At 44.7% G+C, this 71,900-nt stretch overlaps 2 protein-coding genes and 1 long non-coding RNA gene across 3 annotated transcripts in view; 2 read left to right on the top strand and 1 right to left on the bottom strand.

Moving 5' to 3' along the window:
• Nucleotides 1-22,036: 22,036 nt before the first annotated feature.
• On the bottom strand, nucleotides 22,037-39,049 carry LOC115481454. The gene is made up of 3 exons (XR_003943966.1): nucleotides 39,039-39,049; nucleotides 32,976-32,981; nucleotides 22,037-22,116 (listed from the first exon to the last, which is right to left on the bottom strand). It is a non-coding gene; the product is annotated as an uncharacterized LOC115481454 (long non-coding RNA).
• Nucleotides 29,637-42,791, top strand: LOC115481453 (keratin, type I cytoskeletal 19-like). Its single transcript, XM_030220585.1, has 8 exons — nucleotides 29,637-30,163; nucleotides 35,662-35,744; nucleotides 37,177-37,333; nucleotides 37,881-38,042; nucleotides 38,139-38,264; nucleotides 38,501-38,721; nucleotides 41,807-41,832; nucleotides 42,330-42,791. The coding sequence occupies exons 1-8, from the start codon at nucleotides 29,720-29,722 to the stop codon at nucleotides 42,338-42,340; spliced, it is 1,230 nt and encodes a 409-aa protein (XP_030076445.1). The 5' UTR covers nucleotides 29,637-29,719; the 3' UTR covers nucleotides 42,341-42,791.
• A 22,249-nt stretch (nucleotides 42,792-65,040) lies between these two features.
• Nucleotides 65,041-71,900, top strand: part of LOC115481450 (keratin, type I cytoskeletal 19-like) — a 12,633-nt gene continuing 5,773 nt past the window's right edge. Inside the window, exons 1-3 of the mRNA XM_030220584.1 lie at nucleotides 65,041-65,620; nucleotides 69,672-69,754; nucleotides 70,152-70,308. Coding sequence (XP_030076444.1) covers nucleotides 65,120-65,620; nucleotides 69,672-69,754; nucleotides 70,152-70,308 — 741 coding nt within the window. The 5' untranslated portion in view covers nucleotides 65,041-65,119. The remainder of the gene's footprint in view (nucleotides 65,621-69,671; nucleotides 69,755-70,151; nucleotides 70,309-71,900) is intronic.

The raw sequence follows: 71,900 nt of genomic DNA, 5'->3' as shown, positions 1-71,900 counted from the left end.
CTAAATCCAGCCATGTAGATAATTTTATAAGTTATGTTTCTGCAATTGGGTAGGTGGAGAAGTAGGTAGCAGGGCTTCTGTGCACAATTTTGTGTGCAACAGTGGATGCCCTAAGCTAAAATGAGTTTTGTGTATGAATTTTGCACACAGACTCATGTTGACGTAAGCGTCCAGCTCATTTAGGGGCCCTTTTACAAATCGGATACCGCACACTAATCTGGAGCTATCGTCGGCCCAACGTGGGTGCCGGAGGTAGTTCCAGCCCCTGCAAACGCCATTTCCACCGCTAGGGAAAATTGGTCGTAATCGGCCAGTGCTGCACGCTATCTGGTTACTGCCGGGTTAGCGCAGGAGCCATTACTGCCACCTCAATGGGTGGCGGTAAGAGCAATCTTACTGCATGGCCATGGCTATCTTCAGCCTTTTTTAACCGCTGCGGTAAAAAGGACCGCAGTGTGTGGCAAGAACGGCCCCTGCCGCTAACGCAGGGCCCTTTCTACCATAGCTTGGTAAAAGGACCCCTCAATTCTCAGCAGTAGCAATTAAGGGGAGGCGGGGATAGTGCTGGGCAGACTTACACGGTCTGTGCCCTGAAAAGGACAGGTACAAATCAAGGTAAGGTATACACAAAAAGTAGCACATATGAGTTTATCTTGTTGGGCAGACTGGATGGACTGTGCAGGTCTTTTTCTCCTGTCATCTACTATGTTACTATGTTACGCCTAGATGCAAAGAAATGCGCAAAAGGCCCAAAGCCTGAATTTAGCACCAGGAGTGAGGAAGAGAAAAGGTTAGCTTGTTTTTCTGTGAGGATTTCATGCCTATTCCTTCTCTTTTCTGTGACTTTGAAGGACCCCCAACTATTTTCTGGCTTTATTGAAGGGGATGAGTCAAAAAAGGGCAGGAGATGAAGAAATGAGGGGGAGGTGTGCTGGAAGAAACAATAAAATGTTGGACTGCTGACATCTATGTCCTATTATTACTCCCTTCCCTGCATTCTGGCATCTCTCTCCCTTCTTCTTTGTCCCATGGTCTGGAAATGCATCTCTTACCCTTCCTTCCCAGTTCTTTTACTTCTATTGCTTTCAATGGAAGTAAAACCCGGCTGGCTCAATCCATCCTCCTTTTTCTGGAGCCATATGGTAACCCTACACCCACCTCCCATGTTTCTCTCTTCCTCCTGCCTATCCTCCGCGACTGGTATCTCTCTCTCTTGCCCTTCTCCCCCCTCCTGGCAATCTTCCAACGTTCCCATGGTCCACCGGCAGCGCCAACAATCTGCTTCAGCTGGCCCCGGAAGTATTCTCTTTGTTGTGTCCTGCCTATGTGGACATAGGAAGACACATAGTTGTAGCAGCAGGAGTGGGAGCAGAACAGGTAAAACACTCGGGGTTGGGCCCTTTTGTCAGGGGCTTATTTGCCGGGGGTTGTTTTGTCTGGTTTTTTTTTTTTCTGTCTGGGCTATTTTGTGTTTGGACCTTTTTGTCAGGACTATTTTGACCAGTTACTAGAGAATGAAATGGGGACAGGGACCTGTGGTAACGGGGACAGGGACAGATCCCGTGGGAACGGGGCGGGGATGGGGACAGAGAACGTGGGGACAGGGACAAATTTTCTACTTTGAAGCCTGTTAATGAACTGGATTGTTGTTTATGTTTGAGTGATGTAGATGATGCTATTTTGATTTTTGTTTTTTTTTTAAACAAGCAAACATGCTGGCCACAGCTGGCAAAATTTGCATGGGGGATTCTGTACATCCTGCTACCAGCACATCTTCTAAGAAGACATCTTCTATTGCAGGAGGGACTGTGGAAGACAGGAGAGCTAGACTCAATCCTGAGATTGTTGACGACTTCTTATTCGTCCACAGATTAAAAAATCATAACAGTGCTTCGTAGAGCATACAGAACAAGTTGTATTTTGAACCCCTGGACATTTTAACAGGGTGAATTAGGATTCCTTGGGGTAGTAGAAGTTAGCTAGTGTTGGGATTGGAAGGGTAGAAGGTGGTGGTGGTGGTGAGGGGGTTATTATAGTTGCTTGTTGTTATTGTTTTCTGTTTGTGATTTATAAGCAACAATTGCACAGCATGTTGTTCCTTTTTATACTTTAATAAAAAGATTTATATATAAAATCATAAGTGTTCGACGCTTTTGCAGATGAGGGTAGAGGCCACGGGGATGGGGCGGACATGGGGACAGGACGGGGATGGAGACAGGGCCCGTGGGGATTGGATGGGGACTGAGAGAGAACCTGTGGGGATGGGGTGGGGACAGAGATAGAACCCACAGGACAAACTTTGACTCAATGTCATTTTCTACTTTGAAGCCTGTTAATGAACTGGACTGTTATTTATGTTTGAGTGATACAGACGATATTTTGATTTTTTGGAAAAACAAGCAAACATGATGGCCCCAGCTGGCAAAATTTGCATGGGGGGATCCTGTACATCCTGTTACCAGCACATCTTCTAAGAAGACATCTTCTATTGCAGGAGGGACTGTGGAAGACAGGAGAGCTAGACTCAATCCTCAGATTGTTGATGACTTCTTATTCATCCACAGATTAAAAAATCATAACAGTGCTTTATAGAGCATATTTATCCCCCACTGGGGCATACAGAACGGGTTGTATTTTGTACCCCTGGACAGTTTAACAGGGTGGATTAGGATTCCTTGGGGTAGTAGAAGTCAGCTATTTTGGGGGTTGGAAGGGTAGAGGGTGGTGGTGGTGGTGGTGGTGGAGGGTTATTATAGTTGCTCATTGTTATTATTGTTCTCTATTTGTGATTTATAAACAACAGTTGCAGAACATATAGTTCCTTTTGATACTTTTTAATAAAAAGATTTATATATAAAATCATAAGTGTTCGACGCTTTTGCAGATGAGGGTAGAGGCCACGGGGATGGGGCGGGGACAGGGTCAGAACCTGTGGGGATGGGGTGCAGAAGGAGACAGGGCCTGTGGGGATAGGACGGGGATGGGGTGGGGACAGAGACAGAACCCACGGGGATGGGGCAGGGACGGGGGACAAACTTTGTTCCCATGTCATTCTCTACCAGGTACCAGCAAGTACCTACTACTACTACTACTACTACTACTTATCATTTCTATAGCGCTACTAGACATACGCAGCGCTGTACACCCAAACATGAAGAGACAGTCCCTGCTCAACAGAGCTTACAATCTAATTAGGACAAACAAACAGGACAAACAAGAGATAAGGGAATATTAAAGTGAGGATGATAAAATAAGGGTTCTGAACAAGTGAATAAGGGTTAGGAGTTAAAAGCAGCATCAAAAAGGTGGGCTTTTAGCTTAGATTTGAAGACGGCCAGATATGGAGCTTGATGTACCGGCTCAGGAAGTCTATTCCAGGCATATGGTGCAGCAAGATAAAAGGAACGGAGTCTGGAGTTAGCAGTGGAGGAGAAGGTTGCAGATAAGAGAGATTTACCCAGTGAACTGAGTTCCCGGGGAGGAATGTAGGGAGAGATGAGAGTGGAGAGGTACTGAAGAGCTGCAGAGTGAATGCATTTATAGGTCAATAAGAGGAGTTTGAACTGTATGCAGAAACGGATAGGAAGCCAGTGAAGTGACTTGAGGAGAGGGCTAATATGAGCATAACGACCCTGGCGGAATATTAGTCGTGCAGCAGAATTTTGAACAGAATGAAGAGGAGAGAGATGGCTAAGTGGGAGACCTGTGAGAAGCAATTTGCAATAGTCTAAGCAAGAGGTGATAAGAGTGTGGATGAGGGTTCTGGTAGTGTCCTCAGAAAGGAAAGAGCGAATTTTGCTGATATTATAGAGAAAGAAATGACAGGTTTTAGCAGTCTGCTGAATATGTGCAGAGTAGGAGAGGGAGGAGTTAAAGATGACCCCAAGATTACTGAGCTGATGTAACAGGAAGGATGAGAGTGTTATCCACAGAAATAGAGAATGGGGGAGGAGGAGAGGTTGGTTTAGGGGGAAAGATGAGAAGCTCAGTCTTGGTCATGTTTAGTTTCAGATGGTGCTGAGACATCCAGGCAGCAAGGTCAGACAGGCAGGCTGATACTTGTACCTCCACCTGCTCTGCATCTACTTTGAATTTTTTGCTCTCCAGGTTTTCATGGCTCTGCCTTCCAACTCAACAGGTACAATCCTGTGCACATGTAGAGCTTTCTATAACAATGAATCAAACAGAAGACTTAGCCGAAAGACAATTGTAAGCAACACCTAATACCTCCTGTGGGGAGGTGGGGGTGGATGAAGGGGCATATTAACATTACCTACTGCGGCTCTGTTGTACATTTTTGTAATAGAAATACTGGGCCCCCATCCATTTTTGTCCTGTGCTCATATCATGCAAGTTCCATTGATAGGAGTGGATGTAGAAGGGGTGATATTCATTTGAGAGTCTTAGTTTTAGCTTAATGACGCTGACTTTCCACTTTTTTTTTTTTTTCAGATACACCTCATTTGTCCAGGGATCTTTTTCCCTTACATGGGAAGGTATTAGCCAGCTTTTGACAGCTTGTTTGTCAGTACATATTGTGGAACTAACTTGGCCCACAATAGATTACCATAGCATGATCAGATCGTAGGAAAAAGGCAACCTTCTCCTCACTGGTCTCCCGCTTAGCCACCTATCCCCCCTTCAATCTATCCAAAATTCCGCCGCACATCTTATCTACCGTGTGAACCGATACTCTCATATCACCCCTCTCCTCAAGTCGCTTCACTGGCTCCCGATCCGCTACCGTATACAATTCAAGCGTCTCCTATTGACCTTCAAGTGCACTCAATCTGCAGCCCCCCATTACCTCTCTACCCTCCTCTCCCCGTATGTTCCCACCCGTAACCTCCGCTCTCAGGACAAATCACTCCTATCTGTACCCTTCTCCACCACCGCTAACTCCAGACTCCGCCCCATCTGCCTCGCATCACCTTATGCCTGGAACAGACTTCCCGAGCCTATACGCCATGCGCCCTCCCTGCCCATTTTCAAGTCCTTACTCAAAGCCCATCTCTTCTCCCTTGCTTTTGGCGCATAACCACCTTCCCCATTCATGATACCTACACTGACTACTTAGTTTGTTACCTTTAGATTGTAAGCTCTCGTGAGCAGGGACTGTCCTCCCCATGTTTAAACTTGTACAGCGCTGTGTAACCCTGGCAGCGCTATAGAAATGCTAAGTAGTAGTAGTAGTAGTAGAATTGATCACATGTATTGATTGTAAAAGTAAATGCCATTAAGAAAAATAAATCCCACCAGTGACACAGGCACCATTTGGATCCATTGCCCCTCTGCTTCCATTCTTAGGCTGCAGAGAGAAATTGTGGATTCAGTAATCTCCAGCACTAGGTTGATATTGGAAATGGACTCTGGCATGGCTGTATCCACTGTTATCGGAAGAAGTGAAGTGACACTTGCCAGCAATGTTTCTAACTCCTTTATGACTTCATTCTTGCACACCATCTTCATAATGAACATTTGTTTGTGGAGTTGAATGGGTAGACGTGAAGCGTCTGTTTACGCTTTCCAAAAATACTAGGACTAGGGGGCATGCGATGAAGCTACAAAGTAGTAAATTTAAAACGAATTGGAGAAACTTTTTCTTCACTCAACGTGTAATTAAACTCTGGAATTTGTTGCCAGAGAATGTGGTAAAGGTGGTTAGCTTAGCAAAATTTAAAAAAGGTTTGGACAGCTTCCTAAAGGAAAAGTCCATAGACCATTATTACATTGGACTTGGGGAAAATCCACTGTTTCTGGGATACGCAGTATAAAATGTTTTGTACTGTTTGGGGATCTTGCCAGGTATTTGTGACCTGGATTGGCCACTGTTGGAGACAGGATGCAGGGCTTGATGAACATTTGGTCTGTACCAGTATGGCAATACTTATGTACTTATGTACTTATAAGCTCCTAGGAAAAAGCAAAAGTTTTAAATCGGGTATATCAAACTCATGACTAATGATGGGGGCCACTACGGCATTCATCCATTCATTGATGGGCTGCATTAAAATATTTCTCCTCCCTATTCTCCCCATTACAATTACTTAAGAAGCAAATTTACATGATGTAATTAACGAGATGCTAAATTTAGGATATGCATTAGATACTATGATGCAGGTTGCACAGAACTTCTCTATAGCCCACATGTTTGACACCCCTGGTTTAAATGCAGCTTCCAGGGGCAGCATGAGCGTTGATTTTGTCCTTTAGATTGTAAGCTCTTTTGAGCAGGGACTGTCCTTCTTTGTTAATTGTACAGCGCTGCGCAACCCTGGTAGCGCTTTAGAAATGTTAAATAGTAGTAGTAGTAGTAGTAGTGATTCAAATACAATTCCCTGAATCCTTTTCCCCAGGGGTGTTTCTGCCTGTGATTGACCCTGTAGCAGTAGAGACCAATCAGTCCCAGCTAGTGCTTTTTTTTTTAGCAAAAAAGGTGCAGGTACTCAAATGCCAGGCAACCCTTCAGGGGTGGGGTGATCACTGATGCACCCACCCCACAATAGCCAGGCCCCCTGCAACTAGTCACATAGTAGATGACGGCAGAAAACGACCTGCATGGTCCATCCAGTCTGCCCAACAAGATAAACTCACATGTGCTACTTTTTGTGTATACCTTACCTTGATTTGTACCTGTCCTTTTCAGGGCACAGACCGTATAAGTCTGCCCAGCACTATCCCCGCCTCCCAACCACCAGCCCCGCCTCCCACTACCGGTTCTGGCACAGACCGTATAAGTCTGCCCAGCACTATCCCCGCCTCCCAACCACCAGTCCCGGCACAGACCGTCGATGTTTTGTTTTGGGGGAGTTTTTAAAAACATTTTGAAGTCATCTTTCAACTAGCTAAAAAAAATAAACTTTTATGACAAGGCAGACTTGTTGTGTAGAGTCTGAGCTCTTTCATTAAAACTTGGGGATCATGGGTTAATTTTAGCAGATAATAGAAAAGGTGCCGGTACTCAGTATCCCTAAGTAACCCCTCAAAAAAAGCCCTTGTCCCAGCAGTGTTAATAGGCAGCACTGCTTGTTTTAGATTGCCTTGAGGTAGTGTGGTTTTCTGACTGTAGATTATTCCTACTGGCAGAAATGGTATTGCTGTAGACATCAGTATGGTAATAGCTATTTTGCATTGCTTTGGGAATGTATGACATTCCTCTTTAGAGTCTGGGGTTAACTGCCTGAGGAATGTGAGAGGCCCTCTGGTAATGTGTCAGTTTGGTTACCTGAGAAATGAGCCAGACTCCACTGCCTTGTAGAAAATCAGTAATGGGTTGAGAGGGAGACAGAAGAGAAAGTTGCCTAAGGCTAGAGATTGTTTATACAGGGTCAGATTAAGGGTAAGGTTGTGAATGGGAGTAGGGAGACCCCATAACTAGGATACTGCCCAGGGCTTGAGGCACTTTTAATCCTTCCCAACATGGGGCCCACTACAAGAGAAATGAGAGGGGGTCCACTGATATCTGGGGTCAGTAACCTGAGGAGTGAGTGGGGCTCAAGTTCCAGCAGGTCCTACAAGTTTGTAACTTAGTAACATAGAAGATGACGGCAGATATAGACCTGTATGGCCCATCCAGTCTGCCCAACAAGATAAACTTATAGTATAAGGTATAATGTGATTCCGCATATGTATACATGGATCTTGATTTGTCCTTGCCATTTTCAGGGCACATACCGTAGAAGTCTGCCCAGCACTGATCTTGTTCTCTAGCTACTGAAGCTGAATCTGTCCAGCCAAGATCAGGCACAGACTATAGAAGTCTGCCCAGCACTGGCTTTGCTTCCCAGTTACTAGTGTTGCCGCCTGATGACCGCTAGGCTTGTTTGGTTCAATGCCTTCCATACAGAATTCCTTTGTGTTTATCCCGCACATTTTTGAATTCTGTTACCATTTTCATTTCCACCACCTCCCGCGGGAGGGCATTCCAGATATCTACCACCCTCTCTGTGAAAAAGTACTTCCTGTCATTAGTCTTGAGGCAGCCCCCTGCAACCTCAATTCATATCCTGTAGTTCTACCACCTTCCCATCTTTGTTTGTAGATTAGTACCAATTGGGTATGAGCACTGACCTGGAAGTTAACTGTGCACCGGTCAATATTCAGACCGGTGCCTGGTTAACTCGGCAAATAAAGTTAGGACAGCCTTTTTGCTATTCTAAATTTATGCATTTACTTAGCAGCCCAAACACTGCTAAGGGAAAGTGGACTTGATATACTGCCTTTCTGTGGTATTTTGCAACTACATTCAAAGCGGTTTACATATATACAGGTACTTATTTTGTACCTGGGGCAATGAAGGGTTGAGTGACTTGCCCACAGTCACAAGGAGCTGCAGTGGGAATTGAACCCAGTTACCCCAGGATCAAAGTCTGCTGTACTAACCACTAGGCTACTCCTCCACTCCAAATTGTGGCTCTGCCCAAACTCCTCCCATGCTTGGACCACCCCTAACCTAGCCAGTTAGGAAATAACCGGTTAGCAGGGATATTAAGTGGCACTAACCAGTTAAGTGTTGCTGAATATCGGTGGCCAACCAGCTCGGCAGGGTTTAACTGGGCAGGAGCCTCTCCTGCTAGATTAAACTCCATTGAATTCTGGACCCTTTGTTTTTAAGTCATCATATATGGACTTGGCTAAAATTCCAGCAAATAATTTGAATCTGGCTGATGAGCACATTATGCCCCGGATTCTATACAACATGACTTAAGTTGCACGTGCAAATCCAGTCGTATTCTGGATTTGCGTGTGCAACTTAATTAGTTAACGAGCCAATCAACACCAATACTTGCCGCTTAACAAGCAATTATTGACACTAATTGGCATTAATTAGAATTTACATGCAGAACGTGATGTGCGTAATTCGCAGAGTTGAAAGGGGGGGGGGTGGAATGGGCAGGTCATGGATGTTTCTATCAGTCTGCACCTAATTTAAGCGTCAGCATTTACACCAAGTTTTACTTGGCATAACTACCCGTGACTAAATTTAGTCACATGGGCTGGTGCTTGGAGTATTCTATACACTGCACAGAAAGTTAGGTTTATTCTATAGCCATGCTTTATAGAATACAGCTAGGAGTATTTCATTTGGGTGAAGATTTTGTAGGCGTGATATATAGAATCTAGTCCTATAGGCAGGGCTTTTTTTGAGGGGTACTTGGGGGTACTGAGTACCGGCACCTTTTCCATTGTCTGCTAAGATTGACCTATTGGACCCCAAGTTTTAATGAAAGAGCTCAGGCTCTACACGCCAATTCTGCCTTGTCATAGATTCTTTGACTGGTTGAAGAGGACCTGGCTATTGTGGTGTGGGTCCCTCAGTGATCACCCCACCCCTGAAGGGTAGCCTAGCATTTGAGTACCGGCACCTTTTTCGCAAGAAAAAATGCACTGCCTATAGGTCAGTAATTTTCTGGAGTGGCTCATTTTCCCTTATTTTTAAGGATTATGCAAGTCCTTCCTATTGCTATCCATTCCTCCATAGAGGCTCCATTCAATTGTTTAATTGTTAGAATATTCTATTGCGTAGCCTAAAGCATTTGAGCCAGTAGCCATGTAATTCATCCTTTCCAAGTGTAGACCAATTTTTCATTCATTTCACATGATTTAACCATTTCAGTTATTATGGTTATTTCTCCATCTTCAGTTCATTCAGGGGCCTTTTTAATAAGCCGCGGAGAAAAGTGGCCTGCAGCAGTGAGAGCACATTTTTTGGGTGCGTGCCGGGCCATTGGGGGCGGAAAATGAACGTGCAGCAAAATAAAAACCAGCACGCATCTGTTTTCGGCCTGAGACCTTACCGCCACCCATAGACTTAGCGGTAAGGTCTTACACACTACCCGGGCAGTAGGCATGCAGCATGTGCTCGCTGCTGTTTACCACCTGGTAAGTGCCACATAGTAGAAAATAGAAAATATTTTCTACTCCGTGCTTTTGGCGCACGCCAAATTCAGAATTACTGCCCGGGGCATGTGGTAGCCAGGCGGTAATGCCGATTTGGCACTCGCTGGACACTCATAGGCTGTTACGTGCCTTTGTAAAAGGGCCCCTCAGTTCTTTGACAAAGTTTTATCCAGGTTGCATTTGTATTATACTTTACAGGGTTATCCATAAGTTTGTTTTCCAGAACTCTAGCGTTTTGTCTTTGCCAGGACTCAAATCAGTTTGAGTATCCTCGTAATTTAGATCAATGTTCCTGTAGAATTTATGCTGATTTATTAGAAGTTGATGAGTTTGCCTATAATGTTTAATTTGGACATTGTATCTTTTACATTTTTTTTTTCTGGTATTGCAACCACTCTTTGCTTTAGTTCCTCAGAGACGTCAGAAATAGTTTGGAGATCAATTATATATTCCATGAGATAATTTATGTTCTTTTTATTGCATGCCTGTCACCTCCATTATAAGCAAATCTCTCTCGTGCATATTCATTAAGGATATCCTGAAAACTCAACTGGCCTGTGGACCCCCCAGGACAGATTTGAGAACCAGTACGCTAGAGAACTCAGGCACAAAGTTATTTATTTATTTATTTTGTCACATTTATATCCCACATTTTCCCACATGTTTGCAGGCTCAATATGGCTCACATTAAACCTAAAAGGCAATCGCCAACCTGGTTATTAATCAATTATAATATTTTGTGGTAAACAAAGAGTTTAGAAGAACAAGTGGAAAGGAGGGAAAAGGGAAAGAAAAAAAGAGTCCAAAATAGTCCATTAATGTGTTGCTTTGGAGGACTTTAGGATTTATGTTGCTTTCTTGAATAAGCTGGTCTTGAGTAATTTCCTAAAGTTAAGATGATCTTTGGTAGTTTTGACAGCTTTTGGTAAAGCATTCCATAATCGGGTGCTGACAAAGGAAAAGGAGTTAGCGTAAGTAGATTTATACTTGAGGCTGTTGCGGGTAGGATAATGGAGGTTTAGGAATGAACGGGATGTTCTTGATGTATTCCTTGAAGGAAGGTTGATTAGGTTATTCATGCATCCTGGGACTTCTCCATAAAGAATTTTATGGAGTAGGGTACAAATTTTGAAGTTAATTCTTTTCTTTATTGGGAGCCAGTGTAATTTTTCTCGAAGGGGCTTAGAACTATCAAATTTGGATTTACCAAAAATTAATCTGGCTGCTGTATTTTGGGCTGTCTGAAGTCTCTTAACAAGTTGTTCTTTGCATCCAGCATATATTCCATTACAGTAGTCTAGGTGACTTAATACCATTGATTGAACTAGGTGTCGAAAAACTTCTCTAGGAAAGAAAGGTTTTATCTGCTTGAGTTTCCACAATGAGAAAAACATTTTCTTTGTTAGGGAATTAGTTTGGCTTACAAGTGTTAGGTTGCGATCGATGATAACTCCAAGTATTTTTAGGCTCTCAGAGATAGGAAGGGTAAGGTCTGGAGTGATTAGAGATGAAGGTTTGAACCTATTATGAAAAGATGAAAGAATAAGGAAGTGTGTTTTCTCAGTATTCAGCTTGAACTGAAAGGTATTAGCCCATTTGTTCATAGTGTGCAAGCCAAGATTGATTTCTTTGGAGATTTCAGCCAGATTCTTTCTAAAGGGAATGCAGATTGTGATGTCATCGGCATAGATGAATAGGTAGAGGCCAAGCTTGGATAAGGATTTGGCCAAGGGAATCAACATTATATTGAAGAGTGTAGGGGATAGAGGGGAGCCTTGAGAAACTCCACAATCAGCTTTCCATGGCGGTGATAGGATTGAATTAGATTTTGCTTGGTAGATTTGTAGGTAAGGAAACCCTTTATCCAACTAAGTACACTTACTCCGATCCCGAAGTAATCAAGAAGATTTAATAGAATGTCATGATTAACCATGTCGAAAGCGCTAGACATGTCAAATTGGAGTAGAAGAATGCTATTACCTATAGCTATTTCCTTTTGAAATTGGCTAGGAGAATAATGAGTTATAGGATAGTCCATAAGTTTAGTCGTATAGCTGCCATTTTAGCGCAAAAGTTACGTGACTAATTGGCACCTAACTATATAGAATGAGGGTGGTGTTTTTTTTTCACCAGTAGTCACTGTAGGAATTGTCTTAGGACTGCATATCAAGTGTGGAATAAACAGAATCATATTTATATTAAAAAGTACTTCCTTTAATCTTTTTTGTTCAGTCTGCTTTAATGGTGGTAATTTTATTCATTCAATAGCTTTCATTTGGTTTCACATTTTATGTGTCAGTTTTTCTTGTATGGGTGTTAATTCTTGCATTTGTCTTCCTCTTCATTCAGGGCTGGATTCTTATAGGTCGCCAAACTAGATCTGCTCACGAGTTAATGAGCTGTTAACAATTAATAATTGGTGTTAATCGCCACCTCTAGCATACCAAGGGTGGGGCGGTGGAGATGGCCCATTCCGGGTGCAGGCATCAAGGGGGTGCACTGGGCAGGCGTGCTACTGGTGGCGCTGCTGGTCCCCTGCCCCAGAACAGGAAGCTGACATCCAAAGGGGCAGGGGACCAGCAGCCAACAACCATGCGCCTGCTCAGTGAACTCCCTTGCTCAGAGGAGGGGTGCTCTACCCTGGGTGGCAACTAAGATAGGTATGCCACGGGTTTATGTGCAGATTTGCCCTGCACCCTATTGTATAAAACACGCACCTAAACTTTATAGTGCGCCATTCAAAGGGGATTTGGCCATGGGCAGGTCAGGGCCATTCCAAGAAATTAGTCACGATGTTATAAAATAGGGTCATTTATGGGCCCAGCTACCATTAGTTGCATGCCAGCATTTACACCAGGTTTCAGCAGGCATAAGTGTAACTCCCAAAGTTAGACATGAGATCCGCGTTCAACTAATAGTCTATGAAGGGCAGTGGCATAGCCAGACAGCCAGTTTTGGATGGGCCTGAGCCCAAAGTGGGTGGGCACAAAATTTTATGTGCCCCACCCTACTCCCACCTCAAAATATATATACTTTAGCTAATAAGGATCCCCAAGCTCTGTCAACTCAAGACATCCTCTGAAGGTGGCCAGAGTTCTCTTTCACCAAGCGTGGCAGGCAGCAGCAATGATCCTGAGCCACTGATGCCTGTACCCCACACATGCTTAGTTGTCGATGGTTCAAGGATGCTGTTGCCAACTGCAGAGCTTGGTAGAAGAGAGTTCTGGCTGTCTTTGGAGGAGGTCCTTAGCTGGGGATGCTTGGGGATCCTCACCAGCTATACAGCAAGGGTCAGGACTGGTGTTAGACCTGCTTGAGCCCAGATCAGAAAATAAAGGAGGGCCCCCCCCTCCTCGATTCCCTCTCCTCTCTGCCTCTGCTCCGATTTCCTACCTGCCATTACTATCACACCAACAGACCCTCACCAAATACAGAACATGGGATCTCAAATTAGAAATAAAAAGTTTTAGACAAGATTTGAATGGGAACCCCAAGAAGTTAAACTTGGCATTAATGCAACACTGGAGACATAAAACAGAAATGCATTTCCTTTTCTACTGAACACAATACAAAGACATTTGCTAGGCACATTTCTAAAAGCTAACACATTCCATTTAAAACATTCAAAATAAAATGCTTTGTTTCTACCTTTGTTGTCTGGACATTTTATTTTTCCATCTTGCTGGTTCTAATTTCTCTTCTCTGCTTTCCTGTCTGTCTGCTAATTCTCCTTCAAGCGGCTGCAGTCCATGTTTTTTCTTCTCTTTTCCCTCACTACACCTGTCTCTGACATATTGATCATTCCTTTTTAGCTATTTTCTGCCTCTCTTTCACTCTTCTTCTCCTCCTTTTTCTTTTCAACTACCTATCAAATTTCCATCTTCTTCTTTTACCCACTAGCTCTTCCATTCCCCATCTCACTCCTTCCCCTGCCCTACATTCCCTTTCATCTTTAATCTACTACCCATTACCATATTTCTACCCTCTGTAATCACTATCCTCTCATCATTTCCTTGCCACCCGCTCCTGGCCTCTTCTACAGGGTTCTACCATTCCCATCATCTTCCTCAATCTGACCTTCTAGCCCAGCATCTGATCCCTCTTCCTCCCCTCCCAACCCTCATAGCCTGACATTTCTCTGTCCCTTCTATCTTCCCTCCTGCCCTCTCCCCCATAGTTTAGCATTTTTCTCTTTTTCTCCCCTCTCCACCTCTTATGTACCTCTGCCTCCCTCTCATCCAACCCCGTGTCCAACATCTCCCCCTCTCATTCCCACTGTCCACCATCTCTCTCTCCCCCTCCCTTGTGTTCTGGGTCCACCATCTCTCTCCCCCTCCCATGCAGCATCTCTTTTCTCCCCTCTACCATCATATCCAACATGTCTCCCTCCCCGCCACCCTTTGTCTAACATTTGTCCCTTTCCTCCACCCCTATGTCCAACATTTCTCCCTCCCTCCTCATGTACCATTTCTCCCTCCTCTCCTCCCCTATATTCAACATTTCTCCCTTTCTCACCACCTATCTCCTCTCCATGCAGCATGTCTCCCTCCCTGAAGAACTTTTGCTTCAGCGTCTTCCACTGCTCGGTCCCTGCAGCATTCTTTTTTTCACCCATCGCCGGCAGCGCTGCGATTCACACAGGCTGTTCCGCTCCCCCTTGCCGCGTCCATCTGGCCCTCTCTGATGCACTTCCTGTTTACGTAGGGCCAGGTTGATGCGGCAGGGGGGAGCGGAGCTGCCTGTGTGAATCGCAGCGCTGCAGGCGACAGGTGAAAAAAAGAATGCTGCAGGGACCGAGGCAGCGGCGGGGAGGAGAAGAATTTCAGGCAGGCAACGCTCCCGGACGGCCGGACCCGCAGGAGAAAAGGCAGCGAAGGATGTTATTGGGTTGCAGCTAGTTAGGGTGGGCGGGCCTGGAGCAAAAGTGGCTGGGCCTGGGCCCGTCCAGGCCCGCCTGTGGCTACGCCCCTGATTGGGTATTCCATGCAGAGCGTCCTTTACAGAATGCTACTTTAGCATGGATCGTCCCAGCACCTAACTATGGGCGTCATTTATAGACTTCCCACAAGGTCTGATGTTCTTGGTTATGCTTCTGGTTCTGTTCGTTTCCATCAGGTATGTTGTCAACGGTTTTTCCATCCGTGGTCCCTTTAGTTTGCATCTGCAAAACTCCTAATTCCATATCAGTAAATCATTTCTGTAAATAATCTATCTCACGCACATTCATTGTGTAATCCTGAAATCCCAACTGACTACCTGTGCCTCCTGGGGAGAACTGAATAGCACTGGTCTAATTCCTGCAGTCTAGGATGAAAGGTTTTGTCCGTCAAGGTCACAGCACATATTAGGAGAGCAGAGAAAAAGGTGTTCATTCTAATCTTCAGTTCCAGCTGTTGATTATTACCTGTGACTGGTTTTATCAGGTAACTCAGCAGAGGATATAGAGTGTTGTGTACCGTGTAAACATATAACCTGGCAGAAAATAAAGATGAGGGTGTGGTCTATAGGAATCAACTTTTCAACGTGATTTAGGGTGCTAAACTCAACTCAAATAACCCCTCCCTAGACACATGAGGGAGACGTGCAAAGTGATGCATGTGGGAAAAAGGAACCTGAACTATAGCTACGTGATGCAAGGTTCCACGTTAGGAGTCACTGACCAGGAAAAGGGTCTATGAGTCATCGTTGACGATACTTTGAAACCCTCTGCTCAGTGTGCTGCAGCGGCAAAGAAAGCAAATAGAATGTTAGGTATTATTAGGAAAGGAATGGAAAATAAAAACGAGGATGTTATAATGCCTTTGTATCGCTCCATGGTACGACTGCACCTTGAATACCGTGTGCAATTCTGGTCACCGCATTTCAAAGAAGATATAGTGGAATTAGAAAAGGTACAGAGACGGGTGATGAAAATGATAAAGGGGGTGGGACGACTTCCCTATGAGGAAAGGCTGAAACAACTTGGGCTCTTCAGGTTGGAGAAAAGACGGCTGAGGGGAGATATGATAGAGGTATATAAAATACTGAGTGGAGTGGAATGGGTAGACATGAATCGCTTGTTTACTCTTTCCAAAAATACCAACACTAGGGGGCACGCAATGAAGCTACAAAGTAGTAAATATAAAATGAATCAGAGAAAATATTTCTTCACTCAACAAGTAATTAAACTTTGGAATTCGTTGCTAGAGAATGTGGTAAAAACGGTTAGCTTGGCGGGTTTGGATATCTTCCTAAAAGTCCATATACCATTATAAAAATGGACTTGGGAAAATCCATTGCTTATTTCTCGGATAAGAAGCATAAAATGTATTTGTGGCCTGGATTGGCAACTGTTGGAAACAGGATACTGGGCTTGATGGACCTTCGGTCTGTCCCAGTATGGCAGTACTTATGTACATATGGAACATCAATGCTCAGTGTAGTAATTCCTACACTGTGGAATGCCCTCTCCTTATTCTTATGCACAGAAGTTACTCTACCAAGGTAAAGCTATGTTGAAGACACATTTATTTCATCTAGCTTTTCAAACATGATTTAGGCCCCCAGAGGAAGCAGGTTGCTTTGAAACCGGGGTCTATTGGAACACACAACAGGCTAGTGAGACTTATGATGTTCTACTATGGTGGTTTTTTTTTCTTGCTATCTCTTTTACAATGAAATTTCCTACTTTTTTGCTGTATATTATATGCTTGTATGGTCTGACCCTAAGTGGCCAATCAAATAAATGAAACCTTGAGCTTGCACAACAGTGGGTGTGCTCAAGCAACCACTGCATCCACGGAGAAAGCACCTATATTTGAAACAGGTAACAGCCAGAAGACTACAGTTCAAATTCGACCTCTCCTGCAGGTATTTCTTGAAATTTTAAATCCATTTCTTCTCTTCATATGTCTTTGATACATGATGACATGTATCATGAAATGACAATGCTATTAAAACTATGTAAGCCACATTGAGCCTGCAAATAGGTGGGAAAATGTGGGATACAAATGCAATAAAATAAATAAATGATGGTAAACTCTTTGAAACGGAGATTTGTCTTGTCTTTAGGTTTATATACTGTATTGTACAGCATCAAATACACCCTCAGTTCTGTGTTCAAATGAACTGTAAAGCGGTTTTCCACTATGCACCATGTCTTGCCAATGGAAGCACTCCTCCACCCGTGAGCACCGCTGTCACCCATACACAGTTTTCGCAAAACTGAGCATGCACAGGGGGTGGGGGTCTCTAGCGCATGCATGATTTCGTGGAAACCAAGCATGTACTGGGGGGGGGGGGGGATGCTGCTGGTGGGGTTGGGGATCCTCGCCAGCTCAAGCATGTGGGAGTCACAGGGGGATAAAGAGCAGCGACAGGGCAAAGCAAAATTTAGTGCCCCCCAGCACCCCTGAAATTCAAAGTCTGGCTACTTGCCAGCTATAACTCGGAGATAGAACATCTCCAGAAAAAAGTGTCTCGCATACCAGACTGGATCTCTGGGGAGGGCCACTGGGTGGGAGTTGTATGCTCATTCCTTGATGGGACGTGTTCAGGTCAGGCAGGCACTGATGGACCAGTGCAGGCTTGGAGAGATGACCATCACCTCTGCTTTCTGAGCACCGTGTAATTCTCTGATGTCTCCCTTCTAGGAATGCAGGCTGTGATGCTGAAAATACCCTAGTACCACAGTAAGTGATGGCAGATAAAGGCCAAATGCCCCATCTAGTCTGCCCAATAAGGTGCTTAGGGTTGAAACTGCCACTCCATGCAGATTACTCCCCAGTCCCAATGCCTTTATTTAGGGTTGTAATTGCTGCTTTGTGCAGGTTACTTCCATGCCTTCATTTAGAGTTGTACCACCTACTGTAAGCATGGATATCCCACCTCCCCATAGCTTCATTTGGGGTTATAATCAGAGCCCATTGGGTGGGAGCAGTGGGGCCATATCATGGCCTGGGCGTCACACAGAAAAAGGGTCTTTGTTTGAAAAAATAAATGTTTAGTTGTTTAATATTTTTTCAACTGAACACAAAATTAATTTGGCTATTGGATTTTTCCTTAATGATAAACAAGTTTGGACACTTCTAATTGCTTAGCTGCTTCTATGTCTGTCTTTTAAATTAAATTATGAGTTTCTGGACTATGGGGCCTCCTAATTTATACTGGTCTGGCTGGGTGTCTGTAGTTCTCTGAAAGGCCCTGGTTTTAAATGCTGCTCTGTGCAGGTTGCCACCTCCTATGCCTTTGTTTAGGGTTATAATTTATTTATTAGGATTTATTAATCACCTTTATTGAAGAGATTCGCCCAAGGTGAGGCTTGATATAAACAACTTGCATTGTGTTAACAGCATAACAACAGTAAAATTATTATTATTATTATTAGCATGGCCAAATGTCAGCAAAATTCACAGTATGAACAGTGAGGTGTACTTAGAGATATACAAATATTAACAATAGTAATGATATGCTCATATTTCATGCAGGTTACCCTCCCCTGTGCCTTTATTTAGAGCTGTATCTGCCTCTCCATGCACAGAACTTCCAGGATACAGCATCTCAGCATCTTGATGTCTGTGGAAAAGGCGTCAAGTAGCTTTCTTATGTTCTTTTCATAACTCGTTTCTTTTTTTGCTCAATATGAAGTATGAAGCTCACAGATGAAATAGATCAGAACTAGGGGTGGATGAGAGGGGCATCCACCCGGGATGCGGGGGAAAACTGACTGAAATGCAAGTATGGGCAGCAGGGGCGTAGCTAGGTGGGGCCACGGGGGCATGGGCCCCCACAGATTTAGCCCTGGCCCCCTCTACTTTTGACCCCTCCGCCGCCGCTGCCTCCCCTCCCCACCACTTACAATCCCCCTCCGCTGCCACCCCTCCCCCTCCACCGATGCCCCTCCCTCACCGCCTCCGCTGCTGCCAGGTACCTTTGCTGGCGGGGGACCCCAACTCCCACCAGCAAAGGTACCTGGTGGCAGTGGCGGTCGAAAGTGGTGGGGGAGGGTCGGCGTCGGGAGGGGGTCAAAGGTGACAGGGGAGGGTTGGTGTCGGGAGGGGGGGTCGAAAGTGGTGGGGGAGGGTCATCAGCAGCGGTGGGGTCGAAAGTGGTGGAGGGGTCGTCAGCGGGCTAAACTGTGCCCCTCCCCCACCTCGGGCTCTGGACCCTCCTCCTGCCGAGGTCTGGCTACACCCCTGGTGGGCAGGCCTTGGATGAACAACCAGAAAGAGTGCCCTGCTACTCTTACTATTCAGGCTGAGAGGGCAGAGGGGAGAGAGAAAGAGGATCACAGATCAGTGAGAAGCAGGTGTCAGAGTGGGGGCAAGTAGGGAAGGGACAAAAATTTGTTTGCCTGCCCTGGGCACTTAAATACATAGCTGCAGCTCTGCACAAGAAGTGCTTTCAAGAATCCAAAAAAAAAAGTTTGATTGAAATTACAGCACTCAAAATCTGCTGCCTTTGCACAAATATTTATTCATGAAACCACAAGAGCTAGAAAACAGTGACCCTGCTTGGATCACAGCAGTTCCCAGGCCTTTCATCTTCAGGACCCACCACAGTATCAAAGCCTTTCCAATCCAAATATTTCAGAGCTTTCTGGCCAGTTTTATAACGCTGATAAGGCTTCAACATTGTCTCTTGTGTAAATTGAATAGCTAGAAAACTATTCAATGACATCAGCTATCAGGTGCCAACCTATCCGGCATCCAAGGTTTGTTTTTGCAAATGAAAGTTCTTTTCACTGGCACATTACCAAGTTCCTTCAGTTCATCCTATTTCCAGAATCAGAGAAAGTTCTTGATACATCAATGTGAGGAAAATATGTAAGAGCTCTCCTAGCAGGGAGTCAGAGTATTTAGAGAAGGGGAAATATATAAGACCTAATCAATCCATCATCTGGTTTAAAGAGAGTCTCCCTTCAAAAGTTAGGCGTTTGCCATGTCACTCCACTTGAATGCATATAAATTAGTCAATATAAAATATACGATCTCTTTTTATTGGCTAATGGAATCCATTTCTTGACTAGGTTTTGTGTGTGTGTTCCTCTTTTTGTGATCTTCTCTATTTTGTGAATAAAAACGTTTACCTTTTCTGGGTTTTTTTGCAGCCACTTCTTTGGAGAACTGTATCGGTTTCCTTTTCCTCCTGCATCAAACTTTTTATCATTTTGTACTGGAATATCCGAGGTGATCCAAACTACAAAATCCTGAGTGGTGTAGAATGAGTAGAAGTAAATCGTTTTTTTACTCATTCCAAAAGTACAAAGACTAGGGGATTAAACTAACTTCACTTTTTATTGAACATTCTTTGCGTCTTCAAGATCAACTGATCTTATCCCCGCCTTTTTATAAAAATGGCAGGTTTTTGAATATAGTAAACATTATATTCTCAGTTCCCAAGAAATCTGTGTGGATTTCTCTGTAAATCATTAACTAAATGTGATTCCTTTTGAGATACTTCTTAAGAACAGTAAATTGGGCAGGAACTCATGAATGGCCTGCTTTTATTACCCAGCACTTTCTGACCTCCAAGTGGCATCCTCATCAGTTGTCATGGAGAATATGAGCTGTTTGGTAAATACCAGATTTTTTTGCATTCCTAAGATGCCACCTTGCTACTTGGGCTGTGGGATATGATTGAGGTCTACAAAATCCTGAGTGGTGTAGAACGAGTAGAAGTAAATCAATTTTTTACTCATTCCAAAAGTACAAAGACTAGGGGACACTTGAGGAAGTTACATGGAAATACTTTTCAAACAGATAGGAGGAAATATTTTTTCACTCAATGAATAGTTAAGCTCTGGAACTCTTTGCCGGAGGCTGTGATAACAGCAGTTAGTGTATCTGGGTTTAAGAAAAAGTCCATAGTCTGCTATTGAGACAGACATGGGAAGCAACTGTTTGCCCTGGGATTTGTAGCATGGAGTGTTGCCACCATTTGGATTTCTGCCAGGTTCTTGTGACCTGGCTTGGCCACTGTGTTGAAAACAGGATACTGGGCTAGATGGACCATTGGTCTGACCCAGTATGGCTAATCTTATGTTCTTATGACCCGTGGTAATCTGTGGTAAACTGAGGTAAATCCGCAGTAATGGTCATTTTAACAATTTGCGGGGATGAGGTCAAAGCTTGCGGATAGGGATGGAGTTTGGTTGCAGGAGTGGGTTGGAGACAGGGACAAGCTTTGTCCTTGTGTCATTCTCTAATGAGAAGTTTCTGGATAAGTGATAGTCCATAAGTATGTACCTAGAATAGGCTTCAAATAGGGGGCTTTCTTACACCTAACTCAGTGATTCCCAAACCTGTCCTGAGGGAACCCGAGCCAGTCAAATGCAATTTCTACTAAAAAAACAGTCACAGGACCTTATTCATAAGGGCTTTTCTTCCTAATTTGGTGCCTATGGTTCTGCCGATGCAGAAAGCTACTATGGGCAGCAGCGTGTGGTAAATGAGAGCTCAACGAACACATTAGCAGGTGAACAATGCAGAAAGGGGTTCAGCGCCTGAAATAACTTGTACGGTAGACAGCACACAGTATGGAAACAAGCCTAGCAAGGCAGAAAAGTCCACAGGACATTCTAATGTGAGCGCAATGTGAGAAATTTACTACCAGGTCTAAGGCAGCATAGAAGGGTTGGTTGTTCTGGTAGTCTAGCGACCCACCTCCAAAAGAATGAAAATGGATGTTAGCAGTTTTCTGAGCAACTTTTATGGAACAATGTCGCCTCTGAAGGCTGTTGTTAATGAATTGCAGAGACACCAATGGTGGCCCATCTCAAATCTGGAGATTTACCACCATTTTCTCTCTTCCCTTACCTAATCTTTGCACATTACTAATTGTATCTGATATCCTGGTATGACTATGTCATAACAAAACTCTGTAAGCCACATTGAGCCTGCAAATAGGTGGGAAAATGTGGGATACATATGCAATAAATAATAAATAATTATACTGGAGATTGAAGGCCAATGAGTGAGGTTTTTCTCGCGGGTTCCAGGCAGATCTAACACCAGTTATGGCATATATACATTACAAAAACTAATTAATACATATAAAATAAAATTCATGTTTCTACCTTGTTGTCTGGTAATTTCATTTTTCTAATGGTGTTGGTCCCAGTCTCTGGTTTCCGCCTTTCTCTATCTTCTCTTAACTCTTTTGTCTGGGTCTCCTGGTCCATCTGGCATTTCTTCTCTGTCCATGTCCATCATTCAACTCCCTTCTATGTCCCTACCCCTATCTGCATCTCCCCTCTCTATATCTTTATTCTTGCTCTGTCCACCAGCAATTCTCTGTGTCACTATCCCCCTCCCCATGTTCAGCATTACATCTCTATGTCTATATCCCTCCTCATGTTCAGCTTCTTCCCTTATTCTTCCATCCCTCATGTCCTTCCTTCTCCAGGACCAGCATCTTCTTTCCTTCTCTCTTGTCCTCCCCTCCCTTTTTCATCCAGTATCTGCCCTCTTCCCCCCTTCCATCCAGCGTCTGTCCCCTTATATATATATATATATATATTTTTTATTTGTTACATTTGTATCCCACATTTTCCCACCTATTTGTAGGCTCAATGTGGCTTACATAGTACTGGAGAGGCGTTTGCAGACTCCGGTGAGAACAAATACAAAGTGATGTTATGGTAAGATAAAGTTCATGTGGCATGGCCACATTGGGGAAACGTACATCGGAAGAGTTGTGTTTGTCCAGGGTGTGTCCTCTTTCTCTCTCCCCCTTCTACCCAATGTCTGCCCTCCTTCTCCATCTCCATCCATCTAGTTTCTACCCTCTTTCTCTCCGCCTTTCACCAAGTGTGTCCTCTTTCTCTTCCTCTTTCCATCCAGCATCTGCCACCCTCTCCCTCCTTCCATCCAGCATCTGCCCTTCTTCTGTCCACCTTCAATCTAGCATCTGACCCCTCTCTCTTCTCATTTCCATCCAATGTCTGCCCTCCTTCTCTCCCTTCCATCTAGCCTTTGTTCTCCTTATTCCCCTTCCATCCAGCCTCTGTCCCCTCTGTGCCCCCCCAATCTAGTGTCTGCCTCTCTCTGTTCCTCCCTTCCTCCTTGACACCCCTGCTGCTGCTGCTGCTGCTCTTGCTTGTCTAAATGAGCAGCAGTGGCAGCAAAAGAAGCTACACTCATTGCAGGGCCGAATTCACCATTGGTGCAGCTGCTGTCTCTGCCCCGGAACAGGAAGTGACATATAAGGGGAAGGGACCAGCAGCTGCGCCTATGAAGAGTCCTGCCCCACGGTGTGTTGCTTTTTTGCTGCCACTGCAGATCATCTAGAGAAGCAACAGCAGCAGTGGCAGGAGTAGTGATGGGAGGGAGGAGGGGAAGTCCCGGTGCCCATGCTGCACAGCAGTGGAGAACTGCTGCGTGACAACTTAAAAAATAGTATGCGGCTGCGCAGCCTAGACGGGACTTTGGCCAGGAGTCAGAATGCATGTGAGTGTGAAAAGAAGCACAAATGCGTGTGTCACACGCCAAATGCATGTGACTTGGTATGTCTGGAATTGGACAGTTATTTATATTTAATGATGCTGTTTTGTTATTTTGGAAAAATAAGCAAAAGTGCTGGCCAAAACTAGCAAAACTTGCATGGGGGATCGTGTCCATTCCTGCCACCAGCACGTCTTCAGAGAGTCTATTGTGGAAAGGACTATGGAGGAAAGGAGAAGTAGACTGAATCCTTTTTATTTATTTATTTGCTGCATTTGTATCCCACATTTTCCCACCCATTTTCAGGCTCAATGTGGCTTACAATATGTTACAACAACATTCACATTAATGGAATAAGAATTTCAGAATACAGATTCAGATAAGGTGCATAAGAATAACATGGCAATCATATTGACGGAATAAGAAATTCAGAACTATAACAAAGAGATACATAAGAATATCATGTAGAATTAGGAGTGTATAAATAGATAAACATAACTTAATGATATCAGAACAAAATATAATATACAATGATGAGGATGTGATTAAAATAAAACAAGTTAGAAGAGTTCCAAAATAGTTGTATCTGATGTAATTTAGGAGTCAGATCGTTTTGGGGGATCATTTTTTTACGCCTTTTTGAACAAGTAAGTCTTCAGTAACTGTCGGAAGGTTGTCAAATCGTGTGTTGTTTTTATGGTGGTCGGTAATTCATTCCATAGTTGTATGCAGATGTATGAGAAGCTAGGTGTATGTATAGATTTGTACTTAAGTCCTCTGAAGCTGGGGTAATGGAGGTTTAAGAAGGTACGTGATGAACTTTTGTTGTTTCTCTCAGGTAGGTCTATTAGGTGACAGTCTAACATGTATGATGGGGCTTCTCCATAAATAATTTTATGAACCAAGGTGCAAATTTTGAATGCAATTCTGTCCTTCTGTGGGAGCCAATGCAACTTCTCTCTAAGGGGTCTGGCGCTTTCATATTTCGTTTTTCCGAATATCAATCTGGCTGCGGTGTTCTGGGCAGTCTGGAGCTTCTTAATGGTTAGTGCTTTGCATCCCGCATATAAGGAATTGCAATAGTCCAAGTGGCTCAATACCAATGACTACACTAGTTTGCGGAATGTCTCCCTTGGGAAGAAAGGTTTTATTCCTCTAAGCCTCCACATTGCATAGAATCCTGAAATCGTTGATGACTTATTATTCGTCCACGGATTAAAATCGTAACAGTATTTTGATTAACATTTAAAAATATACATCTTTAATGTTTTTCTTTGGTTATATTACTTATAGGCCTTCAAAAAGGCCTTACTTAAAATATATAAAACTGCAAAACATGCAGGGGCAGGGTCACAACTTGCAGGGATAGGTGGGGAAGGAATTTGAGTTTGCAGGGATGGGGACAAACTTTATCCCTGTGTCATTCTCTAGCACCAACATTTTAAAATAATTGATGGCATCAGACACAATACAAATGACCTCTCCCTGGACACAGTGAAGGAGCCTTTTACTGAGTTTGATTCCCACTTCAGGCACAGGCAGCTCCTTGTGACTCTGGGCAAGTCACTTAACCCTCCATTGTCCCCATGTAAGCCGCATTGAGCCTGCCATGAGTGGGAAAGCGCGGGGTACAAATGTAACAAAAATAAAATAGATACTATTGGAAATTCTACATGGAATGTTGCTACTATTGGAGATTCTACCTGGAATGTTGCTACTACTGGAGATTCTACATGGAATGTTGCTACTATTGGAGATTCTACATGGAATGTTGCTATTCCACTAGCAACATTCCATGTAGAAGGCTGCGCAGGCTTCTGTTTCTGTGAGTCTGACGTCCTGCACGTACGTGCAGGACGTCAGACTCACAGAAGCAGAAGCCTGCGCGGCCACATTGGTGATCTGCAAGGGCCGATGTTGCTAGTGGAATAGCAACATTCCATGTAGAATCTCAAATAGTAACAACAGTGGAGGAGTGGCCTAGTGGTTAGGGTGGTGGACTTTGGTCCTGGGGAACTGAGGAACTGAGTTCAATTCCCACTTCAGGCACAGGCAGCTCCTTGTGACTCTGGGCAAGTCACTTAACCCTCCAAAGCCGCATTGAGCCTGCCATGAGTGGGAAAGCGCGGGGTACAAATGTAACGAAAAAAAAAATCTTATGGGTGCTCAGCCCCCACTAGAAGCCATAGAGCTGGTTCCTGTGACCCAGCACTTGCTGTTTATGCTAGATCATGTCTTTGATGTGGTGATTTTTAAGAGCAGTGCATTTACAGCTGGCACATCTGTAATCATACATCAACTACAGTGTTTATGCAGTATCATCAAAATGTTTGCATAAAAACAGATTCGTTTTTTGGGGTGTGTCTCATAAACATCTTTACTATACATGTTTTATACTGCAACACAATGATGTATGAATTTTGTTTTTGCCAGTTATGTAATTTTTTTTCTCTGATTAAAGTGCTGCTGTTGACACGGGACTAGTTAGTCTTTTAATTTTGCATCTGTTATATGTAAAAATAATTCACCAAAATTATTATCAACATAATATATCGATTACTCATATCAATTGAATTCAATGGTCTGAGGAAATCCAATGGATGATTAATTTGAAAGTTCATATTCACTCCTATTGAGTGCTTATTCTGGTGGTGTTTATACTTCTAAGGAGCTGTTTAATATAGGGTTCCTTTTACCAAACTGTGGCAAAACATGGCCTTATTGCTGCATCATGCCGGTCATTCTGCATCAGTGGCGTAGCTAAGTGGGGCCACGGGGACCTGGGCCCCCGTAGACTTGGCCCTGGACCCCCCTGCCGATGACCCTCTCGACCCCCTCCTCCCGCCGCCAACCCTCCCCTCTGCTGCCATCGCCATGGGCTACCGCTGCATAGCTCCCTTACCTTGTGTGCTGAGCCCCCCCAATCCCCCCCCAAAACCCACTACCCACAACTGTACACCACTACCATTATGGGTGAAGGGGGGCACCTAGATGCGGGTACAGTGGGTTTGTGGTGGGTTTTGGAGGGCTCACATTTACCACCACAAGTGTAACAGGTGGGGGGGATGGGCCTGGGTCCGCCTGCCTGAAGTGCACTGCTCCAGGGACCTGCATACTGCTGTCATGGAGCTGGGTATGATATTTGAGGCTGGCATACAGACTGGAAAAATATTTTAAAATTTTTTTTTAGGGTGGGAGGGGGTTAGTGACCACTGGGGGAGTAAGGGGAGGTCATCCCCGATTCCCTCCAGTGGTCATCTGGTCAGTTCAGGCACCTTTTTGAGGCTTGGTTGTAACAAAAAATGGACCAAGGAAAGTCACCCAAATGCTCGTCAGTGATGCCTCTCTTTTTTTCATTATCGGCCGAGGATGCCCATGTGTTAAGCACGCCCCAGTCCCGCCTTCGCTATACTTCCGACACGCCCCCGTGAACTTTGGTCGTCCCCGCGACGGAAAGCAGTTGAGGATGCCCAAAAATCGGCTTTCGATTATGCCAATTTGGGCGACCCTGTGAGAAGGACACCCATCTTCCAATTTGTGTCGAAAGATGGGCGCCCTTCTCTTTTGCAAATAAGCCTGTATGTCTCTTTCCCATTAAAACACAAGGGCAAACGGTCTGCAAGCTCCAAGATGGAAAACAAACGAAGCAGATCGCAAAAATAAAACAGTAATTTATTATTAAAACCTGAAGTTATATTTACATAAATAGCCCGACACAGGCCGTGTTTCGCCCTACAGGGCTGCTTCAGGGGCTATACAACAATCCTTTACTCACAAATTTAATTGATAATATTGGATATGTGCTGAGATGAACTAAAATTTCATACATAGGAGATCACCTTGATTAATTTAGAAAAACAGCTCTATCAGAGATGCCAAAAGAGTATTGACATAACGTCAAACGATCAGTCTCTTAGGGGTTATGTACAGCCCCTGAAGCAGCCCTGTCGGGCGAAACACGGCCTGTGTCGGGCTATTTATGTATATATAACTTCAGGTTTTAATAATAAATTACTGTTTTATTTTTGCGATCTGCTTCGTTTTCTTTCTTTCTTTCTTTCTTTCTTTCTTTCTTTCTTTCTTTCTTTCTTTCTTTCTTTCTTTCTTTCTTCTTTCTTTCTTTCTTTCTTTTTTCTGTCTCTTTCCCATTTACACATCTGCTGTCTCCCCAACTCCATAGCTGCATACTGTAAGCAAACCAAAACCAGAAGCTGGCAGCTCTTGTTGGTCCTGTCCCTCTGAAACAGGAAGTTACATCATAGGGGTAGGACCACCAATAACTGCCAGTGGTGCACACAAGGCTATGGCCCCATGTTTGTTTTGGCTTGATTGCAGCATGCAGCTAAAGACTTGGGAAGGCACCGGAAAGCAGTGTTGCCAGGTGGGCGGTTTTACCGCCCAATTGGGCGGTTTTCCGCGACCCGCCGCGGGAAATTTTTGCCCGCGGCGGGTTGCGGTTTTTTGGGCTGGTTTTTGTGCTTCGGGCGGTTTTTTCGGCCGCGGGGGGGCGGGGTTAGTGACGTTTTTGGGTGGGGTTAATGACGTTTTGGGCGGGGTTAGTGACGTGGGAGGCGGGGCCGATGACGTGGGAGGCGGGGCCGATGACGGGGAGGCGGGGCCGATGACGGGGAGGCGGGGCCGATGACGTGAGAGGCGGGGCCGATGACGGGGAGGCGGGACCGGTGACGTGGGAGGCGGGGCCGGTGACGGCGGGGGCGGGGTTGTTGACGGCGGGGGCGGGGGTGATGACGCGGGGGTGGGGGTGTCAGGGGCGGGGTTTGTGTTTGGGCGGTTTTTGGGCTGTTTTTTGGGCTCCAGTGGGCTGGAAAAAAATTTTCCACCTGGCAACCCTGCCGGAAAGCAGGAGGGAGGGAAAGGGTGTAGACATTGGAAGGCAGCAGCCCTGCAGATAGCAAGATGTGGTAGGAAGGGGAAAGCAGTGGATGGGCACCGACCGGGTGCCATGTACCCCATGCTGATGTTTCAAGTACTTGTACCATGAATTGGAAACCTATGCCCTAGAACACACTGTCTGCTATGTACTACCTAACAAATAAGGCTCCCTTTAGCTGCTGTGCTGAATTAGTGACAAAGTCAGTCACCAGCTAAATTGACAACAGTCATCCCTTAGACTAGTTGTCATTGCTGGCAGGGGCAACTGAAGGGGAGAGCACAAAGGGTAATTGTCCTGGATGCTAAGCCAATTGGGCATATGGTGCCTCATTTTGCATCAATCCAGGCTGCAAGCATGTGAGCCTGGAAGGGAAAGGAGAAATGGAAAATAGCCCTTGTACTGGGTTATTTTATCTAACAACTGCCCTGCATCTAGAAACTGGATGAAGACTAACAACCAATGGACAACTTTACATATCTCCTGTTCCTTATATATTTCCCCCATGCAGGCTGCTTTCAGAGACAGGATTCAGGGTGAACTGGACCTTTGATTTGACCTGGTTCAGCGGTTGAGATTTATAACAAAGTGAAATGATTAAAGTTATGTGTTGGTGGCAAAAGAAAACACTAACATTAAAATCTTCACATACTGACCGCCTGAGGTTTTCATGTCTGCAGGAGACCAAAAGGTTCAGCTATTCCCAGGAAACCAGATCATTAACGTCATGCACAATAACAAATGCTCCGAGAGAGCTTTCCAAGCTTCACTGGAGATTTATCTGCAGGACTTCTGCTGCCTTTCCTGGTGTCTTGGAAACATTAGACAGATTGCCAGGTACTGAAATACCAGGGATACTGCAAAATGCAGCGTCTGCTGTACAGAATGCCAGAGACTCCAGTAAAATGTGGAATGTAGTGGAACCTACCCCTCCCCCCCCCCCCCCCCCAGATTCCAGCAGAATGGGAGTGGGATGTGGTTGGGATAGGAGGAGACAGAGGATGTGAAAGAGTGGTCCGTTTCCAGCTGTAAGGCACAAGCCCATGGACAGTGAACAGTTAGTTTGTGGTGGATCAGGAGGAGTGAGGGTGTGGTTTTTGCAAAGTTTATTGTTCTCTAACAAGTTAACTATTTTTTCCTGCTCCTTGCAGTTCTCTCGCCCTCCCCCCTTCTCCCTGACCATCCACATAACTGTAACTCTGAGCAGAGACCCACCCACCTGTATTCTGTGTGAAGCAACCCACTCACTCTCCCTTACAGTGGAAGGGGAAGGGGAGGGGGGGGGGGGAGCCTTTCAGTGCACCAATGAGAGATCCTTGTGAAAGCTGGCACCAAAGCAGTGGCCGGTCTGCTCCTGGAAACTTTACAGTATCCTGCTTCCTGACCCCTCCCATTGCTGCAGGCATAAAAAGACAGGTGAGGCAGGGGAGCCTGTACACACTCTGCTGCCAAGGTCCTGCTTGTGTGACTCACTTGGGTTTTGAAGCTCTTCTGATTGTTTTGCACTATGGCCTCTAGCTATAGCATGCGGCAGACCACCTACTCTGGCTCCTCTGGGCTGGGAGGCAGTGGTGGCCGGCTCTCCTTCAAATCTCCAAGTGTCCACGGTGGGTATGGTGGCAAGGGTGTGTCTGTCTCCACTGCACGCTTTGTTTCTTCTGGGGCAGGGGGTGGCCTGGGTGCAGGTGGATTTGGGAGCAGCTATGGAGGCAGCTATGGTGGAGGCAGCTACAGTGTTACTGGAGGGGATGTCCTTCTCTCTGGCAACGAGAAGGAGACCATGCAGAACCTGAATGATCGTCTGGCCACCTACCTGGAGAAGGTGCGCTCCCTGGAAGCTGCCAATACAGACCTAGAGGTCAAGATCCGAGACTGGTATGAGAAGCAAGGTCCCTCGCCCTCCCGTGACTACAGCCACTACTTGAAGATCATTGAAGAGCTCCGAGACAAGGTATGGCATCCAGAGAACGCAGGAAAGTGTGCTGAATGCGTCTTGCACCTGCTGAAGCAAAGCTGGTGATTGTACAAAAAGTAAGATGCTGTATTTTCCAATACCAAACCTTCTAAATCTATCATTACACTAGAAAGAAATTGTCTTGATGTTAGAAACGCTTCTCTCTAACATCAAGACAAAACAGTTTATTTCTAGTGTAATGATAGATTTTAGGACATTTGTGCCAAGCAGAATGAGTGCTGGATTTATGTCTGATACAGGGACGCCTTAACTAAGCACTGCAGACAGTACAAAGGTCTAGGCTTTTGGCCTCAGTGGAAAGGTGTTTATTTTTATAAGGGCTTATAATGAATTTACAAAGTTCCGGTTTTGCAAACTGCCCTGCTGAGCTTCCATCAGTTCATGACTTCAGACAGAGTTAGGCCTGGCGCCCAGCCCTTCTCCGTTAAACTGGTTCTTCACCCACAAAAATAGTGAACTATGTTCTGCAAAAGAACTAGAGCACCAGCTGTAATGAAAAATTTAAAACAAAAAACAAAAGGCTTTTGTGCCCTGTCTAACAAACCCCCAGGCTCTGGATCACACAAAACTGTGCTATTGTAAGATAATAGCTGAGACAGTGAAAAGGGAGGGGTACAGGGAACAGGTGCAGTTTGTGCTCCAGGTGTTGCAAAGTGTTTGAAGCTCCTCCCCTTTCTCGTCCGCCATTTCCCCCCACAATCATAGGCGCCAACTTTTCAAAATTATTGGGGGTGCTAAGCCCAATGGAAATGACCCCTCCCTGGACACATACAAGGAATTTTCTCAATATTGGGGGTGCTCAAGCACCTACAGCACCCACAGAATCGGCTCCAATGCCCACAATAACCCATCACTGTTTGCTTTTTAGCATCGGAGAGGGAGGTACCAGGCTGGGAAAAAAAATCTATTCTCTGCTTTTTAGACTTCCCTTTTGCCACTGTTGACTTTATTTCCCCTCTCCTACTCCACCCTTCCCTCTACTCCCTCCTCTACCTATTCTCCTCTCCACTTCTCTATCCACCCCTCCCATTCAGCATCCTGCCCTCCTCCAGTCTGACTGTAATCTGTGCCCTCAGGATACCTTCCTTCCCCTAACAAGTCTTCACTTTCAGATGCCCAACTTATCCTTTCCCTGCAGTCTGTTTACAGTCTCTTTCCTTTTCAGGCTGAAAAACCGTAGTTATTAACCTCAAAGGATAAGCGGGACTCGAATTCTGAAGACAAATCTGGCAATATTTTTTCTTAAAAAGATGAGTTTAAATATTATTTGTCTCTTCCTTGGAATTTCAGGTTTCTGAAATAGGGAAGGGATATATGATAACTCACTGCATTAAAGTTGTCAGCTCATTCTTCAACATTATTGCAAATGTATTGATCTAAAACTTTTGAAAGAAAAGCAGTTAAAACCAAAATGGAGGCAGAGTTTGAGCAGGTTGGCGCAGATACAGAGCGAGGAAGATGAGGAAGTGGGCATATGGGCTAGCCAAGAAGAAGTCCTTATTGACCAGAAATTACTATGTTAACATTTACAGGCAGCACCCACTCATAAAACACAAACGGACTTTTAGCTAATTATAGAAAGGGTTCTAATGATGTGAGGACTCAACAGTGCAACTCAAGCTGAGTTGAGATTTAAAGGATCCAGAGGGACCCAAGTTTACTGTGCCTTGTTCCTTCTCAAGCACAGAATACACAGGATGTTGACAGCCGCTAAGCTGCTTCTTTTTTCAAGGTATCCATTATCCTATCTGAAGCTCACACCAGACTCTTGGCAAAGAGCAGGGAAAGAATGTTAATTCTTGTACCTGCCACCCCTCTCCCTCCTGAGCTCAGTCTCTGTGGTTGCTCACAGGTGGGCCTCTCAGATGTCTGAAACTAGAAAACTTGCAGCCACACATGGACAGCAAGGCAAAGGACACTTTGACTACACAGTAAGATATTTACGCTGTGCACTAGGATTCAATATATAAAGGATGATTTGGCATAAGAGAAACAATTACACTTTGCAAAAAATAAAGAGATTTCCAGTGAGTTATTAGATCCTCTTTGCAAATATCAACCTTGAAAGGTAACCTCAGGGCCATAGGTGTCAGCTCTGTGGGTGCACCAGCACATCCAAGATTGAATTACCTTTGCTTCCTGGTTCACTTTGTCCAAGCAGGTGTAATTTGTTGTGGGTTCAGCACCCCTAATCATTCTAAGAAGTTGGCTGTACATTTCCTTTGGTTTGGTTCAGCCTTACAGTGAGAGAGGGCTGTGAATTGTGCACCTGACCACCTGCAGATATTAACCCCTTCTGCAAACCATCAGCACTGTGCCCTCACTTACAGATCCTCTGTTAAGGGCTACATCACCTTGGAGAAGGAGTAGGGGTGGATCAAAGAACTTCAAGCAGCCCAGGCGTAAACAAACAAAATTTTATTGAAAAAGCACCAAATTGGAAAGACCGGACATGGGGCCATGTTTTGGCGGAGAACCGCCTGCCTCAGGGGTCAAAATGCTTTGTCAGCCACAATTTAAGATGCAAAGATGATACTGGAGAAACATGCAAATCCTGAGATAAAAAGCCACAGCTGGGTTCCTGGGAGTGAAGCTGCTTCTAGTGCCAAAAGGCGGGCAGTAAAACGCCAGTCTCAGGGCCCAGACACAGCCAATCTCATGGACAAAACCGAAAGCAATACTGCCAGAGGATGAGCAGCCAGAAGCCTAGTCTTACAAATCATCTATGAAACATTTGACACTTGTGGGCAAGAACTGACTGATATTTTTAGTGAAGGACTTTGGGAACTCCTGGCTCATAAATGAAGCCACCTGAACCTACAGATCCTTAGTAACCTTGCCCAGACAGAAGGGGGTAATTTTATAGTGCCTTTTTCATGTATTTATGGTCACATCCACATATAAATGACCTGTTATAAAATTATGACCGGTATAAAAGAAAGCGCGATGGTACCATGGGTGTGTACTTTGGTAGCAGGTGTGTACAAAGGTGGAGTTTGGGTGGAGCATGGGTAGAATTCCCAAATATCTGCAGAGATGATAAAACAGGCCAATGTGGACATGTTTACGCCGGCAATGTCGGTATGATTTTTGCTGCTTATGCCAGTATTATATAAAGATACACAGAGCCTTTGGGGTCAGTTCTATAACTGGACAGCAAAGTTAGGCTGAGTGCTACTACTACTTATCATTTCTAAAGCGCTACTAGACGTACGCAGCGCTGTACACTTGAACATGAAGAGACAGTCCCTGCTCTACAGAGCTTACAATCTAATTAGGACAGACAGAACAAACAAGAGATAAGGGAATATTAAAGTGAGGATGATAAAATAAAGGTTCTGAACAAAGTGAATAAGGGTTAGGAGTTAAAAGCAGCATCAAAAAGGTGGGTTTTTAGCTTAGATTTGAAGACGGCCAGAGATGGAGCTTGACGTACCGGCTCAGGAAGTCTATTCTAGAATGGCATTGGGGCACCCAGATTCCGTTATAGAATGCTAACATAAATTGGCAGCTTTGCGCCTACGATTAGGCTGCCACCTGGGGCAGATCGCCGTGGCCCCTCCCTCCCAGGTGCAGCGTCATCCCCACCAGCACATCCCCCCCACCCTGGGTGCATTGTTCTTACCTTCTGGGGTGCTGGGAGCAGCCGCGCAGCTGTCGGCTCCGCCGGTCCCTGCTCCTTCTGCCCCAGAACAGGAAGTAACATCAGAGAGAGCAGGGAACCGGCGGAGCCGACAGCTGTACAGTTGCTCCCTGCACCCCTCCTGCAGCGTGCACCTGGGGTGGACTGCCCCCACCGTTCCGCCCTCGGTGCACTGCTGCTATTAGGCATGCCCACTTAGCCATTTCAATAGCAGTCACAAGTGCGTGAGCCTAATTGTGGCACTTTAGTGTGTAATTTGCAGTGTTGTGTAGGTGGGAACCCTGTTTATGCCCCATCCACGTGTGTGCTCTCCTTGCAGTTGGCGCTAAGTGAGTCGCACCAGGTATTGAACTTGTTCATTCCACACTTAGTGGCCTTTTACAAAGGCACAGTAGGCCTAATTCAGGCCTACCGCACGGTAAAAGGGCATTACCATGCAGGGCTGCCAAGAGGGGGGCGGGGGGGGGGGGGGGGGGGCAAAATTCACCAGGCCTGGGCCTCCGAGAGGGGCCCGGCACCGGGGTCTCTCTCTCTCTCTCCTGCTCCTGACGGGACCCGGGTGATCGCATCCCGACGGGAGCAGGAGAGAGAAAACTCTGGCGCCGGGCCCCCTTTGGAGGCTGGGGAGGACCCGGAGAAGCAGACACAGCAGGCTGGCAGGGGGCCCTGCCAGCAGAAGAGATCTTCCTCCAGCATTCCTCTTCTTCACAGTCTGCCGCATTGCCTTCGAAGCGGCTGATTTTCCCTCAGGCCGTGCATGCTCAGTTTTGAAACCTGGGAGGCAAGAACTCAAAAGATAAGTGCACAGTTTTCACCTAGTATATACTATTTTAAAAGTTACAAGTGATTTTATAGCACTGTGGTGATTGGGATGCATAAAAAAATGAGCATATGTTGCTCTCCCCAAAAAATTGTCAGAGTTACCCAATGAAAGAAGTGCTATGCCACTTTTTAGCAGCATTATTGACTGCAGTTACAGTGGTTTATATCTGAGGGTACTCTATACATATAAATTATAGATCTGCCACATTATACTGGTGTGAACTGTTTTGCTAGCACTTTCTTGAAGTTGGTGGCTAAGAGTCCTGGTTTGTGTATACAAGCAGTTTTGAAACCAAGCATGTGGGAAGTGAGAGAAAAAGCTGCCGCAGGGGCAGACCACGCGGCAAAGAGCAGCGCTGGAGGAAGATTCTTCTGCTGGCGGGGCCTTGGGATCCCCGCCAGCTAAGGTAGTACAGCTACGGCGGGCAGGAGGCTGCGGTGGGCGGGGTGGCGGGACGGCAGCAACGACAATCCTTGTGGGGTGGCGGCAGTGGCGGTGACGATCCTGGGCTCGGCTCAGTCTCTCAGCAGCCCTGCTACCATGGGATGTGCTGAGGCGTTCTGTGGTAGTTTGGCCTACAGCACACGCTACTCCCACAGTAAAAAATACTTTTTTTTTTGCCACGGGAGGCATGTCGGGACGGAGAGTAGGCATGCTTACTACCCTACTAGATTACTGCACACTACCCAACTAGTACAGGAGTAGCATGGGGGCCCCTACCAGGGCCGCCAGCGGTAATGGCCACGTGCTAACGGGGAAATTAGCGCATGGCCATTTAAAAAAAAAAAAAAAAAAAAAAAAAAAAAAGCTTACCAAGGCCATTTTTCAGCCGTGCTAGGAAGTGGCCGGAACACACAGCAAACCAACACGTTAATTGCAGCTCCGGCCGCTTTCTAGCGCGCCTTAGTAAAAGGACCCCTTAGTTTTGCTTCTTTGGTCAGAATTTGTGTCTCTCAGCCCCTTACCTGAAAGGCTTTGAGTTTCTCCTACCATTTCTTCTTTTTGCAGATCATGGGTGCCACCATTGATAACTCCAAAGTGGTGCTACAGATAGATAATGCTCGTCTGGCTGCCGATGACTTCAGAAACAAGTGAGTGTGGGCTACGGCTTAGAGCCTTCCATAGATCATTACAAAATCAGTTCCAAAAGACATCAATAGACAGTACGGACCTCCTTCTAGAAAATTACAAAGAACGTGGCTAGTGAGCAAAGCTTCTTGTTGGATTTTCTTATTAATTCCTCTTGTTAATATATTCTAAGACTGAGGTAAAGTATAGATTTCTGCCTCTTTCCAGATGTAAACCATTTTATCTGACTATACCTCAGTTTGCCATCTTCTGCTTGGGTATAATTACAGGGCCTGATGTTTACATTGCCTGTTTTGGGCTAATCGAGTATTTTTAGCAGCACTCGATTGGATAGTGCTGTTGAAAATGCTGAAGCCGAAACCGGCTATTTTGGGGGCACTCAATGAAGCTACAAAGTAGTACATTTAAAACAAATCAGAGAAAAGTTTTCTTCACTCAACGTGTAATTAAACTCTGGAATTCATTGCCAGAGAATGTAGTAAAAGCAGTTAGCTTAGCGGGGTTTAAAAAAAAAAAAGGTTTGGATGGCTTCCTAAAGGAAAAGTCCACAGACCATTATTAAAATGGACTTGGGGAAAATCCACTGCTTATTCCTAGGATAAGCAGTATAAAATATTTTGTACTGTTTTGGGATCTTGCCAGGTAATTGTGGCCTGGATTGGCCACTGTTGGAAACGGGATACTGGGCTTGATGGACCTTTGGTCTATCCCTGTATGGCAATACTTATGTACTTATGAGTTGGCACTTAGCTGGTTAAGTGCTTTTTGACACTTACCCGGTTAAGATAACTGCATAAATAGAACCGCATAAAACACAGTCCTATCTTTATGCGGTTCTTCATAGCCGGTTAAGTGCTGAATATTGCACTTAATTGTCTATGTTTTAGCTGGCTGCTTATACCCAGAAGCTCTGTGCCAAATCCTGGACATGGCCTAGCATTGACTTGCCAGTTTTAATGCAGGCAGTGGTCAGCAAAATGCTGATTGTCGCAGGCTTCGTATTGGGTTCTTCACTCTTTTTTTTTGTTAATTTTTTTAATAGAAGCTTTTACATCCATTAAGCACTTCAAAACCTTTTTGAAATGGTGAATGTAAAAGGAGGGGGCTCATTTCTGCAGTAGGGTGGTCTTCTAAGAGAGAGAACTGAGCTCTTAATGATCTTTTGCGCTAGTATTCATGGTACCTACAGTTTTCTGTCGTTTGAACCTGAATGCAATGCAACATTTGAATCAACCCGTGTACATTCTAGATAATCTGTTGACTCAATGTGGTTGCAAGACATGTAATTAGATCTTATTTTACTAGGTACCTACGCTGTAAATTTCTATGTAATTAAAGCAGTCTGCAAAGGCAGAAATTTGAGCTCATGAAGCAGAAATGCAGTCTAGTCTACCGATTTCACAAGGTTTCCTTTTCTCTTATTCTTTTTTAAAGATACGAGAATGAACTGGCCCTTCGCCAGAGTGTTGAGGCCGATATCAGTGGTCTGCGTAGAGTCCTGGATGAGATGACCGTTTCCAGAGCTGACCTGGAGCTGCAGATTGAGAGCCTGAAGGAAGAACTGGCTTACCTGAAGAAGAATCATGAAGAAGTAATGCACTTGTCCCCCTTTTCACTTCACACAACATGAACACCTCTCACGGTCCATGCAGCCTTTCAAGTGCTCCTCAGGGATCAGGCTCAGCATGACTGATTCTTGGTTGCGTAAACCTTGGATTCTGGCAGCTGGAAAATAAAAATAAGGAATCAGATTTCCAGTCTAGGTACAGATGGATTTTTGATGTGCCACGTCTAAACATTTTGGTGGGCATCTAAAAGATTCTGTTCCATTTCCTGAGCAATTGTGATAACAATGACCATCACTCTAGAAGGTCATGGGAACCTGTGTCTCCCTTTGTTCTTCTATTAATAGCCTCATGTAGGCACCATAATGGGGGCTAAAACCCCCTAAACAATAGAAAGAAATTTGGATAGAGAAAATATAGCAATAAAAGTCCCCAGCTGAAGCCAGTGAAGCATTTTTTGGGTCCTATCTTCTGTTAAAAGCTGAGTTCTACGTTTCCAGGGTGGTTAGCAGTGTTTAAATACAGTGAGGATTATGACTATAGAAATGATGCTAAAGATCTCTCTTTCTGAAGGAAATTAATGCTCTGAGTGGTCAAGTAGGTGGCCAGATCAGTGTGGAAGTAGATGCCGCACCACCTATCGATTTGAACAAGACCTTGGCCGAGATGCGAGGACAGTACGAAAACATGGTGGAAAAGAACCAAAGAGATGCCGAGGCCTGGTTCATCACTAAGGTCTGACCTCCTTTAAAAGTTTCAACGCAGATTCCAAGGTTTTTTTTCCTCACTGTAAGGTCTGCTTTCACTTCACTTCTTGTTTTTCCATTTCAGACTGAAGGTCTGAACAAGGAAGTAGCAACCCACACAGAACAGATCATGACCAGCAAGACTGAGATCACAGACCTGAGGCGTACTGTACAGGGCTTAGAGATCGAATTGCAGTCCCAGCTCAGCATGGTATGTCAGGTGGACAGTCCTTATTTATACTACTGAAGAGAGGACTGACAAAGCCTAAATATCTCTTTTTTTGGCACTCTAGATGGCTTAAGAATTTTGTAGAATGGAGCCTAGTGCATGTAACAAACATACAACGAACAGTGGTCCAGAGAGAGTTAATACCCATGCAAATTTTTAAATATTCCGGTGTAACATTTCTGAAACTCTTCTCAATTCCTATCTATCTCTATTTGTAGAAAGCCTCTCTGGAGAGCAACTTAGCGGAAACTGAGGCGCGCTATGGCGCTCAACTTGCACAGATACAGAGTTTGATAAGCAGCTTGGAGGCCCAGCTTACCGATGTCCGCTCTGACATGGAGCGCCAGAATTATGAATACAAGATGTTGATGGACATAAAGACGCGCCTGGAGATGGAGATCGCCACGTACCGCCAGTTGCTGGAGGGGCAGGACTCTCAGTGAGTATAATTTACAGAAACGGAATTAGTAAAGGCGAATTTCCTTGTGCAACGGATCAGTGCACTTTTCAGAGAAAAGGATGTGCATAGCTCCTGCTGCTATTCTGGCCCGTCTATGCTCCTCCTCCTATGGCCACACCCATTTTCAGTTTTGCATTAAAAGATTTATGCATGCGTCTTTATAGAACAGCGCTTAGCATGATGCACGTGTAAATCCAAATTGTTGCCAATTAACGACAATAATGATTTCTTAGTGCCCAGTTAATGGTGCTGATTGGCTCATTACTCAATTAAATTGTCCACAAATTTGCGTGCACAATGTTGAGCACCATATATAGATTCCGGGGGTTTCTGTCATTTTCTTCAGCAACAGTAAAAAAACCCCAAAACTGTCAAATTTTGTCTGCTCTTAATAGTGTGCGCTGTTTACCAAAAAATTGGTGCTGAAAATATTATCACCTAGATTTAGGCGCAGTTTATAGAATACGCCTAGCGGTCATGCCTGTGCCTTATTCTAGGTGCATCCATTTTACGCCAGTAAAAGTTAGCCTCGATACCGGCGCTTAAGTTAGACACAGAGCAGGTGTATTTCCAGAACGTCCACAGCCCGCCCACTCCACGCCACCTGTTTGGCAAGTTGTGTGCCTAAATTCTAATTAATATCAATTTTTTGTCAATAATTGCTTGTCAAGTGGCAATTATCAGCGCTGACTGACTGGTTAAGCAATTAAATTGCCTGCGCAAATGGCAGAATATGACTGGACTTGCATGCGCAATTTCGGTCACGCTATATGGAATCCAGGGGAAAGAGTGCACACACTTTTCCATGAACATAGGAAACTAATCAAAAGACATTTTTTTTGCCTGCACACCTCTAATACATATTTTTTTTAACAATGAAAAACACAGTGAAACCCCCTTTTTCCTTTCCTCAAAAAATAAAATGAGTGTCCCCTGAAATGTAACTTTTTTTTCTGTTTCATTTTGAAGATGAAAACAAGTCCTAAACACCACCCACATTAAAACTGAGCCCCTCGGGCCTTCTATGTCTCTCCCCCCCCCCCCCCCCCCCCCCCCCCCCCCCCCCCCCCCCCCCCCCCCAGACACCACTTATCCTTTCTGTGGGTTCCTGTCATCGCAAAGGGGCAGAAGTGACTGCTAGTTGTTCCTTCCTGGTCTGGTCCCATTTGAAAATGATGATAGCTGGCCCTGAGGCTGGAGCTATTTGTTTGGTGCAATAACTGCATAACAGACCTGCTTAAGAGGATTGGCGCCTCAGTCTAAGTGCCCCAATGCCATGCGCAGCGTCAATTCTGTAATGGCATCTTGGTGCATAGATAATTAGACAAATAAGTGGAGTGGAGGAGTAGCCTAGTGGTAAGTGCAGCGGACTTTGATCCTGGGGAACTGGGTTTGGTTCCCACTGCAGCTCCTTGTGACTCTGGGCAAGTCACTTAACCTTCCATTGCCCCTGGTACAAAATAAGTACCTGAATATATGTAAACTGCTTTGAATGTAGTTGCAAAAACCTCAGAAAGGCGGTATATCAAGTCCCATTTCCCTTTCCCTATTGGAGATTCTACATGGAATGTTGCTATTCCACTAGCAACATTCCATGTAGAAAGCCTGCCTGCCCTTGTAGATCAGCAATGCGGCCGCGCAGGCTTCTGATTCTGTGAGTCTGATGTCCTATGTCAGACTCACAGAAACAGAAGCCTGCGCGGCTGCATTGCTGATCTGCAAGGGCAGGCTTCTACATGGAATATTGCTAGTGGAGGAGTAGCCTAGTGGTTAGTGCAGTGGACTTTGATCCTGGGGAACGGGGTTCAATTCCCAATGCAGCTTCTTGTGAATCTGAGCAAGTCACTTAACCCTCCATTGCCCCCAGGTACAAAATAGGTACCTGAGTAAACCACTTTGAATATAGTTGCAAAATACCACAGAAAGGTGGTATATCAAGTCCGATTTCCCTTTCCCTTAGATTAAATAAGCAGAAGACTAAACCGTTGTGGTCTGGAAATTTTCAAGAAGCCAGTAAAGCTTTTATTGTTCAATTTATCAACCAGCGTTCGTGGCACAGATATAAAAGGACTCAAAGACTTGACATGGCCATGTTTCATCAAATGATGCCTGTGTCAGGAGTCATACAGCTCTATTATATGTCCAGTGGTGTTCCAAGGGGTGGGGGGGGGGGGGCGGTGGGTGCGGTCCGCCCCGGGTGCACGCCGCTGGGGGGGGGGGGGGTGCCACGCGCGCCTGTCCTTCCTTCGTTCTATGCTCCCTCTGCCCCGGAACAGGTTACTTCCTGTTCCGGGGCAGAGGGAGCATAGAACGAAGGAAGGACAGGCGCGCGTGACACCCCCCCCCAGCGGCGTGCACCCGGGGGGGTGGTTCTTTTGCGGGGGGGGGGGTGTCCTTTCACCGGGGGGGGGGGTCGCGCTGCATCCGGGGGGTGCTGCCCCCGGGGGGGCGGGGCGCATCAGTGATCCGCCCCGGGTGTCAGCCCCCCTAGGAACGCCACTGTATGTGTCACAAACAATATTTGGTGAAGATCATTCGCACGCCCTTCATAAGTGCAGCCATTTTGAGCGCTGTTTATAGAATGCGGCCCATAGGTGCCTGTTGATTAATCGTGCCTTTCACACGCTGGGGCTGGAATTACCACCGGCGCCTGTGTTGGGCTGGCGGTAGCTCCAGATTAGCGTGCGGTAAGCTCATGTTGGACTTACCGCTGTTTAGCAAAAAGGCCCCTTTGTGAATACAGCACATTCTTTGCAAATGCGCACTTTTTCAGAAGAGCGCACACCCATAACAAAAATATGCCAAGAAACCCTCAAATAAAACAGACATTCCTGTTAACAATACAGGAAGTGACAAGACAAATATGTATTTTTGAGCTGCGCATCCCTACAATCCAGGGGCATGTATCTCTAGGTGCCAGCTCATAGAATTGTCCCCAAAAATCATTTTCTCTATTGCTACATAGTTGAAGTATCAGTTCTACAATACAATCTGATCTAGAACCTTTTTCTCTGTCTAAGGTAAGACTTTTCAACCCTCTAATTCATTTTTCTTTGCTCCACAGGCTTAGTGGAGGCTCTTTCAAGACTGGTAAGGAATTCATGTTTTTTTCATATTAATCTTGGGGTACAAAAGGAATTTGGTTTCTAGAACATCCAATTGTATAAGCAAGGACCAATTTCTCATTTGATCGGAATCTCTTGGCCACAATATACAGCGGTACAAATCTGTCGGATTCCTGGCCAAAGGTTAAGAGCTTCAGATTATTGAGGCAATCCCCTAAACATAATCATATGTTCTCCTAAGAATGACTTTACGGATCTGCTTTCCAGCTCTGAGCAGGTCTATGATTATGAATCATTCAAAGCCTTTCAGTAGCAAAGGTACTAGCGGGAAGGAAGGAAACTGAATGCAACAGGAGAGAGTTTTCTGTTTTATTATAGAATCACCGTAATATTTTCATGAAGTGCAAAATCTTCATTGTTGGAGGTTTAAGAGGGCTTAAGCTTGATTTTGGAGCAAGAGAAAATATCATGCCTCAACTGGGACAAAATGCTAAGATTACTCTACTCTCTTTTCCCCCACAGGATCAAAATAAGATGTATAAATGTGACCCCCCCCCCCCCCCATCCGGAGGGACCCACTTACAAGAATGCATTAGACAGTGGAGACATGTGCTGAGAAAGACACCAGTGCAACTAAGCTGGAAAGAATGTCTGCGGAGACATTGAAAGGCTATGAAAGAGTTAATTGCAAAGCCTGGCTCCAGTTCTTACTCATTTAGCTGGGATTTTATCCACCGTCTCAGCAGCAAAGCACAACTTAAACAGTATGACAGTTAGCTGGCTGGAATAAAACCTTTTAGGGCATATGTTGTTCATCATAGGTTTAGACCTGTGTCAATCTGAGATAGTTTCGGTTTCTAAACTGGACCCCATTAAAATTTGTTCAGCTTTGTATCTGGGTCTCCTGATCCATTTCTTCCTCTCATATGTGAAAGATGAAACTCTTGTCTAATAAAGGACATCCCTCTGGCTAACAAAAATGGATTCCACTTGTATATAACATTTTTGGTTCTACTTGTATATAACAATTATATTAATGCCACCAAAATCAATGAGACAAAAAAGACTGGTAGATATGTATATTAAACCAGGAAAATTGGTTACATAACAATAGTCATAAATGACGATGACATCTAATAAACACCATTAGACCTACCAGACAGGGAGCCAGGGCACAGTATAGGAAGGGAATGGGTGGAGGAGTAGAGTCCATGGGATGTGCATTTGATTGAAATGACACGGAGAATGACAAAAAACATGACACTTTCTGTTTTCTCTTGTGTCACTCATCGTGCATTCTCTTCTGAAAGAGTAAAGACACTGCCTGATATTGAACCCGTGGCAGAAAGCCTTGGGCTGAACTAACCCTGGATATTTAATGCCGGGGCATGCAACTATCTGGGGCTTAGCGGTCACCTGAACGTTAACCAGGTGTTGGCTGATATTCAGACCGGTGCCTAGTTAATTTATCACATAAAGTTAAGACAACCTTGTTGCTGTCCTATCACTAACTGGCTAAGTAGACGCTCCACCATGTTCCGCCCCCTAATCTAACTGGTTAGGAGACGGCCAGTTAGCAGTGATATGCAGCGGCACGAACTGGCCAACAGACGCTGAATAGTGTGTGCCAGGTTGCTCAGTGGGGTTTAACTCTCTCCTGCCTAGTTAAATCCTGGGCAGACTGCATTCTTTTCTGATTGTGTGTGCATGGATTAACCATAGTTCATTTGCAAATAGTGCCTGTAGGCATAGGAGCCGACTCTGGGGGTGCTGCAGGTGCTTGAGCACCCCTATTGAGAAAATTCCTTGTATGTGTCCAAGGAAGGGTTATTTCCACAGGGCTTAGCACCCCCAATAATTTTGGAAAGTTGGCTCCTATGCCTGTAGGTGTCTACTATCGGGAAAGAGCATGTCCTCTTTGCAAATAATTTGCACTCTTTGGGGCCCTTTTACTAAGCTGTGATAAAAAGGGCCAACGCTAGCGGTGGGGGGGGGGGGGGGAGCATTTTTGCCACGTGCTGCAGCCCTTTTTACCTCAGCAGGTAAAAAGGCGGCAAAAAACACATGGCATCGCAGTAAGATTGCTCTTACCGTATGACCATGCGGGGGGGGGGGGGGGGGGGGCACTTACCGCCACCCACTGCCCAGTTACTGCTGGGTTAGCATCGCGCTAGAAAATCATGGTCGATTTTCCCTAGCATGAGAAATGGCGCACACTGGGGCTGGAATTACCACCGGTGCCCATGTTAGGCTGGTGGTAGCTCCAGATTAGTGTTTGGTAAGGTCTCATTGGGTGTACCGCTGCTTAGTAAAAAGGCCCCTTTGTGAGGTAACAGTGCCCTTGTCTAAGGCCCTGGTGAGGCCCCATTTAGAGTACTGTATGCAGTTCTGGAGACCGCACCTATGGAAAGATATAAACAGGATGGAGTCGGTCCAGAGGGCAGCTACAAAATTGGTAAGCGTCTTCAACACAAAAAATATAGGGATAGGCTTATGAACCTCAACATGTATACGCAGGGAGAGAGGAGATATGATGCAGATGTTTAAATATCTCAAGGGCGTTAATGTACAGGAAGTGAGCCTTTTTCAACCGAAGGAAAACTCTGGAACAAGGGGGCATACGATGAAGTTAAGAGGGAATAGGCTTAGGAGGAATCTAAGAAAGTAGTATTTCACGGAAAGGGTGGTGGAAGTGTGGAATGGCCTCCCGGTGGAGTCGAGGACTGTGTCAGAATTTAAGAAGGTGTGGCATAAGCACGTGGGATCCCTTAGGAAAAGGAAGAGTTAGAGGTTACAGAGGATGGGCAGACTGGATGGGCCACTTGGCCTTTATCTGCTGTCATGTTTCTATGTTTCTAAATGTGCACTTTTTCGGAAGAGCACACACTCTTTCCAAAATAGTGCACACCCATAACAAAAAAATGCCAAGAAACCCTCAAATAAAACAAACATTCCTGTTAAGAATACAGGAAATGATGTCACAAATATTTTCCAGCTGCACACCCCTACAATCCAGGGGCTTGAATATTCAACCAGAAACAGAAGGGCGGGCAGGCAGATCTACAGCACTGGTAAGCCAAACCTCACACCACTTTGAACGTGATGAAGAAAAGCCAGGTTTGTCCTCCTCACTTGTCATACCTTCAGGAAGAGAAACCCAGATGAGAGGTGCTAGATAGCAAAAGACCCAGCGATGAATGCACCCCAGTCTAATTTTTGATGGTGTACGTATGACTACAAGATTCCCATGTAAAAAGAGTGGGAGGGTCAGTAGGGAATTAGTAGTGACCTCAGGGAAACCTTTAAAGAAAACATAGTATGTAAGCATCAGGATTTTTCATTTGATCTAGCAGAGATGGGCAGCTAGTGCTGCGCCTTTAGCAGAGAGGGGACCTGATTAATTATGTTTAAATAAATAATATCATTAGGTTAGGGACTTTTAAGAAAGAAAAATGTTCTCTACCAAGGTCAAAACGAAATCTTTTCTGACTTCAATCCTTTAAACACCACCTCTAAAAAGTGGGTTCAAATACTGAGACTTCAGATTATGATTGCAAATCTTATTGCCTTTTATAGCAGTATTACTGGATGGATGAAAACATTAAGGGTGAGTTTCACGTTTAGAGTCCCCAGTTTTCTTTCCTGAATGTTTTGAGCTGATCTGCAAGTGCATCTGATGAACGTTAGTGACTCTGCTTTCATAAAAAGTTTCACCAAATGCAGAACGGATGCACGCTTCTGAAAAACAGAACCATTGAGGGACTGGCACTGCTATTTTGTTGTGTGGTTCAGTTTTTTTCCATTTCAAAACATGTCTACTGTTAGTTATTAAAGACAAGAAGTATCAGGAAATCATTTAGGGTAGGAGTGCTAAGCCCAGGTATATAACAGAAGTCAGTATCCCCTGTACTTCAGTTCAGGGAGTTGCAGAACCTTCCCAGTTCCAGTGCCTCATCCCTCCATTACTCAGAACTTGTTATTTTATTTATTTATTTTGCATTGAGCCAGAAGATAGCAAAAAACAAAATAGAACAAAAAAAGAAAGAAACCCACTACGACCATCTACAAAAAACAGGTAACTTTTTGCCAAAGCAGATGTAACCTGGGTCTCACCCAATTCTAGCTTCGGATCTAGGCCACAAATGAAGTTCACTATATTTCTCACTTCAAACCTCACAGTCTTCGCTTTCAAGTGGGCCACTCTTACCCCACACCTCCTTTCAGACCACTTACAGTTGAGCTGGGGTGGGTCAATGGTCCTGAATAGTGATCCAGGGGTTTGGGAGACACTACCATTCAGGATTCCACTCAGCTCTTCAGTCCAGGAACCACATGGCACTCCAAAGGGTTTAATAACAAAAGTAACTTTTATTGCAACCTCTTCAACAGGCAGACTTTAACTTTCTTCACAGTCACTTAATAAAGTCCAGCATAGTTCAATCCCAGACTTCTGTTATTCCTTTTCCACTCTTCTCCTCAGGTATATTTACAGAGGCACTTTCAGGGGCTATATACATATTCACAAGGTTCCTGTCCATGCCTATCCCAGAGAATATTGTCCCAAAGGCGTCTGCGCTCTTCACTTTTTACAGGTTCAGACCTTCCTGCCCTGACCTCCCTCCAAGATCAGGTATCCATATGAAGTATCACATCATATTGGATGGACTATTCAGGTCTTTATCTGCTGTCATCTACTATGTTATTATATGTTACTATGTAAATCGCCTGTTCAGGGCTAACCTGTTATTTTCAGTGGCACGTAACCTGTCCGATTAGTGCTGATCTAAAAACTGGTTATTTTGGGGGCATTCTGGGGGTGGAGTCAGCAGTTGGCCAGTTAAATGCTGATATTCAGCACTTAACTGGCCAAGGTCGCCGCATAAATGGGATTGCATAAAAGTCAGTCCTATCTTTATGTGGTAACCCATAGCTGGTTAAGTGCTGAATATTGCACTTAACCAGCGACGCTCTAGCCAGCTCCGCAAACCCAGATATTCAGTGCCGAAGCCTGGATATCACCTGGCATTGAATTTCCAGACATAATACTAGTTGCAGTCAGCAAAATGCTGAACGCTGCCAGCTGAATCTGGACCCCTGTGAATACAAGGTTTCATGGTTGGATTTTTTTTGATAACTCGCTTAGAGTCAGACCATCAAAGCGGTCTAGAAAAATAAGATCATAACACATGAAATACAGGTAAAACATATAAGCAACTTCTTAAACAAGGACATGTATAAAACTGGGTAGGAAATCAAACAGATAAGACAAACAGACAGTTCTGCTGTGCCCGGCAGGCCCCGGCTAGTTCAGCTTCTGAACCAATGTAAGAACTGAATTAATCTGTTGAATACTATGCAAAACAGAGGGGCCTTAATCATATCTTTGAATTTAGGAAGGGTACTCTCAGTTTGTACTGTTAACGGTAGCCCATTCCACATTGCCCCATGGGGGGGGGGGGGGGGGGGGGGGGGGGGGGGACAGGGCAGCTGCCCTGGGCCCCACAGCTCCAGGGGCCTTGCGGTCTGTGAAGCAGTTTTACAACAACATTTTGAATTAATTGCAGTCACTTGATTTCACTCTGGCCGACCCCCCTCAGGAGTGCGTTACAATAGTCTATATGTGAGATGACATTTTGTCTTTTTAGTGTTGTAATTTTTTTATACTTAACATACATGCGGCATTCTTTTCCATTTTTTCTATATACATGTAATTTTTACATTATTATATCAGCATTTGATGCCATCTTGCACCACATGTTCTGCTGCTAGTTTTCTTTTCTTGTTTCTTCTCTGTTTTTCTTTCTGTAGTCTATTTCTCATATGTTCTTACTATTCTGTGGGACAGTACAATATATTTTTTCCAATGTATCTTTCTTTATTTCTAGTTAGATGCTGTGACCTTTGATATCTTAGCCTTGCATTACTACCACCGCTGGCTGGTATGTTACATAAGTATTGCCATACTGGGAAAGACCAAAGGTCCATCGAGCCCAGCATCCTGTTTCCAACAGTGGCCAATCCAAGTCACAAATACCCAGCAAGATCCCCAAAAAGTACAAAACATTTTATACTGCTTATCCCAGAAATAGTGGATTTTCTCCAAGTCCATTTAATAATGGTCTATGGACTTTTCCTTTAGGAAGCCGTCCAAACCTTTTTAAAACTCCGCTAAGCTAACCGCCTTTACCACATTCTCTGGCAACGAATTCCAGAGTTTAATTACACGTTGAGTGAAGAAACATTTTCTCCGATTCGTTTTAAATTTACTACATTGTAGCTTCATCGAATGCCCCCTAGTCCTAGTATTTTTGGAAAACGTAAACAGACGCTTCACATCTACCCGTTCAACTCCACTCATTATTTTATAGACCTTTATCATATCTCCTCTCAGCCGCCTTTTCTCCAAGCTGAAGAGCCCTAGCCACTTTAGCCTTTCCTCATAGGGAAGTCGTCCCATCCCCTTTATCATTTTCGTCGCCCTTCTCTGCACCTTTTCTAATTCCACTATATCTGTTTTGAGATGCGGCAACCAGAATTGAACACAATATTCGAGGTGCGGTCGCACCATGGAGCAATACAAAGGCATTATAACTTCCTCATTTTTGTTTTCCATTCCTTTCCTAATAATACCTAACATTCTATTTCTTAGCTGCAGCAGCACACTGAGCAGAAGATTTCAACGTATCATCAACGACGACACCTAGATCCCTTTCTTTGTCCATAACTCCTAACGTGGAACCTTGCATGATGTAGCTATAATTTGGGTTCCTCTTTCCCACATGCATCACTTTGCACTTGCTCACATTAAACATCATCTGCCATTTGGATGCCCAGTCACCCAGTCTCGTAAGGTCCTCTTGTAATTTTTCACAATCCTCCCGCGATTTAACGACTTTGAATAACTATGTGTCATTAGTAAATTTAATTACCTCACTAGTTACTCTCATTTCTAGGTAATTTATAAATATGTTAAAAAGCAGTGGTCCCAGCACAGACCCCTGGGGAACCCCACTAACTACCCTTCTCCATTGAGAATACTGACCATTTAACCCTACTCTCTGTTTTCTATCTTTTAACCAGTTTTTAATCCACAATAGAACTATCCCATTACTCTGCAATTTCCTCTGGAGTCTTTCATGAGGTACTTTGTTAAACGCCTTCTGAAAATCCAGATATACAATATCAACCGGCTCACTTTTATCCACATGTTTGTTCACCCCTGCAAAGAAGTGTAATAGATTGGTGAGGTAAGATTTCCCTTCACTAAATCCATGTTGACTTTGTCTCATTAATCCATGCTTTTGAATGTGCTCTGTAATTTTGTTCTTATTAATAGTCTCTACCATTTTGCCCGGCACCGACGTCAGACTCACCGGTCTATAATTTCCCGGATCTCCTCTGGAACCTTTTATCTGTTTACCTATGCTATATTTTTAAATTAATTTTATATATATATATACATACATACATCAAGTGGTCATAATTTGGCTGATATGTTCCTCATGTTAATGATATTCAATACATTCTCAATGTGATACCTTAAAAGATTTCTGTGACACCATTTAGGTATATTTGTTGTTTATAGCTATTTTTCTTTGATGGCATATATTTATTCATATCTGTTTGTTTCTTCTTTTATGTATTTATACAGTCCATTTCATATTGTTGTTTTATATATTTTTGGTGAAATATTTAAAGTTTTTATGTATTTTATTTGATTTATATTCTAAAATATTTATATGTCTGTGCTGTCGTTTACTTATATATAGTCTGAAATTGGGGTACCCACATCATTGCAAATGCAGTGTTTCCCAAGTCCAGTCCTGGAGTACCCCTTGCCAGTGGGTCAACGGGGCACCCCTTGGACAGTAGGCCTGAGGAATCTTGCTCTCTGTCCCACCCCTTGGCGGGCCTGCTAGCGGCCTATTAAATTACATCAAATGAATGCACATTCCTAATAAAACATACATGGCTATTGATATATGAGACATACATTTATGCAGTACATACATGAGCATTCCCTGATGTGAAATTTGGACAGAGCAGGGATGGAGTTGCAGGATACATGCATATGTTATAACATTCATGTGTATTAGTTCAAACTTTGGAGTAAAATTTACGCCTTCCTTGGGACAGGTATAACTTTGTGGGAGAGCTTTTCAAGAGATAATATTAAATTGACACTCGGTGCATAAGGTATGTTACCTTTATAAAACAGACCCAACATATATACCTAGGAACCTCCCCAGCCTAGGGTCCCTTTTACCAAGCTGTGGTAAGCACTAATGTATGCTTACTGCAGCTTAAAATGGCATCCCACGGGGCACGCTGAGGCATCCTGTGGTAAGTTGCCAAATGTGTATGCACTACCCATGTGCTATAAAATATTTTTGAATTTCTTTTATCTGAGAGGGCATGTCTCAGCTACATTACCACAAATTAGTTTGTGAGCCCTTACCACCTACAAAATATATGCCATTTTGGCGATAGCAGTTGTCAAGCGCTATGAGGTGTTTTGCTCTGAGTAGACTTGGATTGTGTTGAAAAGGCATCATTTGAATGCAGTGGCGTACTTAGGGTAGTTGACACCCAGGGCCGGTCATTTTTTAACACCCTCCCCCCCAAATCCAGTACTAGGCATGCCGAGAATACAAAACACTCAGGACCTATAGAGCAATTCTACCATACCATAAGCAGTCATTTCTACGAGTCACACAAGGAAAAGGAAAGCATCTTAAACACTATAGTGAGCACTAGAACATCAATTCACCTATTGTAAAATGAAACCAGACAGAATAGTACAGATCGTAGATCCTGCACAGTCAATGCCAACTGAAAGCCATGTCTTTTTCACAAACACAGATACACCCTAATCCACTATAGAATAAGTAATCATAAACTTTCTATTTAGACAAAAATTAAACTGAACCCCCAATGCCAGACTCTGCATACAATGCAACACCACAGAAACAGAAACTGTCCCCTAGTAATGTGCAAAATATAAAGACAGCAGATGTAAATTTGAAAAAAACTAACAAGTACCAATCACCACTTTACAAATTAACAAATAGAAATAAAACAAATATAGAAAGTAAAATAATACCATTTTATTGGACTAATACATTTAGCTTTCAGAGGCCAAAACCTCCGTCCTCGGGTCAGTACAGTATAGTGCTGTTACAGTATCCTATCCTGACCTGAGGAAGGGGGTTTTGTTCTCCGAAAGTTAGTCAAAATGTATTAAAATTAGTCCAATAAAAAGATTACCTTATTTACATGTTCTATTATAAACATTTAACACATCTACAATACTTTATCCTAAAGCAAAAAAAATAAAAATATATATTTTATTTACAGTTTGTTGTCTCTGGTTTCTGCTTTCCTCATCTTCTTTTCACCGTCTTCCTTCCATCCAGCATCTGTCTTCACTCTCTCTCTGCCATCCAGTGTCTGCCCTCTCTGCTGTCCCTTCCATCCACTGCCTGCCCTTTCTCTCTGCCCCTTCAATCCACCATTTGCCCTCCCTCTCCCATCCATCCAGGGTCTGCCCTCCCTCTCGCTCTCCCTTCCATCTAGGATCTGTCCCCTCTCTCTCTCTCTGCCCCTTTTTTCAGCCCCCAGTTCCAGCCCCCTTCTCCCCTCTGAACACCCCCACCCCAGTCCCCTTCTCCCCTCCCCTTCTCCTGTCTGAGACCCCCACCACAGTCCCCTTCTCCCCTCCCCTGTCTGAGACCCCCACCCCAGTCCCCTTCTCTCCTCTGAACACCCCCAACCCAGTCCCCTTCTCCCCTCCCCTTCCCCCTCTGAGATCCCCACCCCAGTCATCTTCTCCCCTCTGAGATCCCTACCCCAGTCCCCTTCTCCCCTCCCCTGTCTGAGATCCCCACCCCAGTCCACTTCTCCCCTCCCCTTTTCCCCTCTGAACACCCCCACCCCAGTCCCCTTCTCCCCTCTGAGATCCCCACCCCAGTCCCCTTCTCCCCTCCCCCTCCCCTGTCTGAGATCCCCACCCCAGTCCCCTTCTCCCCTCTGAACACCCCCATCCCAGTCCCCTTCTCCCCTCCCCTTCCCCCGTCTGAGACCCCCACCCCAGTCCCCTTCTCCCCTCCCCTTTTCCCCTCTGAACACCCCCACCCCAGTCCCCTTCTCCCCTCCCCTGTCTGAGATCCCACCCCAGTCCACTTCTCCCCTCCCCTTTTCCCCTCTGAACACCCCCACCCCAGTCCCCTTCTCCCCTCTGAGATCCCCACCCCAGTCCCCTTCTCCCCTCTGAACACCCCCACCCCAGTCCCCTTCTCCCCTCCCCTTCCCCCATCTGAGACCCCCACCCCAGTCCCCTTCTCCCCTCCCCTTCCCTTCTCCCCTCTGAGATCCCCACCCCAGTCCCCTTCTCCCCTCCCCTGTCTGAGACCCCCACCCCAGTCCCCTTCTCCCCTCTGAACACCCCCACCCGAGTCCCTTTCGCCCCTCTCCTTCCCCACCTCAGTCCCGTTAAAACCGGCGAAGCAGCATCGCAGGCAGCGCCTCGTGCCCTGCTTGTAATAAAAAAAATCAAATCTCCTTCCTTCTCCTCGTCTTGACGTCTTGACGTCGACTCGGGCCTTCCAATCAAATTGATTGGAAGGCCCGAGTCGACGTCAAGATGTCAAGACGAGGAGGAGAAGGAAGGAGATTTGATTTTTTTTTTTTAGAAGCAGGGCACGAGGCGCTGCCTGCGATGCTGCTTCGCCGGTTTTTTTAATGTGCGGCGCCACGGGAACGGCCACGGGAGGTGGCGGGAGCAGAGCACCCCCCACCCACTGGCACCCGGGGCGGACCGCTCCCACCGCCCCCACCTTGGTACGCCACTGTTTGAATGTTATGCTTTCATGAGACCATTTGAAATTGGTTTTGCATTTGTGACAGACCCCTGACGCAGGTGCTGTGACACCAAAGCACCACCCGTGTCTGGTCTTTGAATAAAGAATTATTGCCTACTCTAAAGGAGTCTTTGAATCACTGTTCCCTCCAACTGCATTGCTGCCAGTAGGGGGCAGTGCTTCAATATTCTGTTTTCAATCGCTAGTGACAGAACGTTTCTCTTGAATCCTGCAGAGCTTGTCTGTCCCTCTCTATTGAAAATATGATTGTGAAACAGCACCTCCCACTGGCAGGACTGTAAGTGGAGGACTCCCGCTTAGCTTAGAGGGAACAGTGCTTTGAATAAAGAACCGTTATCTACTCCAGTCTTGAAGGCCCTTTGTGCTGTTTTTTCACACATTAGTGCATTGGCATTAAATTGCAAAATGGAAAACTGGCTGTGGCAAAAAGAAGCCTTAGTGCATGGGAAAGACCCAAGTAAGGGCACGCTAAGGCCACATTTTGCCACAGCTTTGTAAATGGACCCCTAAGGGTTCTGCTATAGAATTACCCACCATGTGGTTAGCGGAGTGGGTAAATTCTCTGGACTGTAAATTTCCCTCTACTCAGTAATCATACTCTCTCGTTTTGAAAGTCCATGCCTACATTGCCATGTTCATGTTTATTTAAAACTTGATGAATCACCAATCTTGGCCAAGGCCAAATTGAGGCGATTTACATACTTAAAAATCAGAAACCAGAAGAAGAACTCCAATAACAACGGGATGGACACAATCATCCATTCTGTCCACAGCAATCATGGTGACATTCATTGCAATGCTACCGCTGCTCCCCTTCCGGTGCTCCTGCATCGCCAAAAGCTATACGAAAAATGTTTTTTTAGACTGACCCTAAATTGCTTATAAGATGCTCCAAACGAACTGAAAGAGGGAGATGGTTCCATAGCCTAGGTGCAAGATAGAAGTAATGACTGTTTCCCCTCCCCCCCCCCCCCCCCCCCAATATTCAAAACCATTTAACCGGCCAGAAATGGCACCGATTAAATAGCACGTAACTGGCTATCCGACGATATTCAGTGAAAGACAGCTGGTTATCCCCAGCTGAATATCCCTGGTTAGCTCGTAGGAGATAACCGGCTATATTATGTGATACAGACGGCTATCCCCGAATATTCAATTCATATCCAGCAACTGACTATCTTTAAAAATTGACTTAGCCGGTTAACATTAAACCGGCTAAAAATAAACAGGATATTCAATGCCGGTCACCGGAAACGGCCTGGCATTGAATATCTGAGCTGAACGCCAACCGTGGGAGTTAGGTGGGCTCCCTCCCATGGTCTGAATATCGGCCCCTATGTCTCGTTGATTCCACCTTAGCCCTATTGCAGTGGTGTGCTGGAGCCAGCTCGCACTGGCTCGCCAGAGCCATTTGTTATTTTTTAAATCATTTTGGGAGCCGGTTGTTATACTTTAACAACCGGCTCCCAAAATTTGGGCTGGGGTGACTCAGGTCCCCTCCTGGTGTCGGCATCCAGTATGGTTGTAGTTTAGGGGGTGAGGGGGGCATTGCTCTCCTCCTCTCTGACCCTTGCAGTGGCAAAACAAAGAATAATATGAAACCAAACGCGGGGCAGTAGGCCCTGCAATGCCGCTGCTGGCTCCCTTCCTCCTCCCTCTCCAAAACAGGAACTCACATCATGAGGGGAGGGAGGAGGAAGGATGCCAGAATTGGTGCCAGCAAGGCTACGGCCCCACACACGGTTTTCATGATGTTTTTGGTTTTGCCTGCCTCGAGCTTGAGGGTCACAGAGGAAAATGAGAGAGCACAGCTCGTGGTTCCTCCTGGACACCACAGGACTGGCCCAGGAGGAGGAAGTAAGCTGGCAACAGCATGTGCAGGGATGAAGCCCAAGGAGGTTAGATTGAGAACAGGAGACGCATGAAGTCAAAAAAGTTGAAACCACAGAGGTTAAATTGTACAGCGCTGCGTAACCCTAAGTAGTAGTAGTAGGTTTGGCTCTTTCCCCTCCCCCGTGCAGCCATCATCCCTGTACAATTCAAAACAAAGCAAACAATCTTTTGAGCTGCTGCATCCACGTTATCGTTCCTTAATGTTGGGTAGCATTTTTATTTAATCTCACTTATATGTTCAAACATGCCAGTTTGTGCAGCATACGGATGTACACAGAGGAAGTATAAAAATGGAATAACTTTTCATAGGTAGAGTAATAATTTGTTATAAATCATAATTAGTGTGTCATTTGGAGGGGCTGGTTATAGGGACACTCTAGCATGTGTTGTATTCGAACAGAGATTTTTTTGTCCTGGTTAAAGGGCCACTAGAACAGACATCACATTATGAGAATCAGGTGCTCAACATCCAGAGTTTCTATCTATTTATTTATGATATTTATATCTCACATTAAACATTAGTTAGGTTGAAACCTGGGAGCATTTAAAATCCTTTTCTTTTCTGTGCCTAGATCAAAAGAGAAAGATGGTTGGCATCCCTGCCATCAAAGGAATGACTAATGTGCCTGTATTGGGAGGGGGAGGGAAAAGAGAGGAATGTGTTGCCCCCCCCCCCCAAAGTCCACCGCACCCCCCCCTCCAAATTGCACTGCTGGCAATGCCCGGAGAGAGAGCCTGTTCTTAAAAATTTTTCCAGCACATCACTGCCCTATTGGGACTCGGTAGAACCAACTGTGATCATTTATTTATTTATTTATTACATTTGTATCCCACCTTTTCCCACTTATTAGTAGGCTCAAAGTGGCTTACATAGTTCCAGAGAGGTGGTTACAGACTCCGGTGTGAACAAATGCAGTGTAGGGGTACTATTACAGTGACAAATACAGTAAAGAAGTATCGGTAAATAGGTTGGGGTGATACAGACAAAATGTTAGGTGTGATCATGCGTCGGGGTTGAAAACTGTCCGTTTCCTGATTAAAATGCCATATTTCATTATTCGGTATTTATGTCAGATACTGTGGGGTATGCCTTCTTGAACAGCTGCGTTTTTAGTTTTTTTTCAGAATTCTAGATGATATTTAGTAGATTTCAGGCGTTTTGGTAGAGAATTCCAGAGCTGTATGGAACAGAAACTTGATGCGTATGTTGATTTATACTTCAGGCTTTTACAACTTGGGAAGTGAAGAGTTAAGTACGTTCTGGCTGACTCAATTCAGTGACGTAGCTACATGGGGCCACGGGAGCCTGGGCCCCCATAGATTTGGCCCTGGACCCCCCTGCCGACGACCCTCTCAACCCCCCCTGCCGCTGCCAACCCTCCCCTGCCGCCGCCGTCGGCTACCTTTGCTGGCGGGGGACCCTAACTCCTGCCAGCTGAGTTCCTCTTCTTCCGGCGCAAGGCTTTGTTCTGTTTCTGTGAGTCTGACGTCCTGCACGTTGTACATGCAGGACGTCAGACTCACAGAAACAGAACGAAGCCTTGCGCCGGAAGAAGAGGACCTCGGCTGGCGGGGGTTGGGGTTGTACATGCAGGATATCAGACTCACAGAAACACGTTGCTGGCTGATCTGCAAGGGTTCGTTCTGTTTCTGTGAGTCTGACATCCTGCACGTTGTACGTGCAGGACGTCAGACTCAGAGAAACAGAACAAAGCCTTGTGCCGGAAGAAGAGGACCTCGGCTGGCGGGGATTGGGGTCCCCCGCCAGCAAAGGTAGGTGACGGCAGCGGCAGAGGAAGGGTTGGCGGCGGGAGGGGGGTCAAGAGGGTCGTCGGCAGGGGGGTCCAGGGCCGAATCTACGGGGGCCCAGGCCCCCGTGGCCCCACGTAGCTACGCCACTGAATTGAGTCAGCCAGAACGTACTTAACTCTTCACTTCCCAAGTTGTAAAAGCCTGAAGTATGAATCAACATGCATCAAGTTTCTCTTCCATATGCCCACAGGGGGGGTTAAGGTTGGTGGTGGTGGCGGCAGGGGGTCAAGGATGGCGGGGGGCTCTGGACCCCCCCTCCTGCCAAAGTCTGGCTACACCCCTGACTCAATTGTGTTTCTAACTGGTAAGTTGTGCAACATTTATTTATTTAGATTTGCTCACACCTTTTTCAGTAGTAGCTCAAGGTGAGTTACATTCAGGTATTCTGGAAAATTCTCTGGGCCACCAGGGCTCTATTTGAGGGGATGCAAGGGGAGGATGGGGGGGCTGGAGACTCACCGGATCTCCAGGCCCCCTGAACTTGTGTCGGGGGGAGTCAGGGGGACTGGAGGTCCACCAGACATCCAGCCCCTGTGTTCAGGGCCGGTCTTAGGCAGAGGCGACCGCATAGGGCCCCGCGGCGCTAGTCTCCCCTCCCCTTACCTGCGTCTGCCCTGGTGGTCTAGTGACCTCTTTGGGGCAGGAAAGATCCCCCTCTTTCCTGCCCGGAGCGCTGCCCTTGCCCTGCATCCTCCTGTTGCTGTGATGCACGATTTCAAAATGGCCACCGAGATTTGAAGCAGCCTCACGAGACTTCAACTCTCGGTGGCCATTTTGAAATCGCGCGTCACAGTAACAAGAGGATGCAGGGCAAGGGCAGCGCTCCGGGCAGGAAAGAGGGGGCTGGTTCCTGCCCCGAAGAGGTTACTAGACCACCAGGGCAGACGCAGGTAAGGGGAGGGGAGGCTAGCGCCGCGGGGACCCCTGCAGATGCAGATGCAGTAGAGTAAGGTAAGGGAGGGGGATTGACAAGGGGTTGATGGGGAGGGGGTGACGGGGGAAATATATGACATGGGCGGGGTGAGGTGTGAAAGGGGGCGGGGTGTGGGCATGGCTAGGTCAGGGTATGGGCGTGACTAGGGCGTGGCGGGGCCCCACCAAATTGGTCTGCACAGGGCCCTGCACTTGCTAAGACCGGCCCTGCCTGTGTTGCCTGGTTCGGGGTGGGGGTACTAGGCCACCAGGGCCATGCTGTTTGGGGTCTGGTGGTCCCATGGTCCTCCAGCCCCTGTGTTTGACAGGTCTGGGTTTTTGCTCAAAAACAAAAATGGAGACATAATATTATAAACTCAATAAATGATAAATAAGATTAATAAATGAAAATGCTGCTCAGTGAAAACATGTTCATCCCTCAAAGAGGTAAACAATGTGCTACAATCTTTGCACCCAAGGGTAGTTAAGCATATATGTCTATGTATTTCACCACTGCAAATTTCAAAAGTCTTTTCAACATAAATTGCATTCTTATCTGGATCAAAACTTCTTCTGGGTGCAAACATGAACTCAAACTGATGTGATAGTATAAGAATAGCCATACTGGATCAGACCAATGGTCCATGTAGCCCAGTATCCTGCTTCCAACAATGACCAATCCAGGTCACAAGTATCTGGCAGAAACCCAAATAGTAGCTACATTCCATGCTACAAATCCCAGGGCAAGCAGCGGCTTCCCCTTGTCTGTGTCAATAGCAGATTATGGACTCTTCCTCCAGGAACTTGTCCAAACCTTTTTTAAACCCAGATACACTAACCATTGTTACCACATCCTCCGGCAATGAGTTCCAGAGCTCATTTATTCTTTGAATGAAAAAATATTTCCTCCTATTTGTTTTAAAAGTATTTTTGATTGTCTGCCCACAACAAAGTCATACCTGGTCCTTTATTTTCAGCTCTAGGTGACCAAGGGAAAGAAATACACACACACATACACACACACAAGATAAATATATACAGATAAAAAGCCTTCGGGAGAGAGAACTGAGGTTCTCACATAATAGCATTTGAGAGCACCCAGAACTGTCTCACAATTCCTCAGATCCTCTGCTCTTTTATTAAGAATGCATTAAGTTGTAAATTAACTGGTTACATCACAAATCAAGGGACACTAACTTTGAAAAAAAATCATTGGCTAGATTATATTCTGTTTACATCTACATTTCTGGGGTTCAGGGTACTTTCCAAAACTGCTAATGGTTCCAGTAAAGTCTAACATTTATAGAAATGTGTAAATATCATACATTTTTCCATATTACATCTGCATGCTCAGACATCTGCATATTTCTCTCGTCCCTATTCCCTTTCAAACATGCGTGCTCTTAGTGACTTCCCAGAATCTGAACAAAACTGTTAATTCAACAAGTGTCAGCAATCTCTAACTAGGTTAAATGCATCTGCTCAGTGACGATCCTAGGTCAGCTGCCACCCGGTATCAGAAGTTTCTCTTCATCATTTCAACCCGCTCAACCAAAGGATTGAAAAATTTCTATATAAAAATGGCATAATCTTACACTTTATACCATCATCATATCAGAAGTTTCTCTTCATTCAGACTCCTGATGCAGGCCTAGTGGCCGAAACACAACATTGTGTCGCGTCTTTTTATCAAATAAACATTTGATTTCAAGTATACACCTCTCCAGTCTTTAGCATCCGTGGTCAACCTCCCACTTTTTTCCTACCTTTGTGTTTTCCCGTGGGGTGTTTTGAGTTCTCCGCTTTTTGGTGGATTTTCTCTGACATCAACTTAACAAAACATAGGTGTGGATATTTACACCAATTCTAAGGCTGGTCTAAATGTCGGTGCCTGCATTGTGGGCCAGGGCTGCCTAGAGAGGGGGCGGGAGTAGAGTTACCATATGGCTCCAGAAAAAGGAGGACACATTGATCCAGTCCGGGTTTTGCTTCTATTGAAAGCAATGGAAGTAAAACCCAGACTGGCTCAATCTGTCCTCCTTTTTCTGGAGCCATATGGTAATCCTAGGCAGGAGTAGGGCAAGATTCCTCAGGCCCAGCTTCCAAGGGGGGGGGGGGGGGGGGCGACACTGGCAAGGTTTTTTTGGGAGCAGAAACTTCTTTCTGCCTGCCTGCTTCCGGGTCTCTTTCCTGCTCCTGTGTGCCAGGACCCAGATGATTGTGCTAATGAGATAACCCGGGTCCTGGCACACTGGAAGGTAAGGGGGTGGGGGCGGCCCAGTTGGGGGGGTGTGGTCCTGCCCTGGACTCGGCTGTATCTCTCGGCGGCCCTGTTGTAGGCATGTGTTATTTAGGTAACTTATGCTTGCATTTTATAAAGAAAAGTAAGTATCTATTTTTCTTTATACAAAAGCACCTAGGCAGGCTCGTTGTTGATTGCCCTACACAAGGGAAGTGCTTAGATGGGAGGGGTTGGAAGATATCTTGCTCTGTGTCCCGTGAGACTGCAACCCATCTTAATCGTCATGAAAGTCATCAGTACATTCAGAAAGACTTTCTTATCTTGTAGTATGTAATTTGCCTTTGTGCATTGTGTCCTTAAAAGTTTTACGGTAAATACAGCTGCAGGTGAGGTGATAACTTTTTCATGACTGCTTACATTCTAGACAGAAGACCCAGAATATCTGAGCTGAGAACCTGATATAGTTAAGTCTTCATGGAATTTTTTAGCTGGGTGAACTTTCCTCCTCTTTTGAAGGCAGGAGCTGTCAGAACCTGTATTTTTGGAAAATAAAATACCACTTCCCTTGGTGGTACAGATCTGGCAGCCTGTTAAAGCATATCTGTCATCAATCTTAGCCCTTTCAATATTAAGTCTGTACTGGTAAGTCCTTTGGTATCCTCAGCCTGAATCATGTTTTAAACTTGGAACCTTTTGCACTTTCTACACAAAGGAAAACGTTGACTAATGGCTGGGGAGAGAGAGGCTGGGCCAAAGTTAATCTCCACATAAAGGTCCTATTGATAAATTCTATGCTTGTTATCTGTTTTCTTTTTCGGGTTTTTTTTTTCTTTTAAAGCTGAGCGTATCTAATGTTATTCCTCTAACAATGATTGGAATGTGGTTTTTTTGGTTAAAAAAGATTGATGTCTAGATCAACTTTCATCTGCTCCTGTGGGGAAACCCTAGTAACTATATATATGCACACTGATGAAAGCTGGTGGTCTCTATCGGTTGGTGTAAAACAACCACAAAAAGTGGAAAGAACACAAAAGTCCCACGGGGTGGATAGAATCAAACAACAAGGAGTGGGAACTGAATCAGGCTCTTCAACAACAGACTCAGGATGCTGGAATGGATGTTTATTTAAGCTGACTCGACATGGAACCATGTTTCGGCACATGAGTGCCTGCCTCAGGAGTCTTGATACGTATATCTGATAGTCACATTTATCGTTGATGATGCTTCTTGTGAAAAGAGCATGAGCTGGTCTTTAGAAAGACCGTTGGTAAAAGAAATAATTGTTAAGAAGGAGGAGTGGCCTAGTGGTTAGAACACTGGTCTTGCAATCCAGAGGTGGCTGGTTCAAATCCCACTGCTGCTCCTTGTGATCTTGGGCAAGTCACTTAACCCTCCATTGCCTCAGGTACAAACTTAGATTGTGAGTTCTCCTGGGACAGAGAAATATCCAGAGTACCTGAATGTAACTCACCTTTTTTATTTATTTAGATTTTGCTCACACCTTTTTCAGTAGTAGCTCAAGGTGAGTTACATTGGATATTTCTCTGTCCTAGGAGGGCTCACAATCTAAGTTTGTACCTGAGACAATGGAGGGTTAAGTGACTTGCCCAAGATCACAAGGAGCAGCAGTGGGACTTGAACTGGCCACCTCTGGATTGCAAGACCAGTGCTCTAACCACTAGGCCACTCCTCCACCTTGAGCTGCTACTGAAAAAGATGTGAGCAAAATCTAAATAAACAAACAAACAAACAAACAAACAAACAAACAATTCCATTCCGGGGTCCTGAGTCTGTTCTTGAAAAGCCTGATCCAGTTCCTGCACCTTGTTGTTTGACTCTGTTAGTTGGTGATCATTTTGGCTCCTGGCCTTCATTTCCCATCATATTCCACTTTTCTTCTCATTGTATAATGAAGTTGGTGTCAAACGTTCACCAACAGCAGGATTATGGATGCCATACTGATTCCAATGTAGACAATGTAGACAGTAGCATATCAGATAGGAACACAAATACCCCCACTGGTTACAAATGGATTGGCTGGATCCCAGACACAAGGACTGAATTCAGGCACCAATATAACAATACTAAAAATGCCAGAATCCATTGGGAACCAAGTTAAACCATAGCCTGGGTTACATATTCACATCCTCCTGCATGGACTAACCATAACAGAGGTAGGACAACTATCTCCTGACCCACTGCAGTGAGATCATTTACCACCAGATTCTATATATGGCACCCAAAATTGTATGCACATGCAACTTAATTGAGTAACAAGCTGATAACCAACAATAAGTTTGCGCTAACCAATTATTGCAGTTAATTGGTTCCAATTAGGATTTGCATGCTCACCTCTCTAAGCACTATTCTAGAAAGATGCATGCACAAATCTTTTTGTGTGCAACTGACAAGGGGGTGTGGCCATGGGAGGGGCTTTCACTAAAGATGAGCACAATATTATAGAATTTTGGGGATCCACGCCTAACTTATGCATAAGAATTTACACCAGGTTCCAGTTGGTGTAAATCCTCGGAGCCCGGCATTACTTGCTGTTTGATAAATGGTGCCCAACTTGGAGTGCTCAAATTTGAGCGCCGTTTACTGAATCTAGTCCTTAATGTCCAGTCAGAAGTGACCTCATTGGACCATTGGACTTTGTATCTCAGACTTTAAGGGGACTCCGCGCTATTCCCTGCTTTTTTTTCAGAGTTCCAGAGGCGAACCCCAGGTCTTTTATTGCCCCCTACCAGATAGAGCCTCTCAATATAGCCCTTGGATCAAAATGTTTGCCTGTTGCTGGTCTAAACAGATTATGGTGCACACCCGCAGCAAACAAGGGGATATAATGACAACATATCTTGAATTCCAGTTGGACCAAATTTATGGAGCAAGGGAAGCGTGGTAATTCTATGATTAATTTGTGATTGACAGGAGGACCAGGCCTCTTTTTTAACCTCCAGCTCAGATTATTTTCTTTATTTATTTATTAGGATTTATTTACCACCTTTTTGAAGGGAATTCACGCAAGGCAGTGTACAGTAAGAATAAATCAAACATAAGCAATAGACAATTACAGCAGTAAAAATATTCAAACAACAATACAAAGTACGACATAGTATGCTATATTATAATGACAACACAATACACAATAAGACATTTTAATAGACAACATAGAGTGTAAGTAAAGACGGAACATATGGATGGATAAGATAGAATAACAGAAGTAAGAAAATAAGGGAATTAATTTTTAAAAAGTTGCAAATGAGGTCAGAAAGGTACTTGAGCGTTATTTTAGCTGTCTTGGAACCATAAGGAATCTGCTACTTTCCTCAACTAAATTAAGCCAAAACGTGACGAGACCTTTCAAAATCCATCTTTGAGCGCTGAATGCCTGGAGACTCTGACACCAGGTTTCTTTCCAGTTACCTCTTTCATTCTACCGCTCAGTCACTAATTGCTAGTTAGCCTTCCTCTTCCCCAGGTACATTCAGTATATATGCTGGCAGTGGTGGCGCTGAGATCACCTCTGTCTAAGGGGCTAAGATTTTTGGACCTTGCTTACTCTGAGGAGCCCAAGTTAAGTTAAAAAAAAAAAAAAAAAGATTTCCGCTTGCCAAAATGTCTCTAAGAAAACAATGGTATATTATGGACTAAATGAGCACATTGAAGACATGTTTATATGTCAACAGCTAAACTTTGAAAGAAACAAGTCTAGAATTGCCTAGTAGCTTAAAAGAGAGCTTCATATGTGCCACAGAAAGAGGTTCAGCATGCCATGGCCACTTGTGATCTGCCCTTCATCATTCTTCTAATCAATCCCATTTCATCTTCCAGCCCCTCCTCATTCTCTCAGCTAACTCATTTGACTCATGCCATCTTCACCCCCCAAAGCTTCCCCTTCTGCCGCCACTGCTGATTGTGCCTGCAGAAGGAGGACAGTGGAAGTTCATTGGAGCACATACTCTCCTTTTGCCACCTGGGGGTCCAAATGGTACTTTGAACCATGGAAGACACTGTGGTGTTACAAGGTTGAAAGCAACAGCTGGACCCTAGGCTGCAAATGAGGAGGAAATGGTCTGAGGTATCAGTACTTTATGAATGTAGTAAAAGCAGTTAGCTTAGTGGGGGTTTAAAAAAAAGGTTTGGATGGGTTCCTAAAGGAAAAGTCCATAGACTATTATTAAAATGGGGAAAATCCATTACTTATTTCTAGAATAAGCAGCATAAAATGTATTGTACTGTTTGGGGATCTTGCCAGGTACTTGTGACATGGATTGGCCACTGATGGAAATAGGATGCCGGCCTTGATGGACCTTCGGCCAGTCCCAGTGTGGCAGTACTTATGTGCTTAGGCACTTTCCTCTTGGCTCAGTAAGCAGTGGTTAACTATCATGGTACTGGGCTCTGCCAGTCCATTCTGGTGGTGGCATTTAGCCTGGAAGGATGGGCTTCAGAGGACTACTGGTGATCTTTGGTCTGGGGGATGGGCTTCATTGGGCCACTCTGATGATAGCCTTCCACCCTCCCCCAGACACACTTATTTGTTTTCAGAATTTTCCTTTGTGCATCTGCACCACCAGTGCCTACCTGTCTGTCAGACAGATGAATGGATGACCACACTGAAAATATAAGCATATTTTCATATGCTAAAAAAGAAGCTATTATGTTATTTTTTTATGTCTGTGTGTTAATTTGATTTAAAGCTAATTTATCCTTCTTGCTTTTCCACTTTGGAGTGCTTTCACAACATTGGCTGAAATTGGATAAAGCTCATAGTGATGGGAAATCTTTCTTATCGGACCGCCCTCTGCTAGCCTGGGCAACATAAGCTGGTGGTCCCAGTCAGTGTCTGCTGGAAAACTCAACCTGGTTCTTCTTAGTCTCTGCAGTCTGGAAAGAACACTGAATACACACCCTAGAGCTCATGGCTTCAGAGAACAAGATGGATCTTTGGTAATACTCTAGAAAGGGGAAGTGTCTAAATATGGACTTGGCCTGCTGGTCTTTGTTTCTATGTTGGCAAAGATTACCCTGCTAAACCTCTTCTGTTTGCAACACCTTTCTTTCCAGGGCTGACAAGCTGGCACTTTTCAGTAGCATTCAGTTATGTACAGGTGTGAAAAAGGCAAACAGAACAACCTTTCTTGAGGGTTGATCACTCCTGACTTTTCATACCGGTGCTTTATTTCACAGCAAATGGGGTGCGGTAGAGTATTTTTGTCAAAGATGGAAATCACTGAGCTATATAACCCATGTGATAAAACTGCAGCCTCAGGCAAAGATCAATCCAACCTGATTCATGTCTTTTGTTGGAAAGAAAAAAAGACAAGCTGGAGGAGCAACTGTGTCACTCAGGAATGTGTAGAAGACCAATGAAAAAGAACCATGCGCATTAATGCGCTCCTGAAGGGAGGGAAATCCATTTAGAGGGCAAAACCCATTCTAGTGGCAACTCCCACTATGTAAGATATAAATGGAGCAACTGAGAGTCGGGGATTTCTATGCTCTGGTTCCCAGGCTAACCTGCACTACTTACTTCTTGCTGTTCTGCTGTTTCCTTTCTTCCTATCACAATGAGTTACAGCTTTGTGCAGAACACCTCCTCCAGAGGGGGCAGTGGCGTTTCCTCTCGGCTGTCCTCAGGTGGACCACATGTTGCCCACAGAGCTGCAAGTGTCCATGGAGGATATGGAGGCTCAGGCATCTCAGCTTCTTCGGGTAGAATGGTCTCTTCTGGCTTTTCTTCTGGTGGAGGTTTTGCTTCTGGTGGTGGGTTTGGTGGTGGGTATGGTGGTGGGTTTGGAGGTGGATATGGTGGTGGCTTTGGTGGTGGCTTTGGTAGTTGCTCGGGTGGTGCTGATATGCTCCTCACAGGCAATGAAAAGCAAACTATGCAAAACCTGAATGACCGTTTGGCCAATTACCTGGATAAAGTGCGTTCCCTGGAAGAAGCAAACACGGATCTAGAGCGCAAAATCCGTGAATGGTATGAAAAACAAGTTTCTAAGCCAGGTTCCACCGGTGGTCGTGACTACAGCCAGTACTACAAAACAATTGAAGATCTCCGAGACAAGGTATAATATCCTTAGCCAATGACTTTGTGCAATATTTATGCCTAGGTGACCAAAGAGATTATTTTATCCTTCCTTAAAACAGTCTTTGTGGTAGACTTCATACCAAAGTATATTAGTTGGAAAATATTTTATCTGGTGCCAAGATCATCATGTGGATAGAAATTCTTGAGCTGCACCTGAACTTCCTCTGTGACTTCTAGATCACAAGGAACTTGTACTGCAATTGTAGTAGGACAGCATGAGAAAGGTAGGGGACAAAATCAACCAGCAGCTGGGGATTTTTTTATTACGTCCAGCAGGGATCTAACCTTCTAAATCAATGGTAGTATCTTTTAGAGTAGTGTTTCTCAAGACAGGTCTGGAGTGTCCCATAGCCAGTTTTCAGGATATCCACAATGAATATGCATGAGAGAGATTTGTCTACAGCGGAGGTAGTGCATGCAAATCTCTCTCATGCATATTCATTGTGGATATTACTCAAGGCACAACTCGAGAAACACTGTTTTGGAAACTTGCACATACCAGGTCCAAGGCCTTAGATACCGAGATAAATCCAAGAATGTGTGGTTCCAGTGAGGGCTCATGTTGGCAGTGAAAACAATGGTGCTCCGGTATGCAATAGGCAACATGGCAGTGGGGAATATGAAAACTCCATAAAGACACACATGTTGTGCCTCGAAGCTTTCAGTTGCTCACACTGACAGCTCCAGTAGGACACGCAAATGGAGGAAAATGTCTTTCTTTGTAGCTTTTAAGACGTTAACCTTCTTTTCTCTATACTGTACTTACCTGTGGTTGTAGCTAGGGGGATATAGATGGTGCATTACCTATGTCAACGTGAAAGACTGCTATTTCCATCTGCTTGATGGTATGGAAGTGGTTAGGGCATGGTGGAGACAATTCCTGCTGTGTCTGCACAGGGCACTTCATTTTAGCTATACCATCGCTTCATTGAGCCAAATATAAGACAGGGCAGTTTTAAACCGGTACTGATAGGAGCAGGAATGTGTGAAAGCCAATCAAGAACATTTCAGTGCACATAAGGAGGAAAAGCATCAATGCATAGTTCTATGCATTTATAATCTGGTTGAAAGACATCATTAACCCAGTGAACTGAATCCTCTGATGCACCGATTACTCAAAACATTGAATGCAATCTTTTATTCTACTAGCATCCTAGGTGTATTACTAACAGTGAGGTTGTTCTATGGCCTGTAACATTATACTGAGGAGAGACCCAGTCAGGTTATAATCATTTCTCATTTCCTGTTTTGAACAGCGGATTGGATTTGCTTTAGCACTGTATTACCATCCTAAAACCCCCAACAATGCTAACGGCTATTTATGCTTCATTGAACATCCATACAGGATAGATTACAGAAGCCAAACTGAGAGGACACAGGAGGGAGGGGCAGATGCTGAGCTGAAACTTACAACAGAAGGGCGGTAGAAAAACATACACTAGTTAAAAGAGTTGGGTCTCCACATGGGGAAATCATGCATCCAATCCGGTTTTGTTTTGTTTTTCAGTGGAAAACTTCTGAGGATTCAACTTAACTTCCTCAAGTGCCTGAAGTTTAGATTTGCAGTTAGACATGCTGCTTGCTGGGCTTTTTTGTACCACATCAGTATTCAGTAACTGTTACCGGTCAGTGAGATGCATTAATAGGTCTGACTGTACTAAGCAAGGTGTTAAGCCTTCAAATAAAAACTTGGCTTGTCAGTTTAGGAAGTATAAGTGAATGTCAATTACTTCTAGAAGTTACTTAAACCCAGTCCAATCCAGGTACTGGTAGCTGGTTGCATGCCTGGTTATTTTCTGAGAGTACAGAAACCCATAACATTGGCATTATCTAATTTGGTATACCTGAAAATGTGGGGATGCATGCCATTGGGATGAGCCTGAATTTCTGAGATCAAAAGCTAGAGTTTATTTATTGTTAAGTAGATGCCAAGGTTTGAACTCACTTATGAAGTAGATTTGGAAGGCAATAGAGAGATGGTTTAATCTCCTGCTGGAATGCACTAGAGGGAGAAACTTTGCAGACAGAAAGCATTAAATAAGAATAACAACTTTTTTTTGGCGAACTCCAGAGAGTGGAAGGTACTATTAAGGAGGAGAGCTAGTTGCAGAATGTGACACATTTCAGCTGACAAATGAGGAGACATACCTGCTATCTGGTTTGTACTCCGTTTACTGCAGGGATTGCAAATTCCATACCAGTTCCTGCAGGTCAGTGACTATCACATGAGTTCTGGGAATGGGTTATGCTAGCACACTGATGATTAATAAAGAATAAAATAGGAGCCTGGTTAATCTTAGAAATCCCATTGCACACAGATGTCAAGGGTGGACCATCCCAATAAGAGAGATGTACCACACGAAAGGCTAAGAGTGAGATTGAAGGCTAAATGGGATTTTTCAGACCACATGCCTGGGTTATAAATCCAGAAAGATTGTTTTGCAAATGGGAAAAAAATAGCAAAAAAATAAAATTTGCTTTTCTTTGGAGCCTCTGAAAGTATACAGAGTGGAGGTGATAATTGTAAGCTTCGAGTTTATTCAACTTTTAATATACCGCTTAGGGGAAGACCATCAAAGCCTTTTACAAGTTCATATATATCAAAATAGGGAAAAGAAACAGAACTGCAATAATAAATAATAATAATAGAAAGAAAATAGAACAGCAAAAATCCAGAAACCGACACTGCACACATCAGATTGCCACATCTCCATCAGTAGGCCAAGGGCACGTAGGACCCAAAAGCCTGCTGAAACAAATAAGTCTTGAGCCAAAGACTGTGTTAAATATATATCCAAGGGGAGAGAATTCCACAGGGTAGGACCTTGCACACTAACGATTTCTTCCTAACAGTGGAAAAGCGAATTAGGGAGTAGGGAGGAACCTGAAGAAAACCGCTGGACTATAAGGCAATAAAAAACAAGACAAGTAGAAAGGACATCCAGAGAAGAGAACCTTAAATACTAAAATTAATAACTTATAGGACACCCAGTATGAGACAGGGAGCCAGTGTTCAGCCCACATATAGGGAGTAATGCGGTCAAAGAAACAACTTTTCACAGTTTGGGAAATATAAAGGTGAGAAGATAAGGAGCTATCTAAAATTACCCCTAGAACCTGCACATGATCAACCACTGGCAATATACGGGCCACCATTTGTAATGGTTGGACCAAAGAACCAATATTGGAACAATTAAAATAAATGCCAGTAAGGACACAGGAAGTGTGTTCAGATTTCTTGCTACTGGTGGGGGCCACTTGACTTTTCTTCTCTTAGGCTTGCCTCTCATGAAAGCAGTGATCAGGATCAATGTACTGGCACTGAGGTTCTAATGAGTGAGAGAGCCTTCAAATGGGTGTGTCGTACTCCTGATGAGTGAGAGAATGGACTCAGAGAGTGTGAGGGTGAGATTTAAAATGAATCGGAGAAAAGGTTTCTTTACTCAACGTGTAATTAAACTCTAGAATTTGTTGCCAGAGAAAGTAGTAAAAGCAGTTAGCTTAGCGGGGTTTAAAAATGGGTTGGATGGCATCCTAAAAGAAAAGTCCATAGACCATTATTAAAATGTACTTGGGGAAAATCCACTGCTTATTTCTAGGATAAGCAGCATAAAATGTCTTGTACTGTTTTGGGATCTTGCCAGGTACTTCTGACCTGGATTGGCCACTGTTGAAAACAGGATGCTGGGCTTGATGGACATTCGGTTTGTCTCAGTATAGCAATACTTATGTACTTAAGAATATGACATACTCCTGATGAGTGAGAGAATGGACAGAGAATGTGAGAGTGAGAGAGCCTTCATATGAACATGACACACTCCTAGTGAGTGAGACGTGAGGTCTCTGCCTCTGTAACTTGGCCATGCATTGAATTCTTCTGATACCCGTTCGAGGCATCGAAGGTACCACACAGCAGTGAGGACTCCTCAATTATGTGTGATGGCAGTACTATACAACTGCTGCATGTATGAAAAGTCATCTGAAACAGTTCAGCAAAATAATTATTTGTTGCTGGTCTTATTTTTCAGATTCTTGCTTCAACGATTGACAATGCCAAGATTGTTCTGGAGGTTGATAATGCCAGGCTGGCCGCTGATGATTTCAGGATGAAGTAAGCTGACTGCTCTTTAGTGAACCCCATGCAAGTTGTGCATGATCATTGATATCTTTAACAAATGAGCACTGCTGATTAGAGCAGACAGAAATCAGAGTTCTGAATTGCCATCGGAGAGCCTAAGCTCTGGGTAATGCTAGTTTGAATGTGGTCTGCCTTTCATATATTCAACGACTGCAAAACGATTTTTTAAATTCAGCACATTGATGCAATAGAAATCAGAAAGTCTTGTGAGAGATGAAAATAGGATATATAAAGTCAGACTCGGTATGTTAGGGGTGGTGCTGTCATTTAGTAACAACTAAATGACCATGGGCCAAGAAGACAAAGAAGGATCAAAAGGGGGGAAGGTTACTGTTCTTCAGCCGACCTGATGCCGCTGTTCTTATTGTAGGTATGAGAATGAGCTGGCCCTGCGCCAGAGTGTGGAGGCTGACATTAATGGTCTGCGCAGGGTCCTGGATGAGCTGACCCTGAATAGAGCCGATATGGAGATGCAGATTGAAAGCTTGAAGGAAGAGCTGGCTTACCTGAAGAAGAACCATGAGGAGGTAGGATGTCTGTGTGCGCAATGGGACAACTGGCGTTAAAACTAATTGGCCAACCCACAGCTCTAAATCAGACCCTGAGATCAGGTTCAAGCTATGCTGAAAACAGACTAACAAAGCATATGCAGCAAGTCCGACAAATGAGAGACAGTCTTTCATATCATGCCCATTTAACACATGGCTGACTTGGCTTTTCTCATTAATGGATGCCTTGCTGACGCCATTAACCTGGTGCACGTTTTTCTGTGTGTATTCTCTTCCCTTCAGTTTGACAAAAAGATACATAGACTTCCCATTACCCCTTTGGCCCATTTGCATCTGACTTTGTGGTGCAAGTTCTTTTGTGGGGGTGAGAACCAGGCTATCCAAAGACAGGACATTGCTGAGCAGCTTAGTACAATTCACGATCCAGCTGCACCTCACAACAAAGGTCTTTTTGAAGACCATTGCAATTCAATGTTCTTACTTCTGGACTCTCATTTTTTAAGACTCCATCTGGCCGAAACACAACGTTGTGTCGAGTCAGTTTGTTTTTCAATAAACTTTGCTTCATTTCACCACTTCAGTGGTCCTGTCTTTGGATAGCCTGGTTCTCACCCCCACTTCGCTTTCTGTTTGAGTTTCTCCGTGGGACGTTTTGAGTTCTCCGTGTACGTGGATTCTCTTTGGCAAGTTCTTTTGTGTCATTTTGCTAAAGACAGCTTATGATGTGGCTGTACTGGAAATTTGCCACTATTATGGAAGCCTAAATAGAGGGATTTTTTGACCCAGCAATTTCCTTTTTCTTCTTCTGGGCTTCTGGCTCAGTTCAAATCAGCGTTGGGATGTTGCACCATAAGCTGACACTAGCAGCGATCTGGATATTAACCCCCCCCCCCCCCCGCCCCTTCAATCCATATTCCTCCTACCTCACTAAACCTAGTTATTGGAACAACAGGCATCAGCTGAAAGTCACATATCAGGGCACTACCTCTCAATGATGGGCCCTAAACCCTGCCAGTACCACTATTGCTATAACTCCGCCTCCTCAAAGGCTGTGAATGCTGATTCTACAACATCCCTAGCCCCGGCCAACCTGGAAAGCAAAAGATCAGAATCAAAGCCAGGCAGCCGGTGCACCAGTGCACGGCCACTGAGCCACCAGGCCCAGATTTACTGCCGGTGTTCATAGTTCAAGCTCATTGGCCCATGAAGAGATGATTTAGTTTATTCTGTTTGCTTTGGGAACACTTCACCCTATACTTGTGTCCAAAAGATTTTAAGGGGCCCTTTTACTAAGACACGTAGGAGCCTACACGTGCCCAACGTGCGTCGATTCGGAGTTACCACCCAGCGACCACATGGTAGCCGGGACTCTAAGTGCTGAAAAATCAGTAATTTCAGTTTTTATGCACGTCTGCTACGCGCACCAGAAAATATATTTTATTTTCTGGTGCGTGCCGATAATCGGGCGGTAACTCCGACTTGACGAGTGTAGGCAATTACTGCACGATTAACACGAGAGACCTTACCACTAAGTCAATGGCTGGTGGTAAGGTCTCAGACCCAAAATGGATGCGCACCAATTTTTATTTTGCCGCGCACGTCCATTCTTG

The sequence above is a fragment of the Microcaecilia unicolor genome, chromosome 12 (assembly GCF_901765095.1).
Source record: "Microcaecilia unicolor chromosome 12, aMicUni1.1, whole genome shotgun sequence".
NCBI classification, from domain to species: domain Eukaryota; kingdom Metazoa; phylum Chordata; class Amphibia; order Gymnophiona; family Siphonopidae; genus Microcaecilia; species Microcaecilia unicolor.
This window is presented reverse-complemented; position numbering and strand designations above follow the sequence as displayed.

What these genes read in the sequence shown, in the direction of transcription:
- LOC115481453 (XM_030220585.1), top strand. Translation starts at nt 29,720, where the DNA reads ATGGCCTCTAGCTATAGCATGCGGCAGACCACCTACTCTGGCTCCTCT. An exon ending in GCCGATGACTTCAGAAACAA is followed by an intron (nt 35,745 to 37,176) that starts GTGAGTGTGGGC and finishes TCTTTTTTAAAG; the next exon opens with ATACGAGAATGAACTGGCCC. An exon ending in TGAAGAAGAATCATGAAGAA is followed by an intron (nt 37,334 to 37,880) that starts GTAATGCACTTG and finishes CTCTTTCTGAAG; the next exon opens with GAAATTAATGCTCTGAGTGG.